Source organism: Protopterus annectens, chromosome 2.part1 (genome assembly GCF_019279795.1).
Source record: "Protopterus annectens isolate FY-2018-M chromosome 2.part1, PAN1.0, whole genome shotgun sequence".
Lineage (NCBI taxonomy): Eukaryota > Metazoa > Chordata > Ceratodontiformes > Protopteridae > Protopterus > Protopterus annectens.
In genome coordinates this window covers 697,582,226-697,654,314 of record NC_056729.1, presented here as the reverse complement: position 1 = coordinate 697,654,314, position 72,089 = coordinate 697,582,226, and the positions used below count along the sequence as shown (strand labels likewise).

Here is a 72,089-nt window from a genome sequence, read left to right as displayed (position 1 = left end):
CAAGTCCCAGGGTCACTGGTGTCAGGAATGGAAAAAATAACAGTGTAGAATCCTCAAGACATGGTAACATTCCTAAAGTGGGGCTATGCCAAGCTCATGAGAAAGATGCCCCCCCCGTTGTAGAAGGAAGTAGCAGTCCACAAAAATCATACAAAAATGATAGGCCAAAAAAGAGCCATAAAGATGACAGAGTGGACTACTGAGGATGAGAAAGAAATTATGTATTGTTACTGTTATGCAGAAAACCCAGAATTTCCAGACAGAAGATGTACAAAATGATTAAGAAAGAAATCAGAGGAAAGAAAAATATTTGCACAAAAAACAAACTCTCAAAAGTTTTAAATGCAAATTTGTGTTGATTAATACAACAGATTTATGAAAAACATTATACAGACCAAGAAACCTTGGGCTGTTTGTAAAATAGAAGTGACTGAGGAAGTGTGAGAATAAAAAACAAAATTTAGAGATTTTTGAAAGGTATAAAAAGAAATATGGACATGGGAAAGAAAAAGAGATCTGATATGGTGCAATGTTTGTGCAAAGGAGAAAGCCACGTTAATCAATACAAAAAAGCAGCCCCAAAGATATTTGAAGAGAAATGCAGGAAAAGGTATCAGATATGGAAACATTTACAAGACAAAAAATAAGATCACAAAGAGAGAATGTAGAAAAGAAGATTAGTAAAGTAGAAGTTAAAAAAATAGAAGCTGAAGTTGTGGAATACCAGTGAAGTGAAAGATTCTGTGTAGAAAGTCTAACACGTTATATCACAGCATGATGGAACAGAATCCCCCAGGTAAGGAGAAACAGGAGGAGCAGGAGACATCTGAAGAAGAAATATTCTGTAGGATCAGTAATCTTCACATCATTTTGAACTAGTTCTGAGCATATCTGGGAGTTTCCTCCCAGGTTTCTAACATAGCTAAAGAATCAATATAGGAAAGAAAAAGAGATTTAATATTATGCAAAGGAGAAAGCGAAACTAACCAATACAAAAAGAGCAGCACCAAAGATATTTTAAGAGAAATAAAGGCAAAGCCATCCTGATATGGAAATTTTTATAATACAAAAAATAAGAAAACAAAGAGGAAAAGCAGAAAACAGGATTAGTAATGGAGAAGTTAAAGAAATAGAAAACTGAGGTTATGGATTACCGGTGAAGCGAAGGATTTAGAGTAGAAAATCTAATTCTGATAACACCAGAGCAGGATAGAGCAAGATCTCCAAATTAAGGAAAACCAGTTGAGCGGGAAAAATCTGACAGTTGCCATATGGAGATACTTTGGAACCTTCCACAGAAAACCAGTACAAAAGTTTAGCTGGAGTTGCCCAGCAAGGGAAGGAATAGAAAACTGTGGAAACTCTGACGCAGTCAATGTTGTACCGTGATAGGCCAGTGAGTTCCCATATGAAAGTGCAATGGATGATACAGGATGAAATTGGAGAGAATGTGGCACAGGAAGATGCTCTAGAACTTTCTGCAGAGTGCCCGCAGGAAATGGAGAACAAAGATTGTGCCCTCATTTTAGCAGAAAATGGTCTAAGAGAAGAGATCTTGGTTTAATAGAGATGGACAGCCATATTAAGATCAATGAAAGAAATAGACTACAGAAAGTCAATAAAACCAAAAATGTTAGAAGATTGATAAAACAAATAAACACAGTAATTAGAGGACTGTTTATAGAAATTCATGCAAAATAACAGATATAAATAGGATGTATTACTGCACAGCTGAATTAATAACAGATAAAGTTGTACCATTAAAACACAGGGCAGTAAGGGAAAGGAAGGAGAGAAATCAAATGCCATTATGGAAGTATTGAATAGAGAAAACTATAAAGCAATTAAAACAAGAAGTGTCACTGTTAGAAGAGTACAGAAGAGGGAGCAGAACAAAAATACTTAAAATACTTAGAAAAATAGACGTGATAAAAGCACAGCACAGTATCAGAAAGTACAGTTGTGTACACTTACCATAAATGTAGATGTTCATAGGTTTATAGATAGGTACTAGACTACTGGCCCTAGGGCCTATATAAGCCTAGCCAAATGGTACCTTGGCTTTTCCCACCCAAGAAAATTATTTTCCTGTGCCCCTGTCAAGTAGAGCCACAGAAGTGATCCCTGGGGTGAATTTTCTATCTCCCATCCAATCATCAAGATTTTTCTTGAAGAGTGCTAATGAGGAGGTTTGTTTGATATAGATAGGTAGTTTGTTCCAGAGTATGAGAAGTCTCTGAGACAGAAATCTATCCATCCAGCATGTTCTGTTTATTGTGGTGACAAGATTTAGGTCCCTAGAGTGTGTAGCTTGGAGGGATAGGGATTTATTTACGTGGAGCATGTCCAACAACTCTGGGTTTGACATAGCTTTGTATGTTAGGCAGAGATTGCCTCTGAGTAGGCGATATGTGACAGAGTAAAGCTGGAGTTTTTTGAGATGGTCTGCATAGGGCATCTGTTTGAGGCCAGTAATCCTCTTTGCGAGGTATTTCTGTGGCCTTTCCAGTTGTTGTAGATGTCTTGTGAGGTACATACCAAAAGGGGCGTTGTACTCTATAATGGGTCTAATGAGTGATGAGTAGAGGGGAACAATGACCTCCTTTTTCCTAGATGAGAAACCTTTTGTGATGAGGTGTGCCACGTAGAAGGATTTCCTGACTACTGTGGCGATGTGATTATCAAAGGAGAGACTACTGTCCACCTGTGTCCCAAGGTCCCATCACACTTTTGGTGTTAAGTAGACTACTGCCTATATGGTAGTTCATGGGTACAGAGTTTTTACCTAAAGGGATGAGAATGCACTTTTTGGCACTCAGCTTGAGGCCATGGCTTTGACACCATGCATCTGTCTCAGTGAGGCCCTTTTGTAGGATATCCACATCGTTAGGAGATTTGATTATGGCTCCTAGTTTGCAGTCATCTGGAAACTTTGTTAGCCAAAGACCTTCAGTGTTAGCCTGTACTTCAGAGAAGTAGATACCAAACAGGAGAGGACCCAGGACTGAACCCTGTGGTACTCCACTTGTCACTGGTCTGAAGTTGGATTTAGAGTCTGCTATTTTCACAGTGTGGGTTCGGACAGTGAGCCAGTTGGCAACCCATCTTGTGACATAGGGATTTATACCTAGTTTAGTGAGTTTGTCTATAATTCCAGAGTGGGGGATGGTGTCAAAAGCCTTGGCGAGATCTAGATAGGCTGTGTGTACCACCTTACCCTCATCTACAGCTTTGGTGACCCCTTCAAAGAAGTATATCAGGTTTAGGAGACATGATCTGCCTTTTACAAACCCGAACTGGGCTGTTGCAGTCCTGATTTATGGGATTTCCTGCCGTGAAAGCCCTCAGCTGGCCCAACTGCCAGAGAAAATTCTTTCCAACTCCCAGTCTGGTGAATGCCATGACCGACATCAGTACTTTAGCCTACAGTCTGGTGAATGCCCTGACCGACATCAGTACTTTAGCCTGCAGTCTGGTGAATGCCCTGACCGACATCAGTACTTTAGCCTGCAGTCTGGTGAATGCCCTGACCGACATCAGTACTTTAGACTGCAGTCTGGTGAATGCCCTGACCGACATCAGTACTTTCGCCTGCAGTCTGGTGAATGCCCTGACCGACATCAGTACTTTAGCCTGCAGTCTGGTGAATGCCCTGACCGACATCAGTACTTTAGCCTGCAGTCTGGTGAATGCCCTGACCGACATCAGTACTTTAGCCTGCAGTCTGGTGAATGCCCTGACCGACATCAGTACTTTAGCCTGCAGTCTGGTGAATGCCCTGACCGACATCAGTACTTTAGCCTGCAGTCTGTTGAATGCCCTGACCGACATCAGTACTTTAGCCTGCAGTCTGGTGAATGCCCTGACCGACATCAGTACTTTAGCCTGCAGTCTGGTGAATGCCCTGACCGACATCAGTACTTTAGCCTGCAGTCTGGTGAATGCCCTGACCGACATCAGTACTTTAGCCTGCAGTCTGGTGAATGCCCTGACCGACATCAGTACTTTAGCCTGCAGTCTGGTGAATGCCCTGACCGACATCAGTACTTTAGCCTGCAGTCTGGTGAATGCCCTGACCGACATCAGTACTTTAGCCTGCAGTCTGGTGAATGCCCTGACCGACATCAGTACTTTAGCCTGCAGTCTGGTGAATGCCCTGACCAACATCAGTACTTTAGCCTGCAGTCTGGTGAATGCCCTGACCGACATCAGTACTTTAGCCTGCAGTCTGGTGAATGCCCTGACCGACATCAGTACTTTAGCCTGCATCATGAAATCAGTATTTTCTTGCCCTCAACTAGGAGGACCCCTAAGACAGAAGGTATCCAATGGATAATTTGACAGACCATGGGAGCCCAGGAAGAGTCCATTGACTGAGTTGTAAAAGAACAGAAAGAAGCCTACTTAGTAGGCTATGGGGGGTAGGAGGGAGGGAAAGACTGCAACAGTGAACACATTTGAACATCTACATCTATGGTAAGTGTACACAACTGTACTATGTTCTCTGTGCTTCACTGTTGCAGCCCTGACTACTGGGAAGATTCCCAAAGCTGAAAAGGAAGGAGCCTAAGGAGAAGAGAGGATGCCCTGCAGGACTGCAGTGGCAAAGCCTGCTCTAGACCTGGAGAAGGATGCCAAGTGATAGTGTTTGATGAAGGTATGCACTGAGGACCAGGTGGCAGCTTCTAAAATGTCCTTGGTGGGGACACCCTTAATGAAGGCAGCAGAGGCTGCTGCTGTTCTGGTGGAGTGTGACCTGATCTCTACTGGAGGTACTTTGCCATGAGAGCTGTAATAAAAGGAAATGCAATGGGAAATCCATTTGGAAACAGTTTGCTTTGAGGCTGGCTTGCCTTCTGAGCCAGGGGTAAAGGCAATGGACAGTTGTTCAGTCTTTGAAGGAAATGAACAGCTGTTCAGTCTTTCTGAAGGTTTTAGTCTTGCCCAGATAGAAGTGTAGCTGTTTGTGTACATCCAAGGAATGCAGAATTCTCTTCCCTTTGTTTTGAGGGTTGGGAAAGACAGAAGGGAGATGGATGGCCTGGTTCAGAGAGGTGTCAATGACCACCTTGAGCATAAAGGAGGGGTTGGTTCTTAGAGAGACCCTATCCCTGTGGGAGATGAGGAAAGGTTCCGCTGCCATTGGGGCCTGCAACTCAGAAACCCTCCTGGCTGAAGTGATAGCCAGAAGCAGTGCTGTTTTCCAAGTCATAAACTTTAGGTCAGCAGAAGTTGCTGGCTTAAAAAGGGGGCAAGGTCAGCTTCTGTAGCACAAAGTTAAGGTCCCATGGAGGAGTAAGTTTCCTTCTGGCGGGGGGGGGGGTCTATTGTGAATTAATCCCCTAAGAAATTGTCTTAAGAGGGGATGAGGGAAGAGAAGAGTGTGGGAAGGCACTTATGCAGAGATGGCAGAATCATGGATTTTAATGCATGAATGAGATAGTCACTGATTCAGCAGCCCAGTCATATATTCCAGGATGTTGGAAATATGTGCTGATTGGGGATCTAGGTGGTACTCTTTGCACCAAATAGAGAAACTTTTCTACTTAGCTGTGTTGGATTTCCTACTTTTAGGCCTCCTGGATTGTTTGAGGATGAATAGCACCTGTTTACTTAGGGTAGTACTGCTGTAGGGCATTGTGGGATCATCTAATCTGCAAGGCTGAGGGCCTTCAGGTTGGGATGGACAACTTTTCCCCCATTCTAGGTGAGGAGGTCTACCCTCTGAGGTAGTAGTCATGGGGTCTGGTTGGTGAGCTGGAGGAGGAGGGGATACCAATGCTGTCTTGGCCAGTTTAAAGCTATCAGAATTGCCCTTGGGCTCTCTTCCCTTATTTTGAGAAGGACACGAGGTAGAAGGGGAATATTGGGGGGGGGGTACATAAATGAAGAGTTGAGTCCATTGAAAGGAGAAGTATCTGTTTTCCAGGCTGTCTCCTGTCTGTTCCTGGTGCAGAATTTTTGTAGGTGTCCGTTTTCCTCAGATTCAAAGAAGTCCACCTGTGGATCTCTCCAAGTTTGGATAACGGTTAGAAAAATCTCTGGATGCAGATGCCACATGTCAGGGGGTCCATCAGATTTCTGCTCAGATGGTCTGCCAGAGCATTTTGACCTCCTGGGTGGTTTTGTGCTATGAGGTGCAACCCCATGGAATGTACTGTTTCCCAGATTTGCACTGCTAGACAGCACAGGGTGTAGGGATGTGTCCCTCCCTATCTATGTACCACATTACTGTGGTATTGTTTGTCTTTATTAGCAGGACACCTGGTCTCCATATTTCCTAAAAGGCTATCAGGCCCTTTAGTACTGCTATGACTTCCTTCCAGTTGATGTGTCTGTCCTGGGAGTTGAAATCCCCACTTTCCCTGGGTTCAGAGACTCTGGGAGTGAGCCCCCTAGGCTGTCTCTGAAGCATCTGTAGTTAGGGTTTGACCCTGTGGTGAGAATTTGAAGGGGAGGCCTTGATTCTGGGTGCAAGCCTGCGCCCACCATACAAACTTTTGTTTGAGGCAAGGGATCAGGGGAGTATGGGTCTCTAGGGACTGTGAGGTCTGGCACCATACATTCCTGAGGTACCACTGGAGCTTCCTCGTGTGTAGCTTGGAAAGGGGAACCATGAGGATACATGAAGCCATGTATCCCAGTGCTTGTAGGGATTCCCTTGCTGAGATGCAATCCCCCTCAATTGTATTCTGTGGAAATAATCCAATAGAAAGGAGACTTTCTCTTTTGGGAGGAATGTCTTTTGGAGAGAGGAGTCCAGAAGGGCCCCCAGGAAAACAATCTTTTGGGTTGGTGAGGTGTTGGATTTCTGGAGATTTACTGTGAACCCCAAGGAAGAGAAAAGGTCCTGGGTGAATTTGAGGTCCTTGAGAAGTTTGGCCTGATTTGGGACTGTATAAGCAGTCGTCTAGGTATGGACATATGTGAACCCCCCCTGGTCCTGCAGAAGGCTACTGATGGTGGCAAGTGCTTTGTGAACACTCTTGGCGCAGTAGATAAGCCAAGGGCGGTGCAGAAAATTGATAGTGACTGGATCCTGCCCTAAAGCGTTGACATTTTCTGTGGGACTCCTGAAAAGGAATGTGCAGGTAAGCATCTTTTAGGTCTACAGTGACCATGAAGGCCTGGGGAGTTATCATGGGTAGTAGCTTTTTGAAGTGTTAACATTTTGAACTTTGGCACCAGGAGTAGCTTATTCAGTTTGGACAGATCCAAAATGGGGCACCAAGAACCTTCATTTCTGGGGACCATGAAGAGCCTGGAGTAGAATCCTTTCCCATGTAGATCTGCAGGGTCCAGTTCTACTGTTCCTTATGAGCATAGGGTTTGGATTTGAGCCAGTGCATTTGCTTTTTGATTTTGGGAAACATCTGGATAACCTAAGTATTTTAAATGCTCTTTGAAAATGAGTTTACAGCCATTTGCAATAATGTTCAGAACCCACCTGTCTGAGGGAATGAAGATCCAGGTATTTTTGAAAAGAGACAGCTTCCTCTTAGCTTTGGGATGGGGGCTTGGGAGGGTGGCTGAGTCATTGTTACTCTCTGGATGTGGCTTGGGGTCTAGAACTCCCTTGCCTGGGGACTTCTGAGGTCCATTGTTTGCCTGTTTGCAGCTGTTGCCTCTGTCTATGTGGCCTATATCCCTTTGGGGTATCTTCTGCCTACTCCTAGACTGGGAGGGAAAGGACCAGTATTTGGCAGGAAAATTTCTGCTGAAACTTGAAGGTTGCACCTGGTGGAAATATTTTACCGTCTGCATTGACTTTACTTTATCCTCGATCTTCTTAAGTTTTCTTTTGCCTTCAGCCCAAATAGAACATCTTTGTCCAGGGGGCTTCCAACAGGTTAGACTTAACATGGTCTGGGAGAGTTTGTTCTCAGAGCCAAACATGCCTTTTAATAACAGATCTAGTTGTAGCAGCTCTGCAAAATGGTATCATGGTATCATAAGTACAATGCAGGGAATGTATGGCTACCTGAGCACTGGAATGACGGATATCAGACAATTCCTTGGAAAGGTTTTTATCATCAAGGGTAGAAACCTTTTATTTGAGCTGTTCAAGTATAGTCTGTTGATACTTAAGCATATGGAATTGGCAGTTTAGAGCCCTCATGGTAAGAGTGGCAGATGTATACACTTGTTTGCCAAACATGTCAGGGGACTGTTTCTCTCTACCTATGGGAAGCAGATTTCTGGATGAGTTGGCTCTGGCTCCTTTAGGTCCTGGAGTGATAACTTCTGGGTCAGCAGAAGGGTTTTTGTACAGGTATTTATGGGAATCCTGAACACTGTAAAACCTGTCTGGTTTATGTGGGGCAGGTGGTAGGGAGTCAGGTTTTAAGGAAGATTCCAGGAAGACATCCTCCACTACTTCCAAAATGGGGGAATAGCCAGAGGCTTCTACTCCGCCAACTCCCTAACTCTCTTCTTTGTTTGCGGATAGTCTTGAGACTCACACTGAAAATGTTGTCTCATGGCATGGAGGGTTTCTCCAAAGGTGAAATCCACAAGGGGAGAAGCAGAAAGGAGGATTTCCTCAGAGTCGGAATCCTCATATGATGTACAGGAGGGGCCTTCCTCAGATTGAGAGTCCCCAAGGTTGGTGTCTTCCTCAGAAAGAAGGGAGTCCTGTTAAATTTCTGGGGGGAGTGTGTCTTTTCCCTTTCCCAGGGGAAGTAGCCCCTGGAGCTTGCCTTGAGATCAAGTCCTTGGCTAGTTTGATTAAATTCTGCTGGTACCCCTGTGAAGTGGAGCCAGAAGGCCTTGATGCAGAAGCTTTCCTAGGAGTGGCTAAGGCCTTAGGGCATCCAGTGATGTGATGTCTGTCTCTTGAGTGTTGATTGAATGCTGGAGGGGGCTGAGGAATAGTAGCAGAGTCACCGGGTGGTGTATGTTCCTCAGAAACCAAGACCTGCAGAGCGGTCTTGGACCTGACCAATGAGCAAATATCTAGGGCTTGTACAGATGTGGAAGGTACTAATGACAAGTTTGACTCTGAAAGGGTCTTGACAGTGGCTTGAGTCACCGGTACAGAAAAAGAAGGGGGCTGTGTAAGTGCTTTACCTTGCTCAACAAATCACAAGCCTGGAGGGAGAAACAGGTGGCAAATGACTGGCGTCCAAAGACCTAAGCTTTTATTTCTTTTCTTTCTTGTTCTTAGGAAGTTCAGATTTGGAACGACCGATGGATGCCATAGATGATGAAAGAACAGGTTGCTGGCTAAGGAACTTTGCTAGAAATTTAGCCCTACACCTAACAGTTCTTGTATTAAAATGCACACAGAAACAACAACTAGGGACATCATAGTCTTGGCCTAGGCAAGTAGCACAAAGGGAATGAAAGTCTCCGTGTGGGACCTGTTTACCACAACAGACACAGTTATTGAAATTATCTGACATGAGCAAAGGAAGGAAAAAAAGTTCCCCAACGGGTTACTTAATCTTGTCTGGTGACACTTCTCGCTCATGCGGACCGACCAATGCACTTGAATACAGCTTTGGGCTCCACAGCAAGAAGAGACTGATTTCATGATGCAGGCTGGCTACCTTTATACCCAAACATACTGATTTCAGACAGGGTGTCTGCCAGTCTGGGAGCCGGAAAGAATTTTATCTGGTAGTCGGGAAAGCTGAGGGCTTTCACAGCAGGAAATTCCAAGAGTCAGGACTGCAACAGTGAAACATGAAGAACATCTTATCGGGATCTATTGTGCACCATCGCAAATAATAATAAACTAAAAATATCAGCACAGGCAGAAAATATTAGAAGATATGCAGATAAATATACAGGAAAAGTACAAATAAACAATTTATGGATCACCCAAAAAAGTTTTACAGAGAATTGGGAAAAAAGGCAAAAAGAATTAAAACACCACCAAAATAATTTGGAGAAATATCTATGGCGGTCCTGTGAAACATAACAAACAAAACAATGCTCCTAAAGAGTGAACTTACAAGCTATCCTAAAAACTATGAATAACTTGCCTTCCAATGATGTATAAACTATAGACTGGAATTGATGCCGACAGAGTTCATAGTCATTTAGAAAAAAACTCAATCAAGGCAACGGAACAAAAGGGCAAGAAAATAAAGTCATATGGAACAAAGGATCATTTGTTGTTAAATAAAGTCATAACGGAGAACTGTAAAAAGGGAAAGAATCTAAGTATGGCATGGATAAGACTAGAAAAAAGCATTTGATAGTATCCCACATTCATGGCTAAAAGAGTGCTTAAAAATGTACAAGATATACCCTACACTGATCGATTACATTACAGCGACCATGAAACCATGGCAAACAACTTTGCAGCTAAGCCATGATAAAGGATAAATTACTTTTCTAGGGATAAAAAATTCAAAGGGGGATGTTCCAGGGTGACTGTTTATCACAGCTGCTCCTTTGTCTTGCCCTTAACCCATTAAACTGTCTATTTAACAGATTAGGTCATGGCTACAATTTGGCTCCCAGAAAACAACAAACTGTAAAGACTTATCTTCTTTTTGTTGATGATTTAATAGTTCATCAGACTAGGAACTGAAAGGACAACTACAAGTGGTCAAAACTTTTTCATAGTTTCATATGTAGGTACTAGGCTATCAGCCCTGGGGCCTATACAAGTCCAGCCAAAAAGGTACCCTGGCTTTTGCCACCCAAGAAAATTATTTTCCTGTGCCACTGTCGAGCAGAGCCACAGAGGTGATCCCTGGGGTGAATTTCCTATTTCCCATCCAGTCATCAAGATTTTTCTTGAAGAGTGCTAATAAGGAGCTTTGTTTGATATAGATAGGTAGTTTATTCCAGAGTATGGGAAGTCTCTGGGACAGGAATCTATCCCTCCAGCATGTTCTGTTTACTGTGGTGGCAAGGTTTAGGTCCCTAGAGCGTGTAGCTCGGAGGGATTGGGATTTCTTTAAGTGGAGCATGTCCAACAGCTCTGGGTTTGACATAGCTTTGTATGTTAGGCAGAGATCACCTCTGAGTAGGTGATATGCGACGGAGTAAAGCTGGAGTTTTTTGAGACGGTCTGCATAGGGCATCTGTTTGAGGTTAGTAATCCTCTTTGTGAGGTATTTCTGCGGCCTTTCCAGTTGTTGTAGATGTCTTGTGAGGTACATACCAAAAGGGGGGTTATACTCTATAATGGGTCTAATGAGTGATGAGTAGAGGGGAACAATGACCTCTTTTTTTCTGGATGAGAAACCTTTTGTGATGAGGTGTGCCACGTAGAAGGATTTCTGACTACTGTGGCGATGTGATTATTAAAGGAGAGACTACTGTCCACCTGTGTCCCAAGGTCTCTTATCACACTTTCGGTGTTAAGTATACTACCACCTATGTTGTAGTTCATGGGTACAGAGTTTTTACCAAAGGGGATGACAATGTACTATTTAGCATTGAGCTTGAGGCCACGGCTTTGACACCAGGCATCTGTCTCAGTGAGGCCCTTTTGTAGGATGTACACATCGTTAGGAGTTTCGATTATGGCTCCTAGTTTGCAGTCATCTGTGAACTTGTTAGCCAAAGACCTTCTGTGTTAGCCTGTACTTCAGAGAAGTAGATACCAAACAGGAGAGGACCCAGGACTGAACCCTGTGGTACTCCATGTGTCACTGGTCTGAAGTTGGAGTTGGAGTCTGCTACTTTCACAGTGTGGGTTCTGTCAGTGAGCCAGTTGGCAACCCATCTTGTGACATAGGGATTTATACCTAGTTTAGTGAGTTTATCTATAATTCCAGAGTGGGGGATGGTGTCGAAAGCCTTGGCAAGATCTAGATAGGCTGTGTGAAACACCTTACCCTTGTCTACGGCTTTGGTGACTGCTTCAAAGAAGTCTGTCAGGTTTAGGAGACATGATCTGCCTTTTACAAACCCGAACTGGGTGGGATCCAGAGTTTGGAGATTACCAATGTCTTTGTTTATAAGTTCCATGATGATACATTCCATGGCCTTGCAGACCAGGCTCGTCAGGCTAACGGGGCAGTAGTTCCTGGGGTCCGTGGTGGCTCCCCCCTTGTGGAGTGGGATAACCATTGCTGTGCACCATTCAGCAGGCACAAAGCCGGAGGTGAGGCTATGATTGAACATGGTACTTAGGTGGGGTGCCAGTTTGTTCTGTAGTTCGTGTAGAAGGCAGCCTGGGATGTTGTCTGGTCCCAATGATGCTGTGTTCTTGGCTTTGGAGAGTGTGGTTTTTACCTGTGCAGCCGTGATTACAGGAACCTTGCATTCTTCCAGTATAGAGATGGGCTATTTAGGGAGTGAGAGGGGGGTAAAGTTAGCACTGAACCTATCTGCCAGGATGTTGGCAATATCAGTTGGGTCTGTATATTTAGTGCCATTGTGCTGTAACTCAGAGCAGATCTGAGTGTTGCCATTGAGATTCTTGACATAGCTATAGAATGCTTTGTGGTTGTCTTTAGAATCGGTGGTGATTTTATTTTCATAACTAGCTTTGGAGGATTTTATCAGGGATCGCAGCTTCTTACTGAGGCTGACCAGGGAGCTCCTCCACTCGTGGGATTTTAATCTCTTTTCAAGAGTTTCTTTCTTCTGTTGTACAGTTTGTTTATGGCAGGGGGCCACCAGACTGGTATAATATAAGAATGTCATTTGGTTTTGATAAATGTACAAAAGCAACCTTTAAAACAGGAAAGCTTCAGCACCAAGAAAACATCAACCTGGGGCAGGAATGTGATATAAAAGATGTTTAGCAAGAGGGAATCTGTAAATATCTGGGAAATGATGAAGGATCAACAATAAAACATGAACAGATGCAAATAAAACTGAGTAAGGAATATTATATCAGACTAAAAACAGAACAATGTCCAAGCTATAAAACAATTTGCTATTCCTGTCCTAACAGTTTTGGAGTGACTGACTGGCCCCAAAAGGTGTTGGATTGGCTAGACAGGAAAACAAGAAGGATGCTTCATGCTTATCAAATGATTTATAAAAATCATTGTATACCAAGACTATACATTTCCTGCTCTGAATGAGGTATGGGCATCCTTGAAATTGATTAACTGCACCAATCTGCAATCGTGGGACTGCATACATATCTGCTGATCTCACAAGACCCAAACATAGTGAAAGTTTTAAAACATGACAAGAATAAATCTAAGATGACTTCCCTGCCTAGTTTAGTAGAAGCATATCGGTGTGAAGCGGGAATGGAAATCAAACCAGAAGTAGATACAAATCAGGCAGCAAATGAATGTGCCAAAAAAACAAAATAAAGAATATAAGGTCAGATGAGAAGACAAGAAATGTGGAAAATGCACAAATATAGTTGTTAAGTACAGAAAACATTTGGAACAACCTCATGTTGATCAGGATCAAATGCAGTAATGGTTAAGTAGATGTGAATTTAAACCAAAAGACAAAAGGTTAAAATTGGTGGCTCAAGACAGTGGACTACCTACATTTTGGATTACAACATCTATTAAACATGTGGGAGAAACAGATAAATGTAGGTTTCGCAAAACAGAACTGGAAACAGTTGCACATCTTGTTGCTGAAGGAACCTCCTGTGAGGTTGTGATATACTAATGGCAGAAGGACTGTATACTGAAAGACATAATGTGTCAAGACTGTTGCACTTGGGATTATGCAAACGTAATACTGAAGTAGCTGTAAAACATTGGAAACTTGAGTCACAAAACATTATAGAAAATAATGACATTTGTATCACATGGGATCCCCCATTACCAACAGTTCAAAAACAGATTTGAGAAAACCAATATAGTAGTCCATGAAAAGAAGACAAAAGTAGCTTTGATCGCTGAAATTTACACCTAGTAACTAGACTACAATGCCTTACATATAGAGACACAGGATTTGCATGCAGAAATGAGCACAATGTGGAAAAAGGATACCCAGACAGTTCCAGTGGTAGTAGGAGCAACAAGTCTTATAAAAAGGAATTTACAGTCGTACTTAGATATGTTATCAATACATGTAACTCCTTACGAATTGCAGGAGGAGTCAATACTGGGCACATTGCGGGTTTCTGTGAAGAGCACTTCTGGCTAACATCAAAGATTGAAACAATACTAATTTTATGAACTTTAATCATTCTTTGACTTAGGAATAGGGTCCATTCCCGTCATGATATTAGAAACCAAAAGACTTGGAGAAATTAAAATGAAGAGAATTGGAAACAGTCACTCATCTTGTTGCTGGGCGTGATATACTAATGGTAGAAGGCCTGCATACTGAAAGGCATAATATGTGGAAACACTGTTGCACTGGAGACTGTGAAAATATTATAATATTGAAGTAGATGAGAAGCATTGGAGACATGAGCCACAAAGCATGATAGAAAATGATGGAAGCTTATATCACATGGGATCATCCATTACCAACAGATCAAAAGATAGATGCAAGTAGTAGTCCATGGAAAGAAGACAAAATGAGCACCGAGCATTGAAATTACAGTGATTACAGTGTCTCATGTAGAGAGACACAAAGTCAAAAATGCCAGGATTTTGCAGGCAGAAATGAGGGCAGTGTGGAATAAGATACCCAGACAGTTCAAATAGTAGTAGGAGCAATGAATCTAATAAAAAAGAATTTGCAGTCACATTTAGATATATTGCTGATACATGTATTTCTGCATGAATTGCAGGAGGGGTCAATTCTGGGTGTATTGTGGGTGCTGCAAAGAGCACTTTTGGCTAACACCAAAGATTGAAACAATACTAATTTCATGAACTTTAATTATACTTTGACTTTGGAATGGGTTCCATTCCCATCATGATATTAGAAACCCAAAAGACTTTTAGAAATTATAACGGAGGGCTCTTCATAGACATGACTAGGTCATTTGAAAATGTAAACCACAATCTCCTACTCTTTAAATTTAGTACGTTTAATTTTGAGAACCCAGCAAGAGGATGGATAAAAAGCTACCTACATGATACAGAATTCCAAATATATTCCAACAACGTCCTTTCTACTCAAGGTATCATTAATATAGGGGTCACTAAAATTATGTTCTTGGTTCATTGCTGCTCTCTCTATTAATGACATCACCACAGACCTCAAACACCTTAAATTTATCATGTACGCTAATGACATCCTCACCCCAGAATCTAGTCATAACCTACATATCCTCAAGAACAAACTTCAAACCACTTTTACAAAATTATGCATTTGGACCCAACAAAAACAGACTACTCATTAATACCCTAAAATCCAGCACTATGATCTTTGGCACATCAAAAAACATCCACATATCCCCACTTGTGCACAGCTGATCTAACTGGCAATGTTCTCCCTTTAGTCTTGGAACAAAAGTATCTAGGACTTTCTTTCAGCAAACATACTGATAACACCATAACCGAAGCCCTTATCCAACTGAAACTCCAACTCCAACAATCCACAAAGTCTTAGCCAAAAATGTATTAATACCCAAACTGGAATATGGACTTCCTTTTTAATAACATTCCACTCTAGTACAAATATTCAAAAACTATAAACATATATCAACAAAATATTCATATTTGTTTTCCTCGCTGACTACAAAACCCACCAATGCCATCTACTGCAAATGGCTCAGTCAGTCAGTGAAAGGGTAAATTTTCTTTTTACCTGTCTAATTTTCAAAATTCTCTAATCAAAGACACTGCCCAACACAGAGGTCTAAACTACAACGTGGACAACAAAGTTACTCCCGAAGAGATATGCCAATAATGCCACATACATAGTTAGACCTAGATTCAAAACCACTGCTGGTGAAACACCCTTTTCTAAATTGGCCCCAGCAGTATGGAATTATCTGCTTTCTGAAACCAGAAAGAAGGCACCCTAGACAAAATATTCAGAAAGCGAGCTTGTTCAAAGTAGCATCCTGTTCATGTTACAAAGAAAAATGGATGGTCTAAGCATATATTATATCAAGCAGGCCAGAAACTAATCCACTGGGTAGAGGGTATCATAGTAAATGTCTCTCCAAAAACTCTGTTCACTTTTTACCAGTAGGAGACTCTAAGGATTCACAGACAAGATATTTAGTTAAAAATTTAGTTAAAGACTCTATGCTCAGAAAGGTTGCAGATGACTGCAAACTGGGCGCCATAGTGAAACAAATACATCTGACACAGATATCAAGGGTCCTCACAGAAGGATAACAACTGGTGCCAGAGCCATGGCCTAGTTAAAATGCCAAAAAATGCATAGTCATACCCTTGGGAAAAAACAAGTTACCCCTAGCTACCAAATAGATATCCATCCACCACAGAAGAGAAAGAGTTAAGACCTGGGGACGGGAGGGTAGTAGTTATAGTTAGTCTGTCCAATTAGACACCCATGTAGCTTAGGAAGACCTCTACACCATCCACCTTATCTGCCCTCATTCAGGGAGAGGGATCTCAATCTAGGGTCTCCCTCTCTCCCATCACTCATCAGACCATCATGAGAGTGACCAATGATTGAGTAATGTATCCCATTCGAACACTTCAGCTGGAGAGGCCACAAAAGTTCCTCACCAAAAGATAAGGATAAACCAAAATCATCCTCTGTCTGCCCTGCTGCTCTATAGAACAGCTATTCTTATTCAGTCGCTATTCAGCAGGCATACAGGTGACCTTTGCAGAGCCATGTCAAACAAAGATTTATTGATGAATATGGCCTTGAAAAAAATGAAAGATCCATCAGAGCCACAAGCGCGGCACTTAAACCGGGCCACAGGGTTAAAATTCAAACCCCGGGAGGATTCATCACCAAGACTCCCCATGCTGTGGGTGTAAAACTCCGGGTATATGAGGCAGAGACACCCTGGCCCTGGCCTTGTTGAAAGAAATCCCAACCAATGGATGGGAGATCGCCCAAGGGATTACCTGAACCTCAGTACCACAGAGAGCTAGACAAAAGGGCAGTAAGAAAGCCACACTAACAAATACTTTAAGGCACAAAAGCCACAAAAGTATGTAAATGCCCTTGGGCAGATAGCCTAGCGAATAATAGCCTTCTAAGTATGCTGACATGTTCTTCAAATGTGTAAATGCCAATGATAGTGCCATTAACAGTCAGCTCTTTCCCTTAAAGAGAACATAGCTATGGCTAGGGCTGTCTGTGGAAAAATTCATCAGAATCTTAGATAAATTCTAAAAAAAAGTCCTCTGGAGTATAGCTGCTGTCATTCAGTACAGAGAAGGTGAAAAACATGCATATATGATACAAGATCATAGACCAAACACAAATTGGCTTACATATTACAGTACTGAAAACAGAGGACCTGTCATAAGTCAGTCATCCGGACATCTACATAATGTAATAAGCTGCAGTGGTTTAGCACAACATTTCATAGTTGAATGCTAATATGGGATATTGGCAACCTTGGCTTTGTGGTGATGTACCTGAATTCTAGGATAGATAGGAGATGAGTAAGTGGCACAGGAGAAAGAAAGGGCAAAGAAAGGTGCCACGTTGGCTTCACTTAATAAAATCATACTTTGAGATAATGGTTAAACCATATGTTTGTCTAGGTTTGTGGAACAAACTACTGAAAAGGAATAGGACTAGTAAGAATCGAGAAAATTTTAAGATGAATCTTGATGGTTATATGGTGAGTGAATATGTACCTCTGAATCAGTGACAACTAAGCTTCTTGACTACCATGTACAATATTCTTTGGTGTTTTTTTCTGTGACAGCATGACTTCTGATCTATGAAATATGCCCCTACAGTGAGAAATAGAATCTAGTAGCACAGAGTAAATGGGCTATATATCATACCCATGTACTGGGAGAAGCATAGTAGAATGGGGGAAGCTCTGGTTGTTCTGCTGAAACAAGTACAATGCATCTGTCTGTGATGCTGACAACATGGATTTTGGAACAAGCCCAGGTACTAGTAGGTGCTATTAGCATGGACATAAAGTGAACAGCTTCAGTCTGGATAACTGGATGGCGCAGTGGTGCAGTTGTAGCATTGTCACCTCACAGCAAGAGGTTGTTTCACTGGTTCAATTCTCGGCTGGGGTAACTTCTGTGTGGAGTCTGCATGTCCTCCCTGCATTCGTGTGGGTTTCCTCTGGGTGCACCGGTTTCTTCCCATGTTAAAAAGACATACATCTCGAGCGTTTTTCCCTGGGCCTCCGCTGAAAATTGGCTTTGTTCCAAGTCGGACTTAAACCAGTTAACAAATGTTAAATAAATACAATAAAATTGACAGTATAAAGTCGCTTGCCTAACATCACCACAAGCAAGATGGTGTACTCGTCCTACCTGACCTTCTACTGGGAAGTTAGTGAGAAACCTTTACTACCCACATTATTAATGAAAAGTATTACTTTTCTGACACTGTTTCTGAAAGCATTTACTGTATATAACACTATTATGGATGCAGGATGTTCAGATAAAGACACAGTTTAAAAGTTATTTTGCCATGAATGACCATCACTGAATGCCTGCTGTGCCACCTTGGATGGTTACTGTATGTAGAGGAAAAATGGGATCACTCCCTTTCTGAGTTGGTAGATACAGACTAGTCACCCTGATTTGCATGTGGAAGGGGGTGTTCCATTGAAAGCACTATGTTAGAGCATAATGGTCCCGGTCCCAGTCCCAGTTCCAGAGGAAAACCAGAATGTCCCAAGATAGTTCAGCATGGTCTAACTGCGTCTTATTAGGAGGAGTTAATGAAGACAGAACAGACAAACTGAAAACTACTCTAAAAAAAAGCAGAGTTTAAGAATTAATCTCAGAGGGTTTAAATGGATTCCAGATGTTGAAATTTGCCTGTGTGCGGCTGTCTAGTAAGTAGGGTAAGAGACACAGAAAGTGCTACAGACAATGACTGAAATGCAAGTGAAGTGTACTTTTAAATGCCAACACCCCTTCTTGAAACGCACACCAACAGAAGCCGATAAAGCAAACTGTAAACTGATCCCAGGCAACACATTCTGAATAGTTAAGAAATGGGGTCTATATTATGTCCGCGAAAGACGTATTCATTGAATACATCTTCCACAAAAAACAACTGAAGAAAATCACTTCAGTGAACCATGGAAGTTTTCCCACAGTTTGCAAACACTTGCCCACCAACCATCTGGAGCACACAATGGACCAACTCAAATCTATCCAAGTGGGGGGGCTCCCCCCCCCTCCCTAACTATATACACTAACTCCGAGCTCACACTATAGTGGGGAAAAGGGCAAGTTTAGGTTGGTGGGCAAGTGTTTGCGAACTGTGGGAAAACTTCCGCAGTTTGCTGAAGTGATTTCTATCAGCTGTTGTTCACGGAAGATGTATTCGATGAATATGTCTTTCATGGACATATTATAAACCCAAGAAATGCAGGATTAATTGAATTGTACATACTATTATAGCAAAACAATAATCAAAATATAAAAGGAGCATGTTCATACACCAGAAAGGTATAGAAAAGGTTAAGAGTGGTGATCTCCTTGGACTCAGGGAAGACAGGAACAATAACATGCATAACTGTGAAATGACTGGTGGAGTATTCAAGATGTTAAAAAAGTGGGTATTTTTTAATCCCTTACCAGACCTACCCATTGCTTCCTCTACTTTAACCAAGTAGGTCATTCATGCCATCAAGGGTGAGTCCAGGTATCTTCAGGGTAGGTGGGAGTTGTACAACCTATTTCTTCTCTGTCGGGGGGGGGGGGCATCATCAGCCCATTCCTTCCCCATGGTGAGAGCAGGGTGATAGGGATTGGGCCATATGTGAGTGAGGGGGGGGGGGTACCAGTGTGGGAATCTGCACAGGTCACCAGACAGTTATCCCTCCCCCAGTGAAGCACCTCAGTCCTTTGTTGTAGCTCTCCAGGTTCCACTACTGGTGTCTGTACAGGGATTGTGCCTTTGTATACTTTCTTAGCTATGTGCTAATGCACGTGTGGCACATGGTCACAGCTATGTGTGCCATAGGTTCAATACCTAGTGTTCCCAGGAGGTGTTACCCAAGTGGCAAATGAGATTTGCCTCCCTCCTCCCTCACCCCAGGATGGGCTGGCTGGCAACAGTCATCCATTTCCTTCTTCCCCTTCCATCTCCATCAGATGCCAGAACCATGTGTTTGTCTGGCCTCCAGTCACTGGAGCTGGCTTGAGAAACTGCTGCTTTTTACAGCAGAATAATGGCAGGGTTGATCCAGTACTAGTCACTAACAAACAAATAAAAGATATAAAAATTATGGGAACACAAAAAAGAAAAACTGGGAGACCCAATAAGCATTAAATAAATGTAACTTCCAAGGACTCAGAAAAGAGTAGACAGACTGCATAGCCTTTGTTTTCCTTGTGGCTAGCTTCATACCTGGCAACTGTCTAGAATCAGCCATTAAGTGTACTGATTGCTCATCCCTGTAGACGGTATTTCATATAGCATTATATTCTTACTGAAAAGTAAACTTTCTAACTACCCTTAACCACACACAGCCTTATCACTCTGTTATCTCCTGGACTTAGTTATTCCATGGTGCAAATACACACACGAGTTTAGAAGATAGCACATTTCTTGGTCTTGATCCTCACTTCTGACTAACAAGTCTCCCTTATTTATGTGACTTTTTTGCTTATGCTTACACTACAAGTGAACTCCGCTTCCACGGATGCCATCCCTGGTTTGTAAAACTACACACTGCTTTCAGCAAGTGAAGGTGACATGGTCCTTCCCATGGACTGACTGCTGCCCTCCCCCAAGGCTAGGTAAGCTGCCATTAGCTTCTCTAGTCATACCTCCCGGTGTCAGCTCATAAGCTATTTACTGAACTCAGGTTATCTGTGACATAGTCAGGGCTAGGCAAAAGAAATGACAGGACCAATTTTGTATAAATTATCAGTTTTACATATACGATGGATCACAGACAGCCTACATTCCAGATGGTGTTGCATTTCACTTATTTTTGCTTTTCCCACCCTTCTGATATGCGCCTTAGTCAGCAAGATACACACAGCTTTTCCCAGAGTGGACAAGCATCTGGTAGGTGGTTAAGCCTTTATTCTTTTGCATGTTATCAAATATTTTGGATACAATCCTGAGTGGCAATGGAGTGGCAGGCTTAGTGCTATTAGTGAAAGGGCAACTGCTGAAGAAAGTGCACACTTTTATTTAGTAATGTTTTAACTGTTTTTTTTTTCTTTAGGAAATATGCTCCATCATTCATCTTCTTCTGTCTGTTTTTTTACTACAGTATATGATTAACAGTATGAACAAAATCCATACCCATACAAAGGAGAGCACTAAATATGCGCATTTCTCTTTATAACAGATCAAGAATGTAACAAAAGTACTATACACATAAATACATGACATTATTGTCACATTTAAGTGAATATATTTGCTTATAGCAACCACTTAATGCATTAATGGTATACAATCCTTTGTCTCATAGAAAATAAACTACATTTACAAAAATGTATAAATCCTGATAAATACATAAAGATTAACAATTTACATTTTTACTGGCTTACATAGTAAGATAACAGAATGTGCCATATACTGCTTTGATTACATATTAAATATAACAATAAGGCATCACCTCTGGCTCATGCAGGGCCTTGTAAAATTTCCCTCTTCATTTACACATATGGAATATTTACAAGAATTTTATAGACTTTCAAGTAGTATAAAGCCATTTTGTTTGTCATTAACCAGCCATCCACAGAAAAAAGGAACAAAGATAGTGGGAAGTGCTGTTGAAGGTCCCATTCCTAGACAAAACATGGAAACCAACCCAAAGAGAGCTGTAGCAATAACACTTCTGTTGTCACGGATGATCATCTTTATTGTTTCACAGAACTGAAATACAAAAATAAGATAGTTAAAACTTTCATCCTTTTCTAAAATAGAAAATAAATCACTGTATAGCAGATGCTTTCATTAAATACACAGCACTATACCTGTATGAAAGCAAATTCCTAAGATGAGGCTTCTACTATTCACAACCACAACAATTAGGTGCAAATAACATCAGTAAAAGTAGGTACACACACAGCCTAATTTACTACACAAGTCACTGTGCTTCCCTAGAGTGCAGCATAGCAGGAAATACTTCCAGGAAAAAAACGTTAATATTTTACCTAGCTACTGACTTCAATATAACTATTATGGTGAACATACAGTGCTAATGGCGTCAAGTAGCAAACAACCTCAAAATTTACTGCATGCTGCTGTTCACTTGGATCATATTTTCCAGCACAGTACCTGTGCTTTATTGGGCAAAAACTGCCTATTTCACATTAAAAATATTTGGTTCAACAGCCATCGATGTGGAAATGCAAATAATTCTGCAGTTCATCCTTATTACAGTTATAGTAACAACACTTAAATAGTGTTTTTACAAAGTTTTATTCCATGCCAAGGCTTCAAGAAATGACTTGTTTTACTGTAAGCACTCTTAACTGATTTGATATTTACTTTGCAGCAACCCTTACCCTTAACAATGAGCCATATGGGACTGTTTTCCATACACTGTGTAGCATACAGATCAGACAAAGCTGCAGAGCCCCCGAAAGCTAGCAACTCTGGTCTAGCACACCAAAGCCTTTTCTTCAGTAAGTGTAGTGAATGCTGATTTATACTACCCCCTTCCTTTTTGCTGAACACCTTTTAAAATGTATAAACCATGCTTCATGTGCCACACATTCCCTGTGAAAAAGGCACTTCCCATAAACCATGTGGTTTACCACGTGCTACTGTCCCTCTCAGGAATATGGCTTTTTGTGATAAGCAGGGCTCCTTTTAATTCTGTCCACATGCTCCATGCCATTCTGGAGCGACTACATCTGGCTCAAATTATACTGGTGCCCTAGGAACACCAAACAGACGCTAAGAGATAAGTGGGTGAGTATAGGCCTGCATCTATGTGCATTCATCTGTAGAACATTGACTTAACTTCTCTCTGCCATTATCACACTCATCACAACATCCACACCATGAGCTTCAGTTGTTACTTATTTTGAATTTTGTACAGAAGGATGTGAAGGTGTTTGCTAACATCTGTCTTTATTTTCTTATATCCTCAATAAGGCTCATATAAATTCATAAAGCCAATGATATTCAAATACATTTCTTGTGCTTTACAAAACAAGCTGGTAATCTGCTCACACATTCAGTACTGTTCATGCTATATGCTTCAGTCAGTATTTACTATATTTATAACAAAATACACTTCTGTGGTACTGACAATTGTGGTCAGCATTTACTATATTTATAACAAGATACAATTCTGTGGTACTGACCACTGTAGTCAGCATTTACTATATTTATAATAAAATACAATTCTGTGGTACTGACCATTGTGAGTGTACAGAAGTATACAGCCACCCTAGTCTAAAACTGTAAGGTATTACAGTACTGTTGCCATTAAGAATATATAGAGATGTCCTAACTCTGCAGGGTACTGGTCACATCAATGGCTCATGCTTCTACTACTTGGTGGACTCTGATGGCAAGACAGCCAAAGGAACAAGTCAATCTGTTGGGGAAAGACTCGATGGTCATGGGAGCAGCCAATAATTTGCATGGAAAGTTTTGTACAGATCATTGGGTAATCTTGGACAACTCCATCACTGTCTTTTTTAAACTTTTATTAAATTCCTGTGCTGTAGACAGTGGCAGATGTTCACATACAATAACAGCAAAGAAAACAAACCACAGATAAACTGATTCTTCTAGTAGAACAGTGGGGATTGGGATTACCCAATATGAAGGGATATTTCAGAGCTACACAGTTAAGACTCATATACATTACACAAGCAGAAAACTATAATTCAGAGAGGAAAGTGATGATGATGATGAAACACGAGGGAAGCTCAAGAAACAAGGAGAGATGGGATTTTGGATGCGGGCCTTTAAGAAGAATAACAACAATCATGCAGAATATTATACTCAAAGTAGCAGAAAGTATTCCAAGAACTAAACCAAAAAGGGAATGGAGAAAGGAGATTCTGCTGATAGGGATGACTGCAGTTAGGGATATAGACAATAGGCAAGAGACGGCTGGAATTTAGGGAAACTAGAATGGGAAGATGTCAGGAATTTATTTGGACTGCAGGTTAGAGATTGCCTTCCCTATCAGGGATTGATATCAGAGTATAGGCAAAGAGAAAGAAATTGGGAGATCCTAAATGAAAGACCAGTACTGGTAGAGTTTTAACAGAAACTAGAACATAAACTGCCATTAAAAAAAGGAATAATTAGTAAAGCATATAAAGTACTGCATGGTAACTATAAGAATTAATCAGAGGAGGCTAGAAAGGATTGAAGAGAGAGATTGGATAAGTAATTCACAAAGAAACAATGGGAGGATATATATATGTCTCCCAAATATGTAATAAAATCTAGATGATTTAGTACTTTTGCCTGAAAATGTTTATATAAACATTTTTATGCACCAAGTAGACTCCAGAGAATTTTTCTTCAGGCAGACAGTAAATGTTGGAGGTGTGAAGGGGAAGAGAGAGTTAATTGTCAACATATTTTCTGGGAGTGCAGTAAATTGGCGGACTTTAAGAATTCCCTGCGGAATGCACCATCAGAGATGCTGAGTGGGCAGATTGTTCTGACGAGGGAGAGGATTTTTCTGAGCTACGATACAGAATTGGAATTGCCTAGACATGGTAAGCCCTTGCTGTCTAATAATGGTGTCTGTCAAAAAAATAACTACTAGAAAATGGAAATTAAAATCTAAACCAACTATACTGGAAGTAGTGAATATAGTAACAAAAGATAAAACAACTGGAACTAAGATCATTAGAAAAAGGTAGGAGCAAACTACAAAGGAAAAACATGGGAATTGTGGGAACAATACATACAAGAGCGGAATGAGGTCTAAACGGTGGCAGGACTTAAATGAGCTATGTAATGTTTGAGTGAGAAAGATTGGGTAGATTATAAGTGATGTATAATGTTTGCAACTGTGAGTGTCTCAGTATGGTTTGTGATGTAAAATGCTTGCAACTAGGATTGCATCCGTTTGGCTTGTTTTCATTTATATAAATGTATGATTGCCTGTGTAGTAAGTGTTTAATAAAGATGTTTCTTGTTTATAAAAAAAAAAGGCAGGAATTGAATAATTTATGTAATATTGCTTAGGTTGTATGATATATAACAATATATCTGAAGTATAATGATTGTCATGTTAATATAGTTGGATTACTTTCATATTAATGGAAATTTGCCTATGTCACAAGTGATAATTCAATAAAGGCGTTTGAAAAAAAAAACAAAACACAGCAAACATTTTTCATTTTCATGCATTATACATATATGTTCATAGGTGCAGAGTTATATACTAAACTAATGACCACCAAGACCATTATAAGGCTAGCCATGCAATCCAAACCAGTTGTGTCCCTATGTTTCATGGCTGTTTATTAGGAGAGAGAATGTTAGTTAGGAAGTTTCTAGAGGTTATGTGGAGGGGGTTATATTAGTTTGGGCATTACGGTTTGCCCCTATCAGTCACATGGGGACCAGACCCAGGATGAATTTGTGATTTCTCATCCATTGGTCAAGGCTAAGCTTAAATAGAGCTAGGGATGGACTCTGCTTCACATGGATAGGAAGCCTGTTCCAGAACATAGGGATCCCCTGAGACACATATCTGCCTTGCCAAAATGTGTTACTTATGTCACAAGCAAAATTTAAATCTTTGGATATAGTGGTTCGGATGCTGTTTGTTTTGCAGATGTGCAAAAGGTCCGTCAGAGCTTGAGCTGAGGATGCCTTGTATGCCAGGCATAAGTTGCCTCTTAAGTAACCTATAGGATACAGAGTACAGAGATAAGTCTTTAAAGAGATCTACATAGGACAATGTGCTTATACCCTGAATTATCCTGGTAAGTAACCTTTGTAGGTGTTCCAACTGTTGCATATGTCTGGTCAGGTACATGCGGAAGGGGGCATTATACTCGGTGATGGGTCTGAAGGGCCAAAGAAAGTGACACTATGACTTCCTTGGATCTGGATGCCATACCCTTACTTATAAGTTGGGTGACATAGAATTATTTTCTTACTACCTTTGCCATATGTTGGTCAAAGGCCAGATTACTGTCTACATACGTTGACACAAAGGCAAACAAGAACTTCCAGTAACAGGGTTTTATATATGTTCCCAGATTGCTGACTATTGGGACAGCCTTTAGAGGTGTCTTACCAATGGAGTAATTAGTCTGGGTAGCAGCAGTTTTCCCAGAAGGCACTATAAAGCATTTCTTGACATTGAGCTTTAGTCCGCAACTTTGGCACCAGTCATTTGTCCGTGTCAGACACTCTTGTAAGGTCTTTGTGTCATGGGGGGAATCTTTGATGGCTCCCAGTTTGTAGTCATCTGTGAACTTGGTCAGCCAAAGGCCCTTGACATTAGCCTTTACCTCCAAGAAGTATGCCAACTAGGAGAGATCCCAGCATGGAGCCCTGAGGTACCCCACTGGTGACCAGGCTCGTAGTGGAGGTGGTCTCACCAATCTTGACTTCCTGGATTCTGTCTGAAAGACAGCTGACAATCCAGTGAGTTATGTAGGGGTTTACGTCCAGTTCAGTGAGTTTGTCAACTATACCCGAGTGGGGTATTATATCAAATGCCTTGGCTAGGTCCAGGTAGGTGGTATGCACTGTTTTCCCCTCATCTATTGCATTGGTGACCTTCTCAAAGAAGTCCAGCAGGTTTAGTAGGCATCATCGTCCCTTGACAAAGCCAAACTGAGTTAGGTCCAGTGTCTGAAGGTTGCCTAGGTCTTTGATGATCAATTCCATGATAATTCATTCAATGGATTTACATATTAGAGTAGTCAAGACTAATAGGTTTGTAGTTTCTGGGGTTGGTTGACGGCCCACCCTTGTGAAATATGATAACCGTTGCAGTCCTCCATTCTTGTGGTGCAAAACCTGTTTTGAGGCCATAGCTGAAAACTGACTCAAGTGGCCCTGATAGGTCATGTTTCCCACTATTTAGGAGGCATTTTGGGATATTGTTGGGACCCACAGAGGCTGTGTTTTTTGCCTTAGTGAGCACTGCTATGCCCTGCTCCCCTAGTAGGGGGTGGGGGTATGCCATCACTTAACATGGTGTACTTTGCTTTGAAATAGTTCCTAACTGTTACAGGGTTTGCTGGGGTTACCAAGTTGATTTTTATTTTGAAGGCTTTGTGATCCAGCCTCACCAGTGAGGATGGGACACTTTTTTTTTTTGGGGGGGTGCATCTCTCTCTCTCTCTCTTACATATTGGTGAGTACCAGATCCAGTAGGTTTGAACTACTGGTGGGTGTGTGCACTATTTGGTCAAGAATATACATGTTAATAAAGTCCAGGAATTATAGTGCCTGCAAGTATGCGGCAGTGTATGTATGTTTCCCAGTCTGTAGAGGGGTAATTAAAGTCTCCTATATATAGGGTGTGCTTGGTTTAATGGTGAGTGTCTCCAGTAGGTCTAGGTACAAGCCATGGGACTCTAGGGACATAGACGGTGACCTATAGCTTGTTAGGATATGGTATGGGACTTTGGCTGTGATGATTTGCACATGGTAGAGTTATGCTTGTTGCTAAAATAGAGACTGCTCCACCTTCTTCCCTGTCTGTGCATCTGATGGTCTAAACGTGTGGAAGGCACTGAAGCCTTGCATTACCAGAATACTTTCTGCAGATTTAAACCATGTCTTAGTAAAGGCTCAGAGGCCTATATTCTCCAGAGTGAGAAGAGCTTGTTGGGTATGGAGTTTCTTGTTTAATTTCCTAGTACTGAGCAGTAACATCTTTAGGTTTCTTTGGGATTTATTTGCTACATCATTAGGTTTGTTAATTTTGCATTGCCTAAAGAAAGCTCTGAGGGTTGGATAAAGTGTTAACTAATATTCAGATGCCTAGGGAAGACAGGTGTAGACCATCCTTTACAAAGTAAAGTGGTCTATTAACCATGTCCTCCCCTAATGACAAATACTTCCCCTGGAAAGACACCAAAAACTAAGCCAATTATTAAAGTTAGTCGTCTTTCGATCATACTGTGGCATCATGCTTGATGAAGGTAGAATGCTGCTCAGTGCAAGGCACATACCTGCCTGAGACACATTCAGAGAGATCAATAATCTCTCTTCATATAGTCCAGTTAAATACATCTCAGGTCGTTCATACCCACATGTACTGACAGAATCATACTGCTACCTATGGTGAAGTAAAGTAGAAATTGTGCATGTACATTTCTTGCATACTGTATTTGTTTTTTTTAAGGATTAAATGGTTGGCTGTACATGTAAGTAATATACATCTGCTCAATGAAAATATCCTTCTAACATAATAAATGTATATAGTATATAAGACATGCATACTTTTGTTTACACTGCTGACACAGTTGGCAATACCATTTTCTGCAATCCATAGGTTTGAACCTTCTACACAAAATTAAGTTGATAGCCTTTCATTCACTGCCAATAACCATTCATAGTTTAGATGTTATTATAGACCATAAAGCATACAATTATCCTAAGGGCATGAAAGACAGCTAACATTTAACTAAAGTAGTACATCTATATGTTTAATGCTTTTACTCAGGAGCCAATCTCTAGTCATTCTGTGATTAAACTGGAAGAGGCATATTATGTACTGACAATCTGTTTTTGTGGAACCCACAGAAACAGCTCTAAACTAAATCAAAACAAAGCATGAAAGTATAAAGTGTGGGACTGGCATCTTTGATCTGTATATGTGAAAAAAAAAACATTCTTCTAAAATAGCAGATTGCAATGTCAGGCAATACTACATACAGTGCAACTGAAGTACAGAAGTGAAAATGTATTTTAATTCAACCAAAATATAGAATGATATGAATGTGTTGGCAGGAAGCCTATAAATAAGCAAACAGAATGCCCATAGTTCTGATTACATAGTTATAAGAAAATGTATACGGGAGTAATATGTTCATTTTTGTCACATTTACTGAATGTACAAAGGGAGTAGTAGCATAGCTGTTCATTCATGTCATATCTACTGAATGTACAAAGGGAGCAGTAGTGTAGCCATTTATTTTTGTCACATTTACTGAATGTACAAAGGGAGAGTAGCATAGCTGTTCATTCATATCTACTGAATGTACAAAGGGAGCAGTAGCATAGCTGTTCATTTTTGTCACACTTACTGAAATTACAAAGGGTGTAGTAGCATAGCATTAACTTTGCTGCTACAGTCCAATGAGTATAGGACAATAGGCTCCCTGCATATATTTGAGTACTGCTTAATAAATACAAAACACGTGACTTTTGAAGAGAACTCAAGATGAGCCTACTTCCTTGAACATTTAGATGTAAGTGTGGGTATAGAATTGCTCTAATGGGCAGTGCTGGGTGGGGATTGGGGGGGTGCTATCTCTGTGTCCCATAAGTAGCTATCTCTTTGCACCCTCAGATACACTCTGGGCAGTCTGACACTTGGGGCAGGAGGCCAAAACTTGTTTTCTTGACAGGCCCTGCAATGTTTCTGTAATACATTCCACTCTTGTGCTGATATCTGCTGTTGCCCAGAACTGTTTCTGGAGTTAAGCTACGGTACTGACCCCAAGTCGAAGGTTTCTTCAGTAATCTCACAACCAAGAATTATCAGCATTTGTCAACCTTTGCTGACAGATTGCTGGCTGCAGCTTTGAAGTTCAGACCATATACTGCAGTTGCACCATGTTGTTATCACCTTTCTTGAAATATAGATAAAACACTCTGTTTATCATACAGACAACTATCACTGACATTTCACCAGTCACTGAATGGTTTTAATGAAAGCAAAGTACAAAAGTAAGTGGCAAAAGTGTTTCAGTAATATTACTTTATTCAGCTAGGCCATCGAGAAAAAGTGCATTTTTCAACTGTTTTTTTTTTGGGGGGGGGATGGGGGGACGGTGAGGGTACAACAAAAATCCTGCACAGTAAAACTTTATGAGTAACAAATTTTGGTATGCATCATATACTGTGTATGAAAATGCTAAACTGGGACCAGTGCCTTGCTCTAGTTAGCAAATTAAAAGAAATTAAACAAATAAATAAGGCACACTATCCAGGTTATGTGACCTGTTTGGAATTACACATTTGGCATGGTCAACTGAATATACTAGATTCATTTCCAGCTCAGCAATCTGATCTGTGGGATATGAAAAAGATCTCCAATTTAAAGATGACATTGTGTATAGAATTTACTAGTATGCAAAGTATGTGGTAGGCTTACCTGAAATGGTTCCTTGTGGGGATATCCAAGGCAAACTCAGATTCTGACAAGCTTAATTTTTGGTGCTACTTTATCAACTGATATTAGTTTACTTATCCATTTGTTTATCAGGTGGGAAGACTGGCTCTCAAGCCCTTTTCTGCTAAGACCTGTCCCCCAGTGGAGTAACAACACATATAGTACAGTGCAGACTACAACATTAAGGACATTACAGAAATAGTTGTAATAGTACTGCAGAATATAAACTATCAAAGCATACATTTATTAGAAAGAAAAGTTCAGCACTGAATTACTTTTCCAAAAGCAATTAATAACTGATAAACATATACAGCCAAGCAAACTGTTGATTTAATTAACAGTCTAATTATTAAACAAGTACATTAAAATACTGACAAATATCAACAGCTAATCTAAACAGGTGGTAAATTTTCAAGATTGTGTATTGTTAAACAAGCATGAACAAACTGCTGTTTTAAATAGATGGTTGGGTTTTCAGAATCTATTCAAAGTATCTGGCAAAGGGAAGTGCAAAGGCAGAAGGGTCACTTGTAAAAATTCAGAAGTGCCACAGACTATGCCATGTAATTAGACTGTTAGAATGCAAATGGGATACTGAGGAAGCAGGCAGTGTATCTTGAGAAAGGCATGGAATGCTGCCAACTAACTGACTTCTTTAAACCCTCAAGGTGCATAAACTTTAAATTAGTTATTTATAGTTGGATATGGACGACCTGTTTCTATGGAGCTGTATTGGGGATGGTAGATGATTGTTGCAGTTTATGACGGGGTAGACTGTACTGTGGTGTAGATGCCACTTCTGTGGGAATTTTCACCTTTCTGTGATAGTGCTTAGTGGTTTTCCACTTGTTTGCCTTTATTCACTCATTGTAGAGCTTAGAGTTTCTCATTTTTCAGACAAAGATGTACATTTAGTTTATTTTAAAACCCATTCACATGTGTAGTACAAATGTACATTTTCATGCATGTTGCTTGGGATAGATCCCTGGATAATATATTATCAAGGTTTTGTACTTGGGATAGCAACATTGAAAGAGGTGTCATGGTATAATTAGTTAGTTATTAAGATAATTTGAAAAGAAACTGGCATTTTGACTTTTACAATCAATGCTGTTTAGTCCACTAAAGAAACTTGAATAACTTCCTCTTTCATTTAGCATTATTAGTATGGATGGCATCAATAACCCCACCTCTCAACTGTCTAGGATTTTGCTGAATGGCTATATTTTTGCCCCTGTTCTGCATATAATTTGTTGTTTTCTGACAAATCACTAAGGATTAATGTCACTAAACAGTGGCAGATGTTGGAGTCTCAAACTTCATATCCTTCAGAAAAATGCATGTTAATGCAAAACATGTTAATATAGCAACTTTATAAAACAGCAATTTTAAAATTTGTCCCTGATTTTGGTCCTTTGCCCCCCCATTATTTTTGTCTTTGTCTAGAATTCTTATGTGAAGACATGGGTGGGAGGCTGGTATAATAGTTAAGGTATTTACCTTACAGACAGAAGGTGCAAGTTTTGATTCTTACATGGAGTAATTAGCTAAGCTTAAAATGGCCCACAAGGGCAGTTAGCCTAGTACTAATCCATGAATCTACAAGACTGAAGCATATGCCCTCTTTTCACATATGTGCTCAAGCAGTTGTTAAGTTTAGGCAAAATAATAACTTGGAATTAGGCCTAATGTATGATGTGGTGTTGTTGCACACAAAAACACCATGCTGCTGTGATCAAGATTAACTGCAATAGTAGGTTTCACAGGTAAATGCTGTACTGAGTGGTAAGACAAAGATTGCTGCCACACAACAGACACCTTTACAAAAGGCCTGTGCCTCTGTGTAGGTCAAGTGTTGCACGGTCCATGGTATTTGTGGTCCTTTTCTAAGAAATAGCTTATGAGAGTTTACTTATTGTAGACTACCAGTCAAATTATCTAGAGTTTGGTCTGTTACTGGATGAATTAGCAAAACAAGTGACTTCAAACAGTAAACTTAGCTTTGCAAGACATGGGACAGTAATAATGACTACAGTTCAACTGTCGAAAGTTCAATAAATTAGCAGCAGACTATAGTTTTGAGCATGTAACCACCGTTCTGCTTTTCCTGCAGTCTAATAGCTCGGGGGAGTGCAAACTTTTAAAAAGCCATTGAAAAAGCTGCGGAGTAAGACGGAAACCCACTTCTTGCTCTTTTTATCTACAGATCATCGGCTCAGGAAAGTATGTCTTTCCAATGTGAATTGGAGAATAAGAAATAGGCTACCTTTAGCTTGTGCATTTGGCAGACAGAATTGAGGTACAATTTCCAAAGTGTAACAAAGCCAGTTGAGTAAGCAGCAGAACTTCCAGGTCCTCGGTCCTATCAGTACAAGATGGCTGGGTCCATTTTAGAGTAGGCGAGCAAGAGGGACTGACAATCAAGGTAATCTGTGAGGTTATAACCAGATTATACTAACAGACTATGACAATGCTTTGAGGAAGAACAGACAGCATTTGCTTAAGGTTCCATTTGTTAAAACCTAGGAAAATACCACTAACCATGGTGATTTACCAAGCAGGCATTTTAGTCAGCAGCAAGAAAAACAAGAATTCTATAAACAAGATGTGTGGTCATACTGAAACAGATTGTGGTATTGTTAATTAATCTCATATAACACTAGAACACAAAATGCAATAAATGGTTTATTTGTAAACATAAGAACAAATGAATGAATAATGTTGCTTAAAGCTGTTTGTACTTCATAGTAAATATCAAAGATTCATTAAATCCTCTTAGAATACACTAACAGTACAGATCTCAAGTGCTGTGGCCCCAGCACTTTGCATTTCAAAAAGAGATATATTGATGGAGGCCACCAGAGGGCAGCATTACATTACACTCTGTGTAGTATAAACATCATGGTGTTTGTTTATTTTCTTTCTTTCGGCTTTTCCCGGTTAGGGGTCGCCACAGCGGAACTCCGGCCCGCTAATGATTGGCAGTAGAGTTTTACGTGTTGGCTTGCCGGGCCTAACGCACAACCTTCAACGAAGGAACGCCCATTCACGCATGTCACCACACAGAAGACGCTCTAATTGAGAATTGAACAGGCAACGTCTAATTGTGAGGTGACAACGCTACCGCAGCACCACCACCGCAGTATAAACATCATGCATAGCTGGCCTTAGGCATAGGCCAACTAGGCGGCCGCCTAGGGTGCCGGTTTAGTAGGGGCACCTTTCCAGTATTTATTTGATGTAGGTAGACTAGGATGGGGGCACTGGGTGGTGGGGCGCCGTGGAGCCCATTTGCCTAGGGCACCAGTTGACCTAAGGCCGCTCCTGACATCATGGTGTACGGTTTCATAATACACTGGTTTACTAACTGGCTTCACTGTTGACACTTGCTGCCAGTAAGAGCTTACAATACTTTTCAGAGTGTAGCTTTAACAAACATTCCTAAACAACATCTTCATCAGCGCTTTAATCAGAATACTTACTACACTGTACGCAATTGCTCTTTGAGGCAACATTTTTGCGGTCATCAATTGGTATACTTTTGAAAATTACATTATCTATTTGCAAATACTTTTAAAGATCTATGCTGACTACATTGATATGTCCATGAATGATTAATGACAACAGACAGCACCATACCTCTCAGCCCCTTAGTGCATGAAATCTGGACAAAGCCTAAAATAATGAGGGGGGGGGGTCAAAGACAGCAAAATAGGGGCAGCTATATTTGTTTTAATTTTTACTGGGTACCGACTTTTAGGTCACTTTGCATACATACATACTGTACCCTTTTGATAAAGAGAACCATACAAACTGTGTGTGTGTGTGTGTGTGTGTATCCTGTGATGGACTGGCATTCCATCTAGTAGTAATTTTTTTGCTATGCACTCACTGAACGCCAGGAAAGACTTTGACTGAACCATGACTTTGAATTTGATAAAGTGGGTAAAAGAAAATGAACAATTGAAGGAAAAAAATAAAACAGAAATACTGCCACAATGAAGAACAGCCTGTGCTCATTCTGCAAACTCCGAACGGCTGTGTGAAAAGTTTTGCTTATATTCAATTACAAAGCAAAATTACAAAACACACACTTCCCTCCAAAACTCAGTCCCATTATTGTGACATTGGAGGCGTTCAGATCTTCAATGTCAAATCCCTGTTTTGACACATTGGTGGTTAAACAATCCACTAGTATAAAATGAAGAACACTAGCATTTCTAATAGTCCACAATCACAGAATTTATAAAAAAAATGCACCCATTATTTACATTGCACCCAGCCCAGAGATACAAGTCATGATCCTGAGTGCTTCATTTTCCACAGCTTACTATGCCACTGCAGACAGCTGTTCACTTAATTGAGTTTGACAGTCTGGTAGGCTTGCTGGTCAAAAGACCATTTGCAAGTCCAAGCCTGCTTCTAGGCTAAGTCAAGTGCATACATAAGACGTAAATTAAAAATAACAACAACTGTACACATTTACAATAAAATTTTATTATTACCATGTGATATTTAAGCAATAACCCATGCCTGGGTGTGGGTAATGCTGGATTTACCCACGGTTGGTGTGGTTTGGTCACAAGGGTGAAGCCCAAGTGGCCAAACAAAGACAACCGTGGGTAAATCCAGCATTACCCACACAGGCGTGGTTATTATATCTAATGACATTATTTAAGAAAAAAAAAAACTTTTCTTAAATAATGGCATTGTATAATGCCTCCTTGCTGCTCTTCCGCAGCTGTCCAGTATTCTGTGGCAGTTCTGATGTACTGCGTATGCGTATGGTTACGCAGTTCATCAGAGCTGTGTGTGGAAGCAACGGAGAAATGAAGATCTCCATTGCTTTTTAAAACGTGTCTCGCTATGTTAAAAGAGTTTAACATAGCGAGATATCTTAAAAAAAGCAACAGAGATCTTCCTTTCTCTGTTTCTTTTTTTAAAGCTGTCTCGCTATATCAAGACAGCTTTAAAAAAGGCAACGGAGAAAGGAAAATCTCTGTTGCTTTTTTTTAAGAACATAGCAAGACAGCTTTAAAAAAAAGCAATGGAGAAGTCCTCTATCTGAAGATAAGAAAATCATATTTTTGTTGAAATTGCAAGCTTCATTTTTACTCATTTTTCCATAACCATCCCCTTTAGTATCTTACCTTAGGTCCTAATAAAAATAGAACCCATTTCCAGCTGTGACAATGCAAATACTCCACTGACTAATGCCCTTTGCCTGAAACAAAGAATGTATGACTGCTTTTACTTTCTCTGTTGTCATTTTTAATAATACTGGAGATGCCCAAACATCCTGTACTCTTACTTGAAAGAAAGAAATTTTGATTAATTTACCTTCATGAAAGGAAAATGTCCCATCTTCACCCCTTTGCCTCTCCTCAACTCTAACCTTTCAGCTGTTGACCTTTTTTTTACTAAACATAACAATCTTTATTAAATCACAACTAAAACACTGACACAAGTACACACGCATTAATATAAGAAAACAAACCATAACATTTTTCATGCACTACAAACATACGCTTCCTTTTTAACAATCATTCACTCTGACATTACATAAAATTATTCGGTTCCTTCTATTAAGCCTTATTCCTCTTCCTGAACATTATTCCACATATATTGTTACCACATATTAATTACCATTTTTTTTCTAAGGATCCTACCTCTAGTTATTTTATATCCTTTACAATATTCTGTACTTCACTTACATTTGGTTTAGATTTTGACTTCCATTTTCTAGTAATTACTTTTTTTGGCAGCCAGTAGCATTAAACCTAGTAAGGCCTTATTATATCTAGGAAATTCAAAGTCTATGCTCCAACTGAAAATAATTTTCAGCTTAAATAATTAATAATTTCCCTCGTTACAACAATTTTCTCCTCCAACATTTCTGAAAAAAAAAAAAAACACTCTGTAGGGAATTTTGAAACTCTGCCAACCTATTACATTCCCAGAACGTGTTCCCAATTACCTTTCTCATTCCCATCATATTTCAAACATTTGATATCTACCTAAGCTAAGGATCGCTAAAGTCTGCTTGGGCTATTTTAATATCTATGCAAACACTACGGGAGTCATATAGATATTGTACCACTGTTCACTGGTAAATTGTCTTTTCAGTCGCTCTTCCCAATCTTAGATATTGTACCACTGTTCACTGGTAAATTGTCTTTTCAGTCGCTCTTCCCAATCTTTTTTAACTTCATCTGCTTGATTTTTTTAGTTACCATGTAACATTTTGCCCTTCTAATTATCCATGTTTTTTAACTGCAGCTTCTTTTCTAGACTCAACTAAAACCTTTACCATTGCTGGCTTTCACTTAGCACCAATCCCTTACTGTTTGTTTATATTCTGTGGTCAGTCCCTGCATGGACGGCAATCACTAAACTGTAGTGCAGACCTTTGCTAGGCCTTATCCCACTCTGTTAACTTTCCCTCCCTAGTTGTTTGTTCCCAATACTTTGGTTATTTTGCTAATTTTCTCCAGTTTTTTCATGCCTATTTGTTTCTGTAATCGTACTTACTATCATCCCTATTGGTAAAACCTACCTTCTCCATTCACGTGTTGGGTTACTTCTTAGAACACTTTCTATATATAATATTCAATACGTTTTTTTTTTTTTGCTTATAATTTTCTTTAAGGACCTGCATACAAAATCATATCCTTTCCTTACTTCTCAAACTTCTCCTCTATTTCATCTTCACGTCCATCCACTTTGATTTATAACCTTCTGCTTGTGTTATGTATATGAGTCTTAACCACATACAGTAGGTAATCTTAAACCACCTTGTTCTATGGGGAGAATCAACTTATTCCACTTAAATCTTGCCCTCTTTCACTCCCAAGTACATTTCTTTAACAGTATTAATTATTGTCCATAACTTCTCATCTGGTTGCTAAAAATATTCCTGACCTGTATATGAAATTAAAGGGGACATTTTCACTGCTTATATTTTACTATCCATGATTCAGGTTTTCCAAGTTCCAGTTTATTCATTGTTTAGTCTCTTCCCAGATATCCTCAGCTGGCAGAATCCTTTTTATTTTATGTATCAAATACTTCATCTTATCATGTCCCTATAAATATGGGTGTTGTTGAGTGGTGGTAGGTAGTCTGCCACATTTGTTTTATCCTCAGTAATTTCATAACCAGAAAATACCTGAAACTGTCCCAGAATTTTCCACAACACCAAACTGTCCTTTTTTAGATTTCTAAAATACAAAACAAAATCATATGCAACTACTGTTAATGTTATTGAGCACCATAACATTTCTGAGTGTCTGATTTTCTTTGTCACTGACTAAATAAAAAGCAAATAACAAAGAGGAAAGAGGATCAGGTACTTGGTTCTGTTATTTAAACATAGTTTATTGGAGACCGTTGATACCTTCTTGGTCAGGGGTTGCTGCTTATCTTTTTTCTTACCTGCAGACATATTTCAGCCTTGAGGAAACTGTCACCAACTGCAGTAATTACCACAGTTTATTTGTAGGGTCTTTCTAAAAATCATCTAGATAAGGCTCACAGACCATTTTGAGATTAAGAGTTGTGGTGGTGCTGCGGTAGCGTTGTCACCTCACAATAAGATATTGTCCTGTTCGATTCTCAGCTAAAGGGTCTTCTGTGTGGAGACATGCGTGAATGGGCGTACCTTTGTTGGAGGTTGTGCATCAGGGCTGGCAACTCGACACGTAAAAATCTACTGCCAATCATTAGCGGACCAGAGTTCTGCTGTGGCGACCCCTAACCGGGAAAGCCGAAAGATACAACAACAACATCAACAATGCCAATTTTGCATTTACTTGTGAAACATGTTTGAAAACAATTTTCTTTTATTTACTTTAGCCCAGAATACGGGATTGTAAAAGTATGATGAACATTTAGAGCAAATCAGTTAACCAAAGCTATGACACTACATTAAGTCTGGTAAATATGACATATATTTGTACTTTGGCTATGTTTTTGATTTGAAACTTACAACATAATCATTTCTTAAAGCTATGATGCTACAGTAAGTCTAATAAATGGGATTCTACAACTTTGGCTATGTTCATTCATTTGATTTGAACCTTATCCTAGTCATTTCTTAAAATTGTAACACTACATTAAGTCTGGTAAATAGAATTCTCTAACTCCAGATATGTTCAATAATTTAATTTGAAACTTACCACATGGGCATTTCTTTAAACTACTTATAGAATGTACCAAACGAAAAAGAAACAAGTAAAAAGGAAACGCCACAGCAACCTTGTACCAACAGTGAAAAGCCTGAACGCAAGTTTATTAATTCAAAATCAAGCGTTTTCGCCACAAGTCCCTTGTGGCTTCATCAGAGAAAATACATCAAAGCATTAAAAACACGTTATACATAGAAAGACCTCTAAAATTATGCTTTCCTTTTAATTATTTTATATTATTTGTTAAAAATTAAATGTTTTAAAAATTGTCCTGGGACCTCTAATTTAAGTTGCCATTCTTCTGATGGAAGTTGGAACATGGTCAATAACCATAAATTCAAAACTTTATGAGCATGATTATGCAATAAGAAAAGATAATTGCCAAAATGCTTTGGCAAAACATGTTCATTCCCACCCTGGTCATAGTTTTGAATTTATGGTTATTGACCATGTTCCAACTTCCATCAGAGGTGGGCCTTATCCCCTGTTACTTGAGAATCGAGAACTAGAATGGCAACTTAAATTAGATGCTTTTAGGGTCCCAGGACTCAATGAAAACTGCAATATATCTGCTGTTCTTAAATTAAGAAGTTATATGAGATAATAAGTATACTCTACCTGGGTAGTTTTGCTTCTTGTCTATTTACTTACCTATTTTGAGTGGTTCTCCCATCAGATCTTTTACCAGTTGCTTTGTTTTACCAATTTTTAAAACATTTAATTTTGGTTAGTGATAGTTAATGAGGATTGTTAATAATAAATAATAAATAAAAAATCAATATCAATAAACAATAAATGAATAACAAATAATATAAAATAACCCTCTTTCTAATTGGCTTCCCTTATAGGTAATTGTTTTGGTATTAAAAGGAAAGCATAATTTTTAGAGGTCTTTTTATGCAGACTTTCTCATGCAGATTTTTATTATTTATTTTTTAATTTTTACTTTTTATATCTATGTATAACCTTCTTGGTTTGTTTTGAAGTGTGTTTATATGGTGCTGTTGACTGTTTGATATGAGGAATGTTTTAATCTTATAGTGGTGGGCTGGTTTATTTTAAACTGTTTTCTTAAATTTTTAAATTTGTGAAATGTGTTATGTCACTTCCTGCCTTAAGCTATTTAAGACATGTGTTTTTAATGCTTTAATGTATTTTCTCTGATGAAGCCACAAGGGTCTTGTGGCGAAAACGCTTGATTTTGAATTAATAAACTTGCGTTCAGGCTTTTCACTGTTGGTACAAGGTTGCTGTGGCATTTCCTTTTACTTATAGAATGTAACAATCACCGCATCCCAGATTCAGCCTACAATTGTTTGAAATTATTTATTAAAATTTGAAGTTTCTGAATGCCAGTTTTTGAAAGTTTATATTCCATATCAGCAGCTTGGAAAATGCAAAGTCTCTACTCGGGTCACACAGACAAACTAAGCTCCCCCTTAAATGCTGTGCAATGTTGGAATTAGCTTACTAATGTGGAGGTTTAAGGGTCAACTCCACTGGAGGTGCTGTGGAGGCTTGATCTTCTGCAGAAACACAAGTTTCTTAACAACGACTGTCTCGTTGTTCTGTAAAGGAATTCTAAATAAATTATTGTAAAAGTGTTAAAAATCAGATTATTTTAGTTTTGGCATTTCCGTGAACTGCAAATAAAAGAGATGGTGCCTCTTTCTAATAAACCAGTATGCTGGTCTCCTTTTACAATAATGTGAGAAAGATTATTTTTCCAAACTATCTTCCAAGAAAAGTAGATTTGACCACAATTATTTATCAACAGATATGACCCATTACTGATGGATTAGCTGCACATCAGCAAGTCAAATGGTATCAGAAACACTCGCTCTAGGGATCAAAACATCAACTGCAACATCAACAGAATGGTTTGAAGGGACAGGTATATTTCACAGAGGATACCACGGCTGTGGAACAGACTCCCCATCCACATAAAAAAAGAGTTCATGCCTGTCTATTTTCGAGTTCACTTAGGTCTTTGGATGTAAAGCAGAAAACCTAATCCAGGACTGTCTCCTGTACTACTAATGGAGAGATGCTGCTCCTAAATGTTTTATTCCATGCATGTGTCCCCTCAAATTATCTATGGTATGATCCCAGTTATTCTCATTGTGGTAATATATAATTATCGACCATGGGATGGGCAAGGCCAATCTATAACCAAATGGGGTAGGTTATTTTGAGCACAAAAGGGGAAACTGGCTAGGCTTAAAATGGCCCACAAGGGCAGCTAGTCTTTCCCTTTCAGCCTATGAACCTATACAAACATCATATAAAAACTGGGGCAAGAATAATAATCCTTATAATTATGGACATGCACTACATTAAGTAAATGCAGCTTCACACATTTTGTTTTTGTTGATAGACTTAAAATATACAGATTGATTTTTTAAGTGCGACACCTGAGATGTTGGAAACTCAAGCTTTTTTTTTTTTTCTGATAACATACATTTCAGCACCTGGACTAAATGACAAAAGATCAGAAAACATTACTGAAACTATCAGGTACATATGTTATAAATTTTCAATATGGGCTGAAAATGGAGTAGCGGAAGTTGTAGGGCATACATCTCAAACTGTTGCTTAAACATTGTTTACTTAGCTCACTGACTAGCTTAACAAGATGAGCACAAACGTTCAAAGTAGCAAGCTGCAAGAGTTAAGGTTAAAACCTGCTACAGTGACTTTCATTCTTCACAGTAATAAACATGTTTCTCTGCTTATTGGGGGCTACTGGAAACAACATTTTTTTCAGTACTTGTTTGCAGACTGCAACTTTGATACATACGTTGTTTACTTATGTAAATTATAAACACTGGATAACTGCTGTGTTTTTCAATTACAACAGTTTAGTACAGTAAGGAAATGTAAGTCATTGATGTATCACAGTGTATCACAGGAAATCAATTTAAATTTTCATCAATTTCTTTCTCTTTCAAAAGACAGTAAAATAACAGGTAGTTGTTAATGCTTTTGTCTGAGAGAGACACAAAAACGCCTTTCACAGACTACCCCATGAAGGAAGACGCACTAGTTGAACAAATCACTATTGTACACAGAATTCAAAAGACTGATTATTTTGCTTTCTAGTGTTAAACCAGCTCAGAGGATCAGGTGACCCACTTCTTAAGAAATAATGTTTTGAAACTCAGGCATTTACAGATTGTGAAAATGTGTGATATAACAAGCTTTGATTAAAACAATGAGGGTATTTTTCATCTTGGCAGATGATGCTGGGATTACCAGTGGAACTACAGATTGCATAAGTAATCTGTGGTGGAGTTCTGCTGTTGAATAAAGCAGTGAATTTCATTACAATTCATTTCTCCACACTGACACTAGGTAAACCTGACAAAATGTGCATGTGTGTATATGTGTATGCAGCCACAAACAGATGCATCTGGTTGTGACCCAACAAAATATGTATGTGTGTGTGTGTGTGTGTGTGTGTGTGTGTGTGTGTGTGTGTGTGTGTGTGTCTGAAACACAAACAGATCTGGTTGTAGATGTTGTTTAAACATGTAGATTTTGCTATAAAGTGGTTATGTACTCAAACTGTACTTATATAATTTGATAGGTCCACATTATTTCTTTGACTTAGCATTTGCTACCAGTAGTTAAAACTGCTGTCATTGTTCAGCAGACTTTTGGCTTGTGTTACATTTTATAGGTAACATTTTAAAATTTTATATCTGAATGCCATGAAACAGCACCAATAACATTCCAAGTGATATGCTTGAAGTATCAGTAGAATTAAGAAATATGCCTATATTATATTATATGTTTCAGCAGCATAGATGAGGGAAAGGTTGTTCACACAGCCTACCTTGACCTTGCCAAGGCTTTTGACACAATTCGCCCCACTCGGGTATTACAGAAAAACTCACCAGCCTGAACATAAACCCCTACATCATGAGATGGGTTGCCAACTGGCTTACAGACACAACTCACACAGTAAGAATAGTGGGCTCCAGGTCCAACTCTAAACCAGTCACAAGTGGTGTCCCACAAGGCTCGGTCCTGGGACCCTCTACTGTTCTGCATATACTTCTCAGAACTACAGGCAAACACAGGAGGACTATGGCTAACCAGGTTCACAGATGACTGCAAACTGGGATCCATAATGGACTCTTTGGCTGACATGGACATCCTCCAAAAGGGCCTTACTGAGACGGACACCTGGTGTCAAAGTCATGGCCTCAAGCTAGATGCCAAAAAATGCATAGTCATCCCGTTTGGGAAAAACAAAACACTCACGAATTACCACATAGGTGGCAGCCCCCTTAATACAGAAGAGGTAATAAGAGATCTGGGGACCCAGGTAGATAGTAACCACTCCTTTGACAATCATATTTTGCCAAAGTAGTTAGGAAATCCTTCTATGTGGCCCACCTAATTACTAAAGGGTTCGCATCTAGAAATAAAGAGGTTATAGTGCCCCTCTACTCGTCACTCATCAGACCCATCATAGGGTACAATGCCCCATTTGGGATGTACCTCACAAGACACTTCCAACAGCTGGAGAGACCACAAAAAGTACCTCACCAAGAGGATTAATGGCCTCAAACATATGTCGTATGCAGCCCGACTGAAAAAAGTCTGGCTGCACTCAGTGGCATATTACTCAGAGGTGATCTCTGCCTGACTTACAAAGCCATGTCCAACTCAGAATTGATGGACATGTTCCACCTAAAGAAATCCAAGTCACTGTGAGCCATGCGCATGAGAATTTTAAGATGCGTGAAACATACAAAGACTGCCAAGTACAGTACTTCAACATAACTGTTCCACTCTGGGGGAACACACCCTCAAAAATGTTTTACTTGGAAAAAAAATGTTTACTAGAATGTAAAATGGAAGCATGCATTCTTGACACTTCATTGTCAAGTGTTACCATGCTAGCTTCAAATTCAGTTAGCATACTGGAAGCTTTTGTCTTGCAATCTGTTTGTCTCAATACCGGACCTTAAAATTACAAAGCTCAAAACTGGTGTGTGGCCATTGTTAGAATAATTTAACAAATAGTATGTAATAAAAGCATAATTACTTCTACAAAATTAGTAATATTTTCCTGCAAATAACATCTCATTGTGATAATTTGTTTGTATGAATATAACCTGACATATATAAAGCAATCCATGGTGTACAAATTTAATTTTTAATCAAGTCAGTATCTTACCTAACACAAGGGCAACAAACTTTCTAGTTTCAAATATACCAATGAAGTTAAGAATATAAGAGAGCCAATAATTAGCATAACTATGCCCAGAGCATTTTGTGTTTACTGTTATTGTTATCTAACCAGTTAAAAGACTCTAACCCAACAATGTCGGGGTATGTACTGCATCTTTAATTCTTTATCTGTATATTTATCAAAAAGCAAAGGACATTTATGTTGGGGGGAATTAGTAGCACAGGAGGTTAATGCATAATCAGAAATGTCTGGCTAAACTCCTATAGAATGGAGAGCAGTCCAGACATTGGTACATAGTTCCACAGGTCCTGGTGGAGGCTCCCCCGATTGGTTACTTGGCTATCTTTCTGTTGACTGTACTTTTCAAATCATGTGAAACTCAGCACAGACAAAATTAAATATGTTGGCAGAAATGCCAAGTACAGACAAAATTAATTATATTGGCAGTTCAGAGCCATCAGGTTCCATGCTATTCTGTTCTGATGCATAAGAAATTAATCTACAGATATTTGTTTCAGTACGGTAGCATTGTGTTTCAAAGACGTTTGTTCCAGATGTTTTAATGAGACTGACCAAAAGAAAGCAGCCAATATTGTACCAGTGAACACTATTAATTAACTTTATCTCTAAGGGCAACAAGACTGGTGCAGCACGTAAGATGTGCTTCTATGCGGAGCGTCAGTATATGGCAACTGGATACTTTTCATAATTCCAAATGTAATGAAGCAGTTCAGTCATTTTAGGTGAATGTGTTAAATCAGTCCAATGTATACATTAAAGAGGCAGGCCATGTTTTATGAAAAGGATCAAAAATTCATCTAAATCTGTGAAACAGATCAGAGCTGTTAAAATTTATATAAAAAAGGCATACTGTGAATACAGTATCACAGAAGTAAGAATTTTGTACAGTAAACTTCATAACCAAATCAAGGAACAAAGAACATTAAGTGTCAAAACCAGCAGTACCTAGTGACGAAAGCTAAAAACACTCGCTGCAACAATGACAGGTTAAGGTGCAAGTTGGAAATGTACCCTCAGTATCAGAGGAAACTGAACAGGGAACTCAAATTATACAGAATCTACTAAACAGCAAATGAAACAGGGTTAGAAGAAGGAGACAAACTGGAAAATCCATAACCTGAAGGCAGCTTGATAAGCCTTGAAAGACTCATTAGAAGATCATGACAAAAGCACAAACATTTTGATGGATGTACAAAATGATGGACAGGAGTGGCGAGGAAGATGAATAGAAGGAATGGTAAGGAAACAAGCAAAACTCAAACCTAAGCAAACTACCGACACCAAGATTACAGTGACAACATGCATAGGATCCAATTTCAAGAGACTGAAAAAGGGAGGTGGCACATTCATAATATATTAATTTACACAGTGAGGGATGCAAAATGTAAGTCATCAAGAACTATATGAGAACAACAGCTACATTTGTAGTAAGAAATGGGGTTGAGCTTATAACTGTATCATTTTTGTGAAGAGCTGACAGCTGCAGCAAAATAGTGAGTTACTATACTCATTTGATAGCACTACAGCGTAGCTATGTTAGACTGATACATCTTCTCATATACTTACATTTCAGTGTCTGTAGAGCCGGCCGTTAGTACCGAATGCCATCCTGTTAACTGTTAATGCTCTTAGTACATGCGGTTCATGTATAAACACAACATGATCAAGACTTCTTAAAAATTACAAACCTCATCTAATGATGACATGGAAAGTCATACAAGGTGTGGCTGGAGTGCAGACAGCCATGGTAGGGGGTTAAAAATGCCCTAATTTACATATATTCTTGACAGATAATGCAACAGATGTATAGAAACCCCACTACCAGGCAAGCACAGGTAGAAAGTAAAACCGTGTCTTTTCATGAAATGATTGCTACTAAAGCTATGAGTGTATTTTTAGGAAAGCAGAACAGTTGTGACATATTGAGCCACACGCTCTAGAGATATAAACCTCACCACAACGATAAATAGGACATGCTGGAGGGATAGATTCCTATCCCAGAGACTCCCCATGTTTTGCAACAGGATTCCAATATACATCAGGCAGAGCCCCTCCCTAACACTCTTCAAGAGAAACCTTGAAGGGTGGATGGGAAACAGAAAATTTACCCCAGGGATCACTGCAGTGGCTCTGCTGGACAGAGGCACAGGGAACTAATGGCTCTGCTGGACAGAGGCACAGGGAGCTAATCTAAGGGGGTGGCGAAAGCCAACACATTCTGGCTAGGCTTATAAATGCCCATGGGCAGATAGCCTAGTACTTACCTACGAACCTATGAACATATCCACATTTGATATCACTATATTGTGTACAAACATACAACAAAAGTAATAGTGATGCTTTCTTTTAGAAACTATCAGTGCCCATTCCTTGTGAAAGACGCTTGAGACAATCACTAATTTAAAATATTATTTTCATTGGCCTGCTCACCGGTGTGCAGGAACGTAGATTTGATTTGTATGCCAGTAACCTGCATTTGCAAAGCAAGCGTGGAGATTGGTAGGAGTCAGCCAGGGGAGAAGGAAGTATGCCACTTAAGAGAAAAATGTTGGGGAGGGAAAGAAAGCGCAACCTTCCACTATAAATTACAAGAACAGTGTATGGCTAACTAATGAAATACACTTTCAAATGGTATAAAATGACATGGCAGTTTCTATTGTAATAGGTTATTGAGATGTATTCCCACAGTGTTACTAATTTCAACAGCACCTGTGTTGCTTAAGCACTTTTGCCGTCTCTGCTTACATATTTATTTAATGTAATTATGGTTATCTTTAACATCACTGCTTTTTGTAATGTCTGAGTTGGCCTGAAAAATCCATGGGGATCAGTGTTCTACCCTAGTTAAAAAAATAAACTAATTAATTCATTACTAGTTAACATGTGAAGTGGCCAAATACACATAATTCATAACTGTAAGGTATAGCTGTAAAGGTGCTGTTCACCATTTCAAACAAAATCACCACATACAGTGCTCTGATACGCAATACTGTGTGAAATTGTCATAGCTTTTACCTAGTTATATAAATTGAATTTTGTTTGTTTTTCATATTTGTGCAACAGTACTTGGGATTTACTGTACTTAAATTTCATTTTCTAAAACATTACTTGGGAGGAAAAATGCCAAAGACATTCTGTGTTCTTTAAGCAACCACATTACACCATCCACATTACACCATCATATTTTAAGAGCATTTTGCTTGGCAACCTAACATTCCAAGTCTACATATTTGCTAAATTTATGATTATGTATTTAAAAAAAATCAGGGAAAGGATTACAATGCTTGTATGGCACAGTACTTCCATTTTGTTAATCATCATGAGACTAAGCAATTTAAATAAATGTTCTCGACTCATCTGAAAAAAGTTTAAGAAAAAGGAAAGGAATTTCATGCACTTGTTTATTCATACTGTAAAAGCTGCTATTCCAGAGGTCCTAATTTCAGTACAGTATTTCATTTGAAGTGTGAAATGCTTTTCACTGACTTGGTATTGACATTGTGTAATTAGTCAACAATCAGGTCCACTGTTTCAAGCAACTGCTCTGTGACACAGCTTGTCTCAAAATGTCATGGACACTACTCATACTGTAACGTGTACATAAGTTTATTACTGCTTCAAGCTAGCACATACTGTATTACTTACTGTATTTTTTTATTCATCTATATACTAGTTCACTGTTTGTATCTTATTAATTTTTCATGCTATTATGTTACTTACTGTATTTTTATTCACTTATATGTACCGTTTCATTATTTGTATGTTATTAATTTTTCATGGTACTGTTTATATGTTATTATATTTTCATGGTATTGTGGAGCTTTTCTGCCCAGGCCTTCGCTGAAAAAGGGCTTTTGCTCAGTCGGATACTCCCGGTCAACAAATGTCAAATAAATATAATAAATTTGGGAAGTATACTACTTTACTTAATATAGCTGCTTTTAGTTGTGACCTGAAAGAGTACAGAGTTTTTCCTGCAATGGTGGCTTAGAGGGCTAAAAGCCTTGGGATAGCCAGAGTTCAATTAACATCTCAGGTGCTTGACACTGTAGGAAAGGAAGAGGATGGGCATTACCATTTAGGGGAGAGGGTTCCACTCTCCACACAGATACTGCTGAAGCACAGGATGGTGTCATAAGAGTGGGAGCCATTGCAACGGAGACATAAATGTGACCTTCCAAGCTGGTGATGATACCTCCTGTTGGCTGCACAGGAGAACATATTCAAACTCAGGAGAGGTATATGTGGTGGCCCCTGCAATGATGTAGGTGAGGTATAGGTGGTGGTCCCTGCGATGATGTAGGTGAGGTATAGGTGGTGGTCCCTGCGATGATGTAGGTGTTCCTGTGACTACCCAAGAGGGGTTTAGGCCACTTATAAGGAAAACATATGTATACTCTCATTGCTGGTTGAGAGCACCAAACACCCCAATGTCTGCTTTGATGATGGCTACCTCTGGTAGCTGTTGATATAGGGGAGCCATGGAGGTCTATTGTGTGGATGGGTTTGATGGCCAGCAAGGCAGAAAGGGCCGAAAATGTAAAACTAATTGCAGAATAAGAGTATATTCACGTTGCATGTAGTCAAATACCAATGTATATGTAAAGCACCGTGACAACCTCAGGCCTGCAGCTGTTGTTGTCATACTTAATAAATTAAGTAGACATGCTCCAACTAGACAGGCAAACATAACAATACATTCCTGCATTTATGAATACAGTTGTGCCTGAAATCCAGCTTTGGAAAACATTTCTGAGCGAATCAGAAATACAGGAATTTGAAACTCCAGTGTGTGCTTTTAAGGCAAATCCATTTTAAAATAGGTAAGGCAAATCCATTTTAAAATAGGTAAATGTGATAATGTAGTCTTTGTGTGTGTGTGTGTGTGTGTGTGTGTGTGTGTGTGTGTGTGTGTGTGTGTATGCGTGTGTGTGCTTGTGTGTGTGGGGAGGAGTGATCCTTGGGTTACAATAATTAGAACCTTTGGATGGAAGCAGTTTTCACAGGATTTTATTGTTAGTGCCCATTACAACAAAGGGCTTTACAAGTGGCCAAGTTATATTAACAACTGGAAAATAATAGGTTTTAAGTATGACTTTTAAACAGAAAGGTGGTATTAGCATTCACTGTATGTTACATACATTGTACACAGGATGTATTTGGCTGCCAAGACACAAGGACAAGATGAAAGCTCTCTAGAACTCGGAAGTCATAAAAGAAACACAGAGGTAAACTAAGTGTTGAAGAGCTCCACATGCATGCTACTAACTACTCATCTTCCCTTTGTTTTACATTTCTTTTGTTAGGCTGAGTGCTTTGCTTCCTGGTAACTTCAGTATTATTTAGTACTGCTGTTTTACTAAAGTAACAGACTTGGACTTAAGCAGATATGCTGTGAATCTGCAAATTACTTTCATGTATGAGGGTAGGCGTACCACGTGCTTACTGGGGTAGCACCACCTTTTTAAGCAGCTAACAAAACAGGTCAATACTAATTTAATTTACTGACAGAACAGTAAGGAACCAGTCAATAAATTTTGCATCCGTGCCCTTCACAGCCAGTGTCAGAAAATTTAGCTACAGATTGACTTTGCCTTTGAAAGATAATTTATTTATTTATTTATTTATTTAAAGAGAAATACAAATAATTTCAAAGTTACTGGCACCGTGGGTGTTTGTGTGTGTGCCCGCATGTGTTGCAGGAAGCAATAAATATTACTAGCTTCCAGTAATGGAATGAAGAAGCAGAAGATGCTAATATATGACACACACACACACTCACAACTGTGGTTATGACACGTCTCATTACACAATGTCTTAGCAATTTTGACTACAGCTCTGTGTCACTCAAGACTGGTAAAGATTACATGCAGTTGGCTTCCACTGTCTGCTTCTTAAAGCATAGAGTATTAATGAATTTGTAGTACAGTCTTTATTGCATCCTCCACAGTTTGTCTCACAGTGTTACCTTTACACCAAATCCCAGACTTAAAGTCACCAGCATCAGTACGACCAAAAGGAATGTTGTGGTCAGCTCAGTACTAATATGAACTGTGCAGGTCTGTTTTCAGAGGAATTTTTCCACTGTGCTTTCAGCCCTGGAGGTAAGGCTTTTCTGTCAGTTACATCCAACAGGTATTTCCTCTTAAAAACAAAAAACATCACAGTAACTGTCTACATTCACAAGGCCATGTTCACCATGAACAGAAAAATGATACTAATAGAGTTAGTGTTGTAATTACTTTCTGTATAATGCCATCTTTATGTCAGCCTTGTAGTAAGGTGGAAAAACTTACAGAATTAAGGAAATAGATTAGTCTGTTAATGGAATGCTACATAGAAAACCTGCACTGAACTTATTAAAGAGTTCTCAGCTGTTTCAAAGGCATGCTGGCTTTGTATTAGAAACATACCTCGCAGGCCCGTCTTGATTCCTTAACTGACTTTAGCAGTTCTGTAACTTTAATGTAGGCTTCCTATTTTTATTTATTTATGCCCATCAAAGCTGTGTCTTGCTTTTAAATACCTTTTAGCACGAAAAGGATATGGTATAAACATACCATGCAAAAGTTTAATTTAAGCATGCTGAAATCCAGTGTTTTGTGCGACTGACAAATAAAACATTGCATGCTGTTTTACTTAAAAACCTTAAAGAGACTGTATCATGTACAGAGTTCAGGAAAATGCTTAATCTCATTTTCTGAGAGGTCTGGGTTGCACTGTTAACAGTGCAGTTTTATCTTTTTCCTTTACTAAATTATTAAGCTTGCATTATCCAGACATTGTTACTTTGCAGAGGGGCCTTTTACCAAATACTTCTGAGACAAACTGACATAAATCTGTCCTACATTTTATAACAGTAAAGGAAACCAGACTAAGTACTTACCTTGTCTGTCTGAAAGCTGACAGTGCTGCCATATCTGCAGTAAGTTACAAAGTGTTCACAGTTATTCCACAACAAACTGTATGGAGTGGGTCCTATTAGCTTCTCGGCTCTCTGGGCTACATCTTCATTAGGAAGGGGTTTATTGTTAAAGAGCTCATCCATTTCATTAACTAGGATGCTTGCTCCATAGGCAAAGTCTTCCACTGTGTCTACCCTGATGCTGGCTACTTTGGTGAGAACCCCCATCAGAAGTCTTTTATTTGTCACCACTTTCTGAATCAGTTCCTTGTCATCAGTTATCACCGGGAGGATGTCTGGCATCATGTGAGCAACTTTATTGTCACCTAGGTAAATGCCAAAGTGAATGAAGAGAGTACGTGGCACCTCCAACAGGTCTCCCCTCTTTAACGAAGAAACCTCATAATAGTTTGCATTTTTGTCTGCCTCAGCTGAAGGGGCTGAAGTGCTGAAAAGTTTTAAGTTTAAGTAGAAGAAAACCTTCTCCAGCAAGAGTCCAACAAAGTCCAACATATTTTTGTTGTTGTTGACTGCCTTGTGCTTGCTTGTGTTAATTCATGCTGCTTCTTAATATCTAGGGATTGTACTTCACACTTCAGAAGCAGACAGAGGCAGAGAGAGAGAAAGCGAAAGAGAGAGAGGAAGGGAGATGTACATTGGCTAAAGAAAAGGGGCTGGTTTCAGAGGAGGAACCTTGGAAGAAACACTGACAGTAGTTAAGATGGAGAAGGGGGAAGGGGATGACCTACTGACACACTAAACTTTAAAGCAGAGGGAAAAATATACATCTAGAGAATATAAAATAGGTCTGTTTTCTTCTTGTACCCTATTCACACGACTACAACATTGTAGTACTAAAATAAGTGCTACTTGTCCATCCAGCAAGGCAAATCAGAGACAGCAAATCAGTTATTTTTATTTACCAGCAAATGTAATTTCTAAATGACAGAACAGTCAGAATTTTTTAGGTGGCAATCACTTTACTTCAGAAGTAAACATACTTCCTAATAAAATAATGCCTTGTTACAGGTATCAAACTCTCTCTGCTAGTTTAATCTTGTATGTGTAGCATATTTCACACAGATGTAAACTATGCTTACTTTGTTTATGCAGTGAAATCATGCTTTTGACTTTGCATTCACAACTTATTTTCTTAGGGTATACCCATCTGTTGAGCATTCTGCAAAAAAAAATGTTAATTGCTTGTATTTATTCAGTTGTCCATTTGTAAGAATATTTACTTTATGACACACCTTCTTATGAACTGACTGTGCATGGTTCAGTTATGATTTGTTGCCACTTGCATTTTTTAACCAGAAATTCCATTTTTTCAGGTACTTTTATGCTATTCTGATTTAGTCAAACAAGAAGTTCTTCAACAAAAAAAACATGCTCATATCAGTATACCTGTAGCATAGGCAGTGTGTTAGGATACACAGCTTCTTCTACGACCCTAAAGAGAAGAGAGAATATAAAACCACTTAAACTATTAACAGCTAATTAACTTAACATTCTGGGCAATTAAAGAAGCAGTACACTGAGCCGAGAAAGAAAACCTGCACATTTTGACAGAATAAATGATCTTTTAATGTTATCAGTCAATATTTGTATCATTTAAACAGGAGTATTTAAAATATGTTGATGTTTTTGTTCAGGTTAGCCTCATCACTCATCTTGAGTAGATGGAAAAAAATATCTGCGGGGAAGCATACAGTAAAAGAGACAGTTACAACTTCTGGGAGCTCTATAGCCAGATTTCTATCAGTAACACCAATAACAGACACTGAGAAATAGACAAGCCAGGGTGCCAAAGATCATCCCCTCCTTCTCTTCCCAGGGCTCTAACTGCTTTTGCAATGGGTATCCTTGACAAGAGGTCAAGACAACACCTGAATATTGGCCACTGAAAGCATGATAGCAGTTATAACATCACTTGAAAGCCACTTTTGATAATGACATAGAAAAATCTGGCAGCTGAGTAAGAGAAGCCTTCCCTGACAGGTCTCATCCTCACTTGTACAGCTGTAAAATGCATGCCATTCAGGGGCATTCAGTAACACTAAACCCATTATTGATAGGGGACGATAAGTTACAGCATGGTATGTAGGTTTTGTGGTAGTGCTGGGATGAGAGCTTTCTAGTTTATAAGAGGTGCAGACGAATACTTATTGTCAACAGACACATGCATAAAGAAAAAACAAACACAGGGATACGCACGACCACACACACACACACACACACACACACACACACACACACACACACACACACACACCTGCCTTTGAGAGCTGTTTTCTATTTAATAGTTTTCAAAAATAACATACTTTTGGTTTGAAGTTGCATAAAATACACAAATAGAAACTTAAAATAGATTAGGCTAGAATTACCTCAGGGTTATTATCTCTCTCTCTCTCTCTCTATACACACACAAATACTCGCGTATCTGTTTGTGGGTGTGTGTGTGTGTGTGTGTGTGTGTATATATATATATATATATATATATATATATATATATATATATATATATATATATTTACAGAGAGAGAGAGAGAGAAAGAGAGAGAGTTTAATTAGTCGAACTTCTATAATAGCAAATCACAAATAATCAAGTGTAAATGCTTAAACTACTCGTTTTCTGCAGGCGGGACAAGCTATCCTGCACTCTCACACCACCTGCCAATTGTATATCAACTCCAAGATTGCACCACAGTGAGGAAAGGTGTACTGCGGTCCTGCAAGTTCGATCATGATTTTCGATGAACTGTATTAGCTTCTTCTTCTTTGCTAAAATGCCTCTTTGATCAAAGGCCAGTATTCCATAACAACATATATATATATATATATATATATATATATATATATATATATATATATATATAAATATATATATATGCGTGTGTGTGTGTGTGTGTGTATATATGTAGTCACTCACACACACACACACACATGTGTGTGAGTCACTTAAAATACATTTTTTCTTCTTCTTTTTTTTAATCATTGTTCGTGAGCTTCTGTTTATTAATGGATTTCCTGTAGCTTACCTTCACATAGAAGGACACCTCCCATCTATTGGGTCTATATTATATATTCAAAGTTTCAATACTTCGAATTCCATATGTTCGACAACATATGATTGAAGTTTGAAACTTTGAATATATAATAAAACAACAAAATAAATAAAACTTACCTTAACGCTCCGAGCAGGGGGGCAAGCCCCCTTGCACCCCCCCCCCTACTTCAATAGACCAACTCTGAGATCGCACTTCAGTGCAGAAAAGGGAAATTCTCCCATTTTGCACCGTATGGCGCCATTACATTTAACCTTCAAACTTTTCAAAGTTCGATCATGTGGTGTTGACCATATGACATTCGAACTTTGAAAAGTTTGTTCATGTAATAGGAACCCCATCTATCTGTACTAAAGCCAGAAGGAGCAAAATTATAAAATTTGTACATGTTATGTTAGTTCTAGGTAGGAGACATGCTTTTCAGCTTTATCTGCATGTCAGTCTTTGCTACAATTAACTGTAGGGTATAAGACAAATCCTGACAATATTAGTCAGATACCACTTCTGTTTTTTTCTGTCTCTCCTTTAGAATGAATTTTGGCTATTGCTGTTCCTCTATTTTCCAGCAGGGGTCAGTAAGATGTAAGTGATATTTTTCCCAATTTAAAGAATACTGAATTCAGTCCTATTCACCTGGTCTTTAATGGTCTGCTCCAAAGCCCATATCATCAGCATTAGAACAGAAATATAGCCACAATTCCAGCAGGACGGCTCTGTCCTGAAGGCTGTACCACTGAATAATGTGTTTGCACATTGTTAGCAGTAGACCTACATTACAGCATGTGCCCTAACTGTAAAATATTGTGCCCCGGTTGATGCCCTGGTGATAGTGCCAAGCTATCTGAAACCTAAACTCAAATTGAATGGGCAACATAAAAATCAGCTTCTTATGAGCCACTCTGTCTTATGGGAAAAATATGCAAATATTAAACTAATATGTACTTCTGTCTTCCTTCTCAGTTAGTCACTAGACATGTTGTGGTTGAACTGTACTTAATTTATCTATGTTTGTTAAAAAAAGTAGTGGACTGATCCTAATATTACCCATCAACCACAGCCTAGGAAATACAATAGAAGTATGATAAGTAGTTATAAAGCACAACACAATACATTAAAATACAAGCAAGATAAGCATTATAAAGTGTACATAACAATGATTAACTACAGAAGAGGCATCATAGCTGGGTGGCAGTAGGGGCATATAGGTACTGCCATCAGCAGCATCAGTGTTGGTCTTACAGACACATACCACACTAACAAGAAGATAGTATTAAGCAGTACAGTGGCCGAACCTCAATTTAACTCATCAGTACTTGCTAGAAATGCTATTGTAGCTGGTATGGGGGGGTGGGGGGGTTGACAAAAGGATGTTTAGCAGCTGAAGAGGGAGATGGTCATGGTAAGAAGCACATCACATTGTTGGTACTTTAAGTGTGGCAGTAATTTTTTTTTCTGGGTTGGAGCTGGGCCTGGTACCTTTAAGGCTTTGTTGGCATCAAAGACAGTGGGATTGTTGATATTGAAGCCAGGCTGCTGGCTGCTGTTTGGCATCACAGGGGCACAGTTATTGACTTTAGTGCACATATGGATAGCTATTTCACCACTTTTGTAGAAATGCTGAAGTGTTGGTTCCCTGTTTTGGCAGATAGTTTATTTGTAGCTCTTAGAGGAGCCATGAACCAGACAGACTGTTCACCATTTCAAGCCATGTTCTGTGGCTGCAAATAGCCTAGATGCTTTCTGGTGTTAAAAACAGTTTTGTACAGGAAAGCAAGGAAAACTGTATCAGTTTGTGCTGATAGCAGCTAACAGATTTATCCATTTCTACTTTATAATTTTCTTATATCCTTTTTCAGACAGGTGAATTTCTGACTATTTTATTTCCACTACCATTTAATCACTTAGGCCAGGATTTTTAAAGTACATCTTCAGTTGAGTAGCACTGGTGTTTTGCAGAAACTACATATCCTGTGAAGGTCACAGATATTCCCAAACTCCTGGGAGCAGTATCATATATCACTGGTTCTTTGGAAGAGTTCAGGTGCAGAGAAAGTATGCAAACCAAGCCGACCCAATCTTCTGTGATTCAGAAATGTGTAATTCATGGAGTTTTATGTGCAGGACATCCTATAAATTAGGAAGTGAGTGCGTCAAACTTTACAGTAAAGTCTCCACTGGCCAGTAAGATCTGCTATGATATTCAGTTGAATGTAGCTGGACATTGGCATCAGCAGTAAAATACACATCAAACCACAGATATTTAAAAATACTCACTGCTGTGTCAGAGTCTGTGATGGGTGGTGTATTGATCACAATAACTTTACAGCACAACCTAACCCTATACACAATAAACACACAGAAGAGTTTCTCCCAGCGGCAACTTTCACAGCACCAGGTTACCAAATTTAAATATTAAACAAATAGGCCCTGCTCTATCACATGCCAACAGAGCTTCAGACCTCAGAATCATGCTATGGGATAACTATGAAACACTGCAGAGGGGGCATCACCGACCTTTTTGCTGCCATCCCGCCTTCCTTCCAAAGCAGTCTGTATAATAACATCAAAGATTGAATTTTCATCAGTGCTGGCAATATAACAATGCTGTGCCAAGTCCTTTCTGACCATATATGGGAAACTGCGGACATCTCTGGCCAGCCATTACAAACTCACACAGGATCTGGATCTAGACAGTCACATAAATTATTTGAAAGCTTGCAGATCTGAAGCTTTAACATTACACACATCTGCAGCACAACCAACCATTGAATCTAAATGGATAGACATAGTAAAATGTAGTTTATTTCAGACCAATGTCCTGTTTGCACCATGTATCTATTTACAGAGCAGAGCTATTTAACTCTGCACCATCTACCCTTTCATGCTATGGTATTACATTGCTCCTTTCTCTTTTCTCATTTAGAACCTGTGGAAGTAAATGTGGAGATAATAGATGGGCACCATGCATGATGCTAATCCCCATTCCTTCTGGAAGAGGCCTGTACGTGCACAACCTGACATCACAGTGATTCAGTTTCACAAATCACATTAATGTTCTGACCCCATTCACACTAGCAACACAAGGGTTGCATGTCACTGTGAGTTATGTTTGTGAATATCCTGGCCCAAGGCCAAATTTATAGTAGTTGTTCATTAGCTACACTCGTTTATAAGTGTGGGCAGTTGCACATAACTGTTGGTAGTTATATTTACTTTTCAGAATGTTTTCTCCTCACAGAGTGGGTTGCTTTCCAAGTATGTTGTTGTTTCTTTATATCTGACATAACAACTACTCAGTGGGCAGTCAGATTCTTCTTATTTACTTGCTGTAATTCATCAGAGGGAGCTATGACTGGTCATTTTGCTTAACTGTAACTCTTTACTGGATTTTGAGTTTTTCACATTTTTTCTGCAAAGATTCACTTGACAGGGTGAGCCACAGATGAGTTTATAACCCCAGTACATCTAGTTGTTCTGGCCTCCTTCAGACCACCACAGTTATGGCATAGTCAAGATGTACCCTGTGCCAGGTGGGTCTTGTTTCTCCAAACAGGAAGACCTCTCAGCCATTAGGCTTTGGATACCTTAACTGCAGGTAAGAAGCAGATGAGCACGGGCCAACATGTTGTGGCTGGCTGTTTGCCTTGAACGTTATGATGCTCCAAATCACGTGACATGCAAGATTACATGGACACTAATGTGTGTGTGTGTGTGTGTGTGTGTGTGTGTGTGTGTGTGTGTGTGTGTGTGTGTGTGTGTGTGTGTGTGTAAAATGAAGGTGTTGTGGGAGATGCACCCCATTGTGAGACACACACACACACACACACACACACACACACACACACACACACACACACACACACACACACACACAAAACTCCACCCACTCGCATGCTCAAAGATTATGGCGGTTTCCTTGATTTGAGTCTCCACCAGGGAAAAGCATTAGCTGTGCCACCAACATGACCCTCTTCTCCTCCCCTCGAAAGAGGCAAACAGACTTAGTCTCATTCCTCTTTCCTCCCTGAGTGACAACAGAACTTTACTTTATTTACTGTATAGCGACTTCATAATTATTCTTTCCTGTTTTAAAGTGATTAATCTGCTCTTTGTTAAAAGATAATGTTTGCTCTACAAATGACATTGCTAGTGACTAAATGTGTTAATTTTCAGTACCTCATCTTTGTACATTAAGCATACTTGCGTACTCTTAGAGCATCTACGGATTCGTATGCTTGCGTACAGTCTCTTATTACTAAGACCATTCTGGCGATTTGCTATGATGCTTAGCTGCTCTGATGTCATTGCATTCAGGTATGACTTTCTTTCTAGTTTAGTTAAATGGATAAGCCCACTAGGCACAGTAGTCTTTTGTATGTGGGTGATCCGGGAGGGGGAACATTGTCTGATTAATTAACTTATGAACCAAATAGAATGCAAATGTAGAAACTGAGAGAATCAGACTGAGAACACAGGACAAATCACATATACAGTCAATTGGTAAAGCATTAGACTGCTGGGAAAACAGTCAACTGATATATTTCTGAAGTCCAACAGTTACTCTGTTGAATGTATTTACGTATGTATGTATGCATTTATTTTGTGGTCTAGTCTTGCTACAAGTTAAGACTCACTAGAAACAAATGTTTTAGCTTGGTGACCAGGTTGTTTTTAGATGGTTTATTTGCATATTTAGAATCATACAGTTTAAGGTATGAAAGACATTCCAGCCTCACCAAGGAGTGTAATTCTAGTCACATAACTGTACTACCAGTCAAAATGTGTTTACAATTTACTCACAGTACATTACGTATAATAGCATTATTCACTAGTCTGGAAACAAGATGACACGAAGAAGAGCACACTAAAAGGCAAATAAATAAATAATGCAGCAGTTCCTTACCAGCAGAGACAAAGCAGTCCTTCATTTGTGGTTAGTGTCTGTCTCTAATGTAATTAAGGACATTGGACAAGTAAGATTGCTCACACAGACATGAGTCATTGCTGTAACTAATCAACAATCTGCTTCACTGTGGTAAACACAAGGTAGTAAAAGGATTTCTCTCATTACTGACACTTGGTTTTGTTAGGGAACAAACAGCAAATGCTTGACATAAAGGTTTTAGAATTTCCATTTGAGAAAAAATTTATAAAACAGTCTGATTGTATTGTGTCCATTTAAATAAATACATGTATTTAACTAACTATGGAGTGCATCAATTATTGTCTCACTTCCAAAATAGCCTTTAGCTACAATAAATGTAAACTAGTATACTAACACGTTTTATCAGTGTAATCTTTAATACAGAGCACACCCATAGACGCTATACATCAAAAGATAAAAAAACAACTAACAAATAGCAAGCAATATATGTTAGTATTTCTGGTAAATACCATCAAAAGCTAAACTGGGTAACCCAGATGAGTAGAGTTTATCAATAGTTTTCTGTTTACCATACAAACTCATTCCCTCCAATAGAGCTCTGAAAGTGTGTACTCTAACCTCCAATGACTACATCCTGAGTCTTTTGACAAAATCAGGTTACATCCTCACAGTTCAAACAACTGTTTACAGCTCTAGAATCATAAACATTATCAAAGCAGCACAAATGGCAAACTGCTCAGCACAATCTTAACTTCACAGTGGCAGCATTCTTCCAATTATATGTCTTAAAATGGATTTCATAAGGCACAATAAAGACAATAAATATTAGATCTGATGTTTTCAATTTTCATTCTATCCTCAACTAATGAGTTCGGATCCGATATCTCGGATCCGACTCGGCCGTTGTTAAAACTTGTGGTGACCAAAAACTCTCAAGCTTCTCCCTTACCCATAATGCACCAACCCCAAGTACCTCAGATCTCATTTGCCACTTGTGAAAGATGTGGTGACCATTACTCTCGAGCAGATAGTGTTTAATTTAGTGATTTTGTGGTTCTTATAAGTTAAAACCTTATTTTTTTCAGGTCCTTTCTATCCCTTACATTTTCACTTTTATAAATATTATCTCTACTTAATATTTTTCTTAATTTTGTACATTTTGTACCTTGAATACTATCGCTAGTATTCCTTTCCCTTGCTACTACACTTAGTGTAGATTCTGTAATACCATTATTGGTAATTGTCTAGTCTTTGTTTCTTTCCTCTTAAAAAAAAAAAAACTTTAGTCTCCAAGTACTGTTTTTTGATGATAGTGCATGCACTGTCTTTTACCTCTTCTAACAATGGCAGAGAAAAGCCCAGCTGGGTTTAAGAAATGTCTCAAGTGTGGGCATAAATTTCCTGTATCTGATGCCCACACTTTATATGTATATTGCCTTGGTCCTCTTCATTTACATGAAGACTGTGTGATCTGTCATGGGTTGAACCTCAGAGAGAAAAATAAATTAATACTAAAGGGTTTGCTTCTTTCCGCATTCAGAGAAGATTTATCTGGACCTAAGTAACTGAAATCTAAAGACTCAAAATCTCCTTTTCCAGGTCCATCTAGTTTTTCCTCCAGGACCTTGGAGCATTCAAAAAAGAGACCTCAGTGAGATCCGACTTCATTATTGGATCCTAATAAGAAAAATAAAAAAAATATCTGATCCAACATCAACATCAGTTCCTAAGCAGAATAAATCATTGGATCCAACTTCTTTGGATCCAATGAAAAGGTTATCAGAGCTGACCACTTCTCCCAGCATTAGTTGCCTAACAAGAACCAAATGTTCTCCTTCGCAGGACCCTGTACCATCCAGGTTCCCCTCACCCTTTTTGGAGAGACCCAGATCCCACTCTATAATTTCTACTCACTCTTTGAGGAGTCTAACAGAAGAAGATGTGGAAAGAATGGTGAGAAAGATTCTCTCAGCGTAGAGTCAGATGGTCGCCTTACTGGCTCCTACCCCTTTAGGTCAGGAGATCCACTTTTTTTTCACACCCCCTTTACCAGTTCCTCTTCTGACTTCTATTGCTGTCTCAGAGTCCTTGGATCTGAGCTGTCTAGCTCTGTCTGACTTGCATTTTAGGATAGCGTTATCCTCAGATTTGAAGTTCACTCTGAGCACCTCGGTTCAGTTGGACCCAGAAAGCTCTCAGAACCAAAGTTTCCCTGTCAGATCTGAGGTGTTGGAGTCAACTCTAAAGTTTTCAGAGCCATCTGCATATCTTGGAGCCTAGGTACAAATTAGTTCATCTCTGCCTTCAACCTCAGGGTGATTGCCTTCAGAGCAGGGAGGGACAGTGAGCCAAAAGCTTGCCTTTTTTGGATCTGAGGTCTTCTACCTCTCTTGGGCAGTCTGCCTTTAAGGCTATGGAGAGGGCATTGTCTGCTTCAGCAACACAGACAGATCCTACTGCCTTGGATCTACATTCTACAACTCTGATGTCTCTGAGCTCAGAGTCTCATCGCTCTTTTCCACAGGAGCAACCAGTACAAAAACCCCAGGCTTCCCAACAGGGTATCGTGACTTCTTCTGATACCTCCCCAAAACATCTCACTGAGGAGATCCCTAAGAGGAAGATGTGTAAGAGTAGCACTTGGACTCCCCAGAGGAGTCTGTCACAGAAATATAGACTTTGATGAAGGTGAAGGGTCCCCATGGTCACTTCTGAAGATGTTTCATTTGGAGACATCCTTAAAATCCTTAAGCAGAGAGGTGGCTGGACTCCCAGCAACCCTTCATTTGAGCAGTCTGTATTCATGGAGGCTTTCAGTATTGGCCCATCTACCCCTGGGTAGCTCTGCCCATCAATGAGCTCATTGAATTGATCTCTCAGCAGGCATGGAAGGATCCCAATACTACTGAATCTATACATTGGAGACCTGACAAAATTGTGGCACCACCTGTGGGCAAACAGTTTTGGGATGCCATGGTCATAGTGGTGGCCACTAAAAAGGAACTTACCACGGAGAGTTCCACTGGAGCCTCAGGTGGTGGACAGGTTTGGGAAATGTGTCTATGCTTCAGCAACCTTCACCTTAAGGTCACTGAGTTATTTGGCACATTTCACCAGATTGCAGAGGGATTTGATTAGAGAGCTCTTAAATACCCTGTCAAGATCTGTTTCTAAAGAAGTACAATATTCCATGACTTCTCAGTTGACTACCCTGGAATCTATTTCCAATTCTTCCATGAGGCTCATTTCACATGAAGCTGAAGGAACCTCAAGGGCAGCGTGTTCAGGCATTTCTATTAGAAGGCATGCTTGAATGCACTTATGTGATTTTGTGGAGCCCTTTATGTCTTCATTCATCAATGCTTCTTTTAATGGCACATCTTTGTTTGGCCCCAAAGTAAAAGGCACATTAGCCAGATGTGAGAAGGATGGAAAGTCCCTGTCTGCCATGTGTGTATGTTTTTCGACCCCTCAAAGATCCTTAACTAGGAATCAATGAGGTGGGGGGAAGATGTGGTTCAAGAAATCCCAGGGACCTTTCTAGGACACACATGGAGGAAGTTCCCCCAGGGGTAGAAGGGCAAAATCTAATGGTAGACACCGCCCCCATGGCAGAGGAAGCCCGCAAAACCAGAGGTCCAGAGATACTTTCTTTGACAGACCCTTCCGGCATTCCTGAAAGGAAGCCCATTTGCCCTACTCTGAAGGCAATCAGGGTTGACTATCCCTGCATCAGAAAGCCTGGCTTGAAATAATGCAGATACTTGGGTGCAGAGGATTATTTCTACAGGTTGTATAATACCCTTTTCCCTTCCTCCTCCAATTTCAAGGAAATTCCTCAATGTTCCACCCAGTCAGAGGGAACAAGCAGCAATTCAGGTTCAAAAGCTGCTAGGAAAAACAGTCATCCAAGGGGTCCCACCAGACCAGATAGAATCTGGAACTTACTCAAGATTCTTTTTAGTTCCAAAGTAAACAGGGGACTTGAGACCAGTCTTGGATCTCAGCAACTTAAACAAGTCAGTTAGATGTACCACATTTTGGATGGTCATTGTTCAGTCCATTCTTCCTTTTCTGGGCAAGGATGACTATATGTCCTGAATAGACCTTCAGGATGTATATTATCACATAAAGATGAACAGATGGTACAGAAGGTACTTATGCTTCTGGCTTGGAGCTTGAAATGACCTCCAGGTTGATAGAGTAGTAATCTCCTATGATCCTGCGATTACCAATTCAGAGTTCTGCCCTTTGGTCTCACCAGAGCCCCCAGGGTGTTCACCAAATGTATGGCAGTTGTAGCAGCTCACTTGAGACTGCAAGGATTCCGGATGTTTCCATATCTAGATGAGTGGCTCATTACTGCCTTGACCAAGCATCAGTTGATAAGGGCAAGAGATCAAGTTCTCCAGACATGTTCTCATCTAGGAATAACCATAAACTGAAACAAGTATCAACTGGAACCAACTCAGAATTTGGAATTCATAGGAACACTGTTCAACATAAAGTCAATGATAGCTTCATTGCCTCCCTCAAGGGTTCAAACTATAAGATCATAAGTCACAAAAATATTCTGCAGACGCTCTAGGGTCAATGTCAGCAGTGATAACACTAGTACCTATAGCCAGATTTTACATGAGGATTCTTCAATGGATGCTAGCAACATAATGGTCGATACTTTACCAACCCATGTCAACTCTGATATGAATCTCACATGCAGAAGAGAAAAGTCTCAGGCAGTGGATTCAGTCAGATCAGGTTCTACAAGACTGTCTATTCATTTCCCCTCAGACAAAGGCCATAGTGACCATGAATGCTTTCTAGTTGGGGAAGGGGCATTTTCTTGGAAAAACAGTCCAAGGCACTTGCATATCAATGTCCTAGAGATTAGGGCAGTGCTTTTAGCATTGCAGGCCTTCCAAGATGCTCTCCCTTTGGGGACAATTATAATTCAAATGGACAATATGTCAGCAGTTTGGTACATCAACAAGCAAGGAGGGACCACCCTTTGTGTTGAGAAGTGCTCAGAGTGTGGCAATGGGGATCTCATCCAACCGCTTTTCATAGCAATGCACATTCTGGGAAAGTCCAGTGTGATAGCAGACAAACTGAGCAGGTGTATTGCTCTACATCACAAGTGGTCTCTCAACAAGAACGTAATGAAAATTATTTTTTGTCAATGGGCAAGCCTTGCTGTGATCTTTTTGCTTCGTACCTAAACAACAAATGCAGCAGTTACTTTGCCCTAATCCCCCAGGGGGAATCACAGAGGGATGCTCCTCTACTTCACAATTGATCCCCGGTCTACTATACGCCTATCCACCAATCCCTCTAATTCCAAAATTCCTACAGAAAACTGCCATGTTGAAGAGCAAAGTCATCCTCATTGCACCTCAACAGATTTGGTTCCCCTTCCTTTGGCCTCATTTACTTCACCAACCATCGATTCTGGATTGGACTCCAGACCTCCTGTTTTACCCGACAGGCATGATTCATCCAGACATATCAAACCTCAGGCTGATGGTCTGGCTTCTCCAATTCCATTAATATCCAGACAACCTATGCTGTCTTCCCCAGTCAGACATATACTTTTAACTTCCCATAAACCTTTTACACGTAAACTTTTTTCCAGTAAATGCAAAAGGTTTGTTTACTGGGCACATAAAAACAATGTTGATCCATTTTAGCTCTGATAGATATTTTTGGCCATTCTTTTTAAAGAAGCTAGTTCCTCAACAGTTAAAATTCAGTTAGCAGCAGTATCAAATTTTCACATTGGATTTGACTGTTCCTATGTTGCCTCTCATAAGCTCTGCAAAGCCTGTTTGCGAGGCACTCTTTTTTTAAGACCTCCCTTTTAAAGACCCTACTGCCCCCATGGGACCTAAATCTGGTACTGCAAGTGCTTACTACTCCCCCCCCCCTTCAAACCAGCAGCTAAGTGTGACCTTAAATACCTTTTTTGGAAGACAAAATTTCTAGTAGCCATTACTTCTGCTAGAGATTCAAGCCTTGTCTTCAAAACATCCGGATTTGATTTTTGACAAGGATAAAGTTACACTGTGAACTAATGCATCCTTTCTTCCTAAGGTGGTGTTAGAATCTAATATCAATCAGTCCACTAATTTGCCAGTATTCTTTCCTAAATTTGCTAACAAAGGTGAATACTTGTTACACTTATTTTATGTTCACAGACAATTGCATTTTTACCTACACAGAAGAAAAGACATCAGAAAAACTGACCAATTGTTTGTTTCATTTGCAGAAGGGAAACTGGGAAAGCCAGTTGCCAAATTACCTTTAGCCAAATAGATAAGTGATTGTGTTTCATTTTTTTTATAGCAAATTGAATGTTACTTTACCAAAACCATTATGGGGCAATTCATCTAGATCCATGGCAACTTCCTCAGTTTTCCAGTATAGAGCATCCATGGATGATATATGTGCTGCAGCAGCTTGGGATACTCCCCATACCTTTGTTACTCATTACAAATTGGATCTGGTCTCTGGAGGTAGAGCGTCATTTGGTTCTATGGTGCTCAGGAATATTCTTCTGTGAATCCACCTGGGATCTTAGGTAGCTGTGGTCTCTGTCCCATTAGTTGAGGATAGAATGATAATTGACAACATCAGATAAAGAAGTTATTGTCTCAACATAACATTTCACTTGCGTTGTCCATTTTTATTCTTCCTCAACTTCTCACCCACCAACCCCCACTCCTGAAAGAATAAGTGGTTAGAGGATATCACTGACCTTTATATTGAGCTCCAGATATAGTTGTTTCCCTATTTAACTGAACTGCGAATATTTCTTTCTGCTAAATATCTGCAAACAAGATCTGAGGTACTTTGGGTTGGTGCATTATGGCTAAAGGAGAAGCTGAGAGTTTTTCTTTGCCACGGGCTTTAGCAACGGCCGAGTGAGATCCGAGGGATCGGACCAGAACCCATTAGTTGAGGAACAATGAAAATAGACAACACAGATGAAATGTTATGGTGAGTACATAACTTCCTTTTTTAACATTTTGTAAACAACTTATAATGCATCAGTAATCATTCCAGCTATACACAACAGTGTCAGCAGCAGTTTGTTCATCTAGCTGTGAGCTTTCACATGAGACTAAGATGTTCTGTCTCAATTGCTTGATTACTGACATATTTACAGGAGTATGACAATTATGACACTATAAATAAATAGTACACAAGCAACATTTACTATCTCTTTAGTTGTACTGAACAGACAGCAGTATTAGTCATTTGTGTTACACATCATGTAAGCAGTAAAATGAAATATTTCAGTAGCTTATATGTACCATGTTTTTGCAGTTATTAATGTAAATATGAAGAAAAATATTAGACACCTGGAGGCATCACTAGTGTTTAATAAGTTAAGTACAGGTAGTACTAAAATAGAAAAGGTAACTGCATAGCATAATGGACTAGCTAGCACATATCAATAATCTGCTATTGATTCCCTTTCATGTCCTTTGTGTTTGAATAATGTGAGCTATAATTTGTTTGCATATTCTGCCATTTGCTGTGCTATGAATGGTGACATACAAAGCTTTATGTGAGTTTTCCTTAAAGTTTGAACAAGTTGTTTACTTTTGTAGGAATCTACTAAGTCATTCATACTATTAAATATTATATTATTTCTTCATATTGTGGTGGCACACAGTATAAGTATCACCTCCAAAAAAAGCTAGCAAGTTTGACTGGTGCACGGCATAACCAAACTATAAAATAAATCAAAAAAGACTCATAGGATGATCCGGGACTGATGGTGACACACCGTGGTGTTTTGTTGCGTGATTTATATATTACCATTTTTTTGCTTTATTAATGGATGTAAACAATATTTGAACATAACAAGTTTATTTGAGAATGAATTTTGGCCAATTGATATTTATGACTATTTGTGTGTTAGGTAGCACAAGCGCTTTTTTTGGTGCTAAATTCTGGTGAAAGTCTTAAAGATTTTGTTCATTTTAAAGGTATTATTTTGAACATTGAACAAAAGGGGGCCATTTAATGTTGTTTATTATATTATATTTATGGTCATTGAGGCTTGCCCCTTGACAGCATGGTAATTCATTTATAAGAGTTCTATTGGAATATATGCACATTGTTATTAGGGACATATTCATGTACAAGTTTTGTTCATGGGTTTGGACTATATATTTTCTCTTTATAAACATCACAAACTAAGGGGGGTTTACAGTTGGATTTATTGTTGAAAATATATAAATATTAATATAAGTAATGGTAATACAGTGATTTAGGTTGCTGTATTTAGACCATACATATATAGTTTGAAATGTATTTTTTATATTTTGATACTATATTTTTGTAATTGTATAAATATAAGGTGAAGAATGCTCTAACCATATCTATAACTACTGGTGGTATAACACATTTGTATTATTCTATGTGTTTAGTTGTTTATTTCTCATATGATTTTTACCCCTGTTTTTGAAATATTTGGGTCCTCTCTAGTTATTAATGTGTATAAAGATATTCTGTTTTATACATTTTTGGTCAGAAGGGTAGCAAGTCAGGTGGTCATATGTTTTTTGGCAGTGGTCAGGTCATGTTCTTCTAGTTTTGGATCTGAAATATAACTTACTAGGGGATCTGTAGGAACTTGCCTTTCTCATAGAAATATTTTTGAGTTTTTGAACAAGTAATTTTGGTGTATTTTTCCAGGCTTTGCATCAGATAAACATTATCTATCTTTGGATACCATTTATAGGGTCATCTGAATATATTGGGCAGGTTTACAGCTTATTGTCATGGATCTCCAAAGAATTCTGCAGGGTTTGTGTGCAGATCAGGATGACATAAAAGTTTTTGGCATTGGGACCAATATGGATGGGGTCCCTAATGAGAAAATAAGAGATTTCCATGACGGCTGCAACTTGCTGTTTTACCAACTAAATAAAGAGATTAAAATCTTAAGAACCAATATATGGCATTTGAAATTATTCAAGGCATATAAGAATAAAGGTATTATTCCACGTGGCTTAAGGGTCAAAATTCAGCCCTTGGTTGGTAAGCCAGATGACCTATTGATGGAGGATTGGCATAAGGCACAACAAAAAGCCACTATGGCTTTTGTTGATATACTAATGTCCTTTTATCAAAGGACAGTTGAACAAAATATTAAAGATGTGACAGAGACATGTGAAAATATGAATAAATATGAAGGTATGCCTTCTTTTGTGCAAGGCCTGGAAAAACTATCCAAAGATCTTCTTAATTTTGAGAATGGGTTGAAAGAAAAGAAGCTACATAAATTTCATAGAGATGTGGAGGATTATGAGAGAGGCAAGCTCTTTGAGTCCCAGAGGGGGCTTAGATTTATTGATAACAATAAGGGTAGATCCAATATTAGAAAGAAAAGACCAAGATCTATACTAAAGAAAGCAACACAGGGTCTCAGTACCTCAGGGGAAGAATCATCTATGACTGACACAGAGGGAATTTATATTAGTGACTCTCCTGACTCGAAAAAGGTACAAATTCAGGAGGGCCCTTTAGAAGACAAACCCGTAGGGGTGGACACAAGCACAAAGGTGGTAGCCTTGGAAAATCTATTACAGTCAATGGTGACATAGGGACCCAATTTTATAATGTACATAATATTTCCTCTTATGTTTTATCAATAGATGAAAAAAGTTTACTTAATAAAGGTTTAGGGTTTGTTCCCAGTTTTTTGGTAGATGAACATATTTTTGTTTCAGATCTTTTTGCTTTCTGTAGAATTTTGAATCTAAAATTGTTTTTTGGAACATCTAATAATTTTGAAAGAACATCTGAATTTCGTTTTCACAAATCCACATTTATGCCACCAATGAATAAATATGTGGGTATTTTTAAGGAAGCCGTCCTAAGGGATTTACATTTTAACTTTAGTTCTGTTAGGAGCTTTAGCATAATCTTTTGAAAGGGGAACAACAGGCTTTGAAAAACTTATATTCCAATTCTGATATAATCATTCTTCCAGCAGATAAAGGTGGGGCTGTGGTCATAATAGATGCCAGTTATTACTGGAATGAGGGAAACGAACAATTGTCCAACCCTCAGAACTATATTAGGATGTCAACAGACCCCACACCCAAATTTAAGGTTGAGATTGATTCATTTTTGAATCAAGCAGTGGAAGAAGGAATAATTGATGTGAAGACAAAAGAACAACTCATGGTTCAGGATCCAACCCGACAGTACCTGTATCTCTTGCCCAAAATTCATAAAAATTTGAATAGACCCCCAGGAAGACCAATTGTTTCAGGACAGGGATCTTTAACTGAACCCATTTCTGGCTTTTTGACATACTATCTAAAGCCATTATTATCAGGGGTCAAGGCAAGAATTAGGGATACCACAAAGTTTTTACAAATTATTCAGGACTCACAATTGGAACCTAATTGGCTCATGTGTATACTTGATGTTAAATCCTTATATAACAGTATTTCTCATTGGGCGGGATTACTTGCCCTAGAATACTGGTTAAATAAAGCTAATTTATATGCACCAGGATTTAACACTCTCCTCACATGTCTTGCAGAACATGTACTGACTAAGAACGTCTTCTATTTCAAGGGGGAATGTTACTGGCAGCAGCAAGGAACAGCTATGGGGGCCTCATTTGCCCCAACTTATGCTGACCTCTTTATGGGGTATGTGGAAGATCAGATTATATATGATGTCATGCATAACATTTATCTCTCAGAGATGGATATATGGATACGTTTCTTAAATGATTGTTGGTTGGTTTGGTGTGAGGGTGTGGACTATTTGTTATAATTTTTGGAATATCTTAATTGTAATAGGTGGGGGATTGAGTTTACTATTAATTATCACAGTAAAGAGATTAATTTCCTGGATGTCAATATTTCGAGACAGGGGGATGGTACTCTCAAGACATCAGTATACAGGAAATACCCACAATACAATAATTTATTATATGCAATCAGTTTACACCCCACACATACCATCAACAATATTCCTAAATCACAGTTTGAGAATTAGAAGAATATGTTCTGCAGACATGGAATTTCATAATGATAGGCATGATCTTGAGGGTAGATTTATTAATAAGGGGCAAGACTTCAAAGTCTTCAAGGCCCAGGCTTCTGTGTCCAAATATAAGAAATCAACAGTACAAAAGACCAGTGATTGGGCGGCCAATTGTGAGAGATCTAGCTTATTGAATTATAAAGCTAAAACTAGAAAGGATGGATCAGGAACCATGAGGTTGGTTACTACATTTGGCAGTGATATACATTTATTGCAGGATGTAATTAACAAACACTGGAATATTCTTCGGGCCAATACAGATCTGGATCAATTTTTGTCTAACAGATGCCAGTTTTCTTTCAGAAGGGGAAGAACACTCACTTCCTATTTTGCACATTATAAGAAAACTTTTTTGGATTATGTGAACCAACATCAACTAACCATATTGGGGGATAGGCTTGTTGGGTCGCATCCTTGTGGACATTACAGTCTGTGTAAACATATGTTTAAAACTTCATATTTTAGCAGTAAAAACACTGGTCAAGTTTTTGATATTTCATTTTTTGGGAATTGCAGTTCTGACTGGGTTGTCTATTTGGCTAATTGCCAATGTTCTGTCTTTTATGTAGGGCAGACTTCTAGCAACTAAGAAGTCATATTTCAGAACATTTGAGTGATTTACGTCTTAAAAAATGACCATTGCATTGTATAGACATTGTCAGTTACACAGAACTGCTTCAATTAGATTTGTCATTATTGACCAAGTAAAAGGTAATAGATCTATGAAACAAGGTTGGCACACTATACTAACTCAAAAGGATTATTAAGTTGGGTGCCCTATTTCATCCTGGAGTTAATGACAAGTTATGAGGGTCTTCTTTCTTCTTTTTATTAAGGACCCTAATTGGTAATTTCACAAGTAAATATATGATATGAATAGAAGTTTGATTACAGCATCTGATATTATATTTAAAATGTTTATTCTGGTTGATATTTGTATGTGTTTGAAGGCTGGAATGGATTAATGGGGGAAGTGATGTCACAATTGGGGATGCACATTGTGTATAAAAACTGTCCCTGCATTACGTATGTTTTATCACTGATGAAGGTTTGTTACCGAAACTGGTCTGAAGGGAAAGGAATAAAACTCAATTGCCTCTGAGTGCTGGCTTCTTCTTTTTTTTTTTTGACATAGTATAAGTATCTCATGAATGTTTTTTGGTTGACTACTGCTCAGTCAAAAAACACTGAGACTCAAAACATTAAGAACTTCAAATAAATTTTAATGTGGGTCCTGCAGGGGGGCAGAACCATTTTCTCATTCCATTATGGTTACTGTTTTGCACTTTGATTTGCCAGCATTCTGCGGTGTATGTATGTATGTATGTATATATATATATATATATATATATATATATATATATATATACTGGAGAGGTGGAGATATGCTCTAGAGAGAAGAGGAATGAAGGTCAGCAGGACTAAGACAGAATATGTGTGTGTGAATGAGAAGGAGGATAGAGGAATGGTGAGGATGCAGGGAGTAGAGATGGCGAAGGTGGATGAGTTTAAGTACTTGGGATCAACAGTTCAGAGTAATGGTGAGTGTGGAAGAGAGGTGAAGAAGAGAGTACAGGCAGGATGGAGTGGGTGGAGAAGAGTGTCAGGAGTGATTTGTGACAGACGAGTACCAGTAAGAGTGAAAGGGAAGGTCTACAAGAGGGTAGTGAGACCAGCTATGTTATATGTGTTGGAGACAGTGGCATTGACAAAAAGGCAGGAGTCAGAGCTTGATGTGGCAGAGTTGAAGATGTTTAGATTTGCACTTGGTGTGACAAGGATGGACAGGATTAGGAATAAGTATATTAGAGGGTCAGCCCAGGTTGGAAGGTTTGGAGACAAAGCAAGAGAGGCAAGATTACGTTGGTTTGGACATGTGCTGAGGAGGGATGCAGAGTATATTGGGAAAAAGATGCTAAGGATGAAGCTGCCAGGTAACAGGAAAAGAGGAAGACCTAAGATAAGGTTTATGGATGTGGTGAGAGAGGACATGCAGGTGGTTGGTGTGACAGAGCAAGATGCAGAGGACAGGAAAAAATGGAAACAGTTGATCTGCTGTGGTGACCCCCTAACTGGAGCAGCCGAAAGAAGAAGAAGAATATATATATATATATATAGAGAGAGAGAGAGAGAGAGAGAGAGATCCATACATACACACGTGCGCGTGCACACACACACACACACACACACACACACACACACACACACACACACACACACACACACACACACTTTCTAAATAAAACAAACAGACAGCTGAACAAAGGAATTGACTGTTACTGGTTAGTGGGAAGGGGTAGTTTGTTACAAATGTAATGAGAGAAAATTGGGTCTATTTAGGGTTGCCAACTTTTCATGTCAAAAATTCTGGACATGTATGTGAAAGCAAAATGTGTGTAATTTTGTTACCCCCCCCCCCCACACACACACACACAGCCATTCTAGTATTTCATTATTTTGCTATTTCTCCATTTCTTCCCAGTTGCCATAAACTCTGTTCAAAACTCTCAGTGTGCATACTGTTTTCTGCTTTACTTATATATA

General features: G+C 39.2%; 1 protein-coding gene across 1 annotated transcript; it reads right to left on the bottom strand.

The window, feature by feature from the left end:
- Nucleotides 1–21,062: 21,062 nt before the first annotated feature.
- LRAT (lecithin retinol acyltransferase) lies at nt 21,063–51,210 on the bottom strand. Its single transcript, XM_044062435.1, has 2 exons — nt 50,496–51,210; nt 21,063–21,774 (listed from the first exon to the last, which is right to left on the bottom strand). Exons 1-2 carry the CDS (start codon nt 51,024–51,026, stop codon nt 21,583–21,585), a joined length of 723 nt encoding a protein of 240 aa, XP_043918370.1. The 5' UTR covers nt 51,027–51,210; the 3' UTR covers nt 21,063–21,582.
- Between the last annotated feature and the right edge of the window lie 20,879 nt (nt 51,211–72,089).

What these genes read in the sequence shown, in the direction of transcription:
- LRAT (XM_044062435.1), bottom strand. Translation starts at nt 51,026, where the DNA reads ATGTTGGACTTTGTTGGACTCTTGCTGGAGAAGGTTTTCTTCTACTTA. An exon ending in TCAGCTTTCAGACAGACAAG is followed by an intron (nt 21,775 to 50,495) that starts GTAAGTACTTAG and finishes TTTGTATTTCAG; the next exon opens with TTCTGTGAAACAATAAAGAT.